Here is a 55,178-nt window from a genome sequence, read left to right as displayed (position 1 = left end):
CAAAAGTGACGGGTTACACTTGAATCAGAATGAGGTCGCCACCTCTTCTGGGGCAGGGGGTTCTGTACAAAAGTGACGGGTTACACTTGAATCAGAATGAGGTCGCCACCTCTTCTGGGGCAGGGGTTTCAGTACAAAAGTGACGGGTTACACTTGAATGAGGTCGCCACCTCTTCTGGGGCAGGGGGTTCTATACAAAAGATACGGGTTACACTTGAATCAAAATGAGGTCGCCACCTCTTCTGGGGCAGGGGGTTCTGTACAAAAGTGACGGGTTACACTTGAATCAGAATGAGGTCGCCTCCTCTTCTGGGGCAGGGGGTTCTGTACAAAAGTGACGGGTTACACTTGAATCAGAATGAGGTCGCCACCTCTTCTGGGGCAGGGGGTTCTGTACAAAAGTGACGGGTTACACTTGAATCAGAATGAGGTCGCCACCTCTTCTGGGGCAGGGGGTTCTGTACAAAAGTGACGGGTTACACTTGAATCAGAATGAGGTCGCCACCTCTTCTGGGGCAGGGGTTTCTGTACAAAAGTGACGGGTTACACTTGAATGAGGTCGCCACCTCTTCTGGGGCACGGGGTTCTGTACAAAAGTGACAGGTTACACTTGAATCTCTTCTGGGGCAGGGGGTTCTGTACAAAAGTGACGGGTTACACTTGAATCAGAATGGGGTCGCCACCTCTTCTGGGGCAGGGCGTTCTGTACAAAAGTGACAGGTTACACTTGAATGAGGTCGCCACCTCTTCTGGGGCACGGGGTTCTGTACAAAAGTGACAGGTTACACTTGAATCTCTTCTGGGGCAGGGGGTTCTGTACAAAAGTGACGGGTTACACTTGAATCAGAATGGGGTCGCCACCTCTTCTGGGGCAGGGCGTTCTGTACAAAAGTGACGGGTTACACTTGAATCAAAATGAGGTCGCCACCTCTTCAGGGGTAGGGGGTTCTGTACAAAAGTGACGGGTTACACTTGAATCAGAATGAGGTCGCCACCACTTCTGGGGCAGGGGGTTCTGTACAAAAGTGACGGGTTACACTTGAATCAGAATGAGGTCGCCACCTCTTCTGGGGCAGGGGGTTCTGTACAAAAGTGACGGGTTACACTTGAATCAGAATGAGGTCGCCACCTCTTCTGGGGCAGGGGTTTCTGTACAAAAGTGACGGGTTACACTTGAATGAGGTCGCCACCTCTTCTGGGGCAGGGGGTTCTGTACAAAAGTGACGGGTTACACTTGAATCAAAATGAGGTCGCCACCTCTTCTGGGGCAGGGGGTTCTGTTCAAAAGTGACGGGTTACACTTGAATCAGAATGAGGTCGCCACCTCTTCTGGGGCAGGGGGTTCTGTGCAAAAGTGACGGGTTACATTTGAATCAAAATGAGGTCGCCACCTCTTCTGGGGCAGGGGGTTCTGTACAAAAGTGACGGGTTACACTTGAATCAGAATGAGGTCGCCACCTCTTCTGGGGCAGGGGGTTCTGTACAAAAGTGACGGGTTACACTTGAATCAGAATGAGGTCGCCACCTCTTCTGGGGCAGGGGGTTCTGTACAAAAGTGACGGGTTACACTTGAATCAGAATGAGGTCGCTACCTCTTCTGGGGCAGGGGATTCTGTACAAAAGTGACGGGTTACACTTGAATCAGAATGAGGTCGCCTCCTCTTCTGGGGCAGGGGGTTCTGTACAAAAGTGACGGGTTACACTTGAATCAGAATGAGGTCGCCACCTCTTCTGGGGCAGGGGGTTCTGTACAAAAGTGACGGGTTACGCTTGAATCAGAATGAGGTCGCCACCTCTTCTGGGGCAGGGGGTTCTGTGCAAAAGTGACGGGTTACATTTGAATCAAAATGAGGTCGCCACCTCTTCTGGGGCAGGGGGTTCTGTACAAAAGTGACGGGTTACACTTGAATGAGGTCGCCACCTCTTCTGGGGCACGGGGTTCTGTACAAAAGTGACAGGTTACACTTGAATCTCTTCTGGGGCAGGGGGTTCTGTACAAAAGTGACGGGTTACACTTGAATCAGAATGGGGTCGCCACCTCTTCTGGGGCAGGGCGTTCTGTACAAAAGTGACGGGTTACACTTGAATCAAAATGAGGTCGCCACCTCTTCTGGGGTAGGGGGTTCTGTACAAAAGTGACGGGTTACACTTGAATCAGAATGAGGTCGCCACCTCTTCTGGGGCAGGGGGTTCTGTACAAAAGTGACGGGTTACACTTGAATCAGAATGAGGTCGCCACCTCTTCTGGGGCAGGGGTTACTGTACAAAAGTGACGGGTTACACTTGAATGAGGTCGCCACCTCTTCTGGGGCAGGGGGTTCTATACAAAAGATACGGGTTACACTTGAATCAAAATGAGGTCGCCACCTCTTCTGGGGCAGGGGGTTCTGTACAAAAGTGACGGGTTACACTTGAATCAGAATGAGGTCGCCTCCTCTTCTGGGGCAGGGGGTTCTGTACAAAAGTGACGGGTTACACTTGAATCAGAATGAGGTCGCCACCTCTTCTGGGGCAGGGGGTTCTGTACAAAAGTGACGGGTTACACTTGAATCAGAATGAGGTCGCCACCTTTTCTGGGGCAGGGGGTTCTGTACAAAAGTGACGGGTTACACTTGAATCAGAATGAGGTCGCCACCTCTTCTGGGGCAGGGGTTTCTGTACAAAAGTGACGGGTTACACTTGAATGAGGTCGCCACCTCTTCTGGGGCACGGGGTTCTGTACAAAAGTGACAGGTTACACTTGAATCTCTTCTGGGGCAGGGGGTTCTGTACAAAAGTGACGGGTTACACTTGAATCAGAATGGGGTCGCCACCTCTTCTGGGGCAGGGCGTTCTGTACAAAAGAGACAGGTTACACTTGAATGAGGTCGCCACCTCTTCTGGGGCACGGGGTTCTGTACAAAAGTGACAGGTTACACTTGAATCTCTTCTGGGGCAGGGGGTTCTGTACAAAAGTGACGGGTTACACTTGAATCAGAATGGGTTCGCCACCTCTTCTGGGGCAGGGCGTTCTGTACAAAAGTGACGGGTTACACTTGAATCAAAATGAGGTCGCCACCTCTTCAGGGGTAGGGGGTTCTGTACAAAAGTGACGGGTTACACTTGAATCAGAATGAGGTCGCCACCTCTTCTGGGGCAGGGGGTTCTGTACAAAAGTGACGGGTTACACTTGAATCAGAATGAGGTCGCCACCTCTTCTGGGGCAGGGGGTTCTGTACAAAAGTGACGGGTTACACTTGAATCAGAATGAGGTCGCCACCTCTTCTGGGGCAGGGGTTTCTGTACAAAAGTGACGGGTTACACTTGAATGAGGTCGCCACCTCTTCTGGGGCAGGGGGTTCTGTACAAAAGTGACGGGTTACACTTGAATCAAAATGAGGTCGCCACCTCTTCTGGGGCAGGGGGTTCTGTACAAAAGTGACGGGTTACACTTGAATCAGAATGAGGTCGCCACCTCTTCTGGGGCAGGGGGTTCTGTGCAAAAGTGACGGGTTACATTTGAATCAAAATGAGGTCGCCACCTCTTCTGGGGCAGGGGGTTCTGTACAAAAGTGACGGGTTACACTTGAATCAGAATGAGGTCGCCACCTCTTCTGGGGCAGGGGGTTCTGTACAAAAGTGACGGGTTACACTTGAATCAGAATGAGGTCGCTACCTCTTCTGGGGCAGGGGATTCTGTACAAAAGTGACGGGTTACACTTGAATCAGAATGAGGTCGCCTCCTCTTCTGGGGCAGGGGGTTCTGTACAAAAGTGACGGGTTACACTTGAATCAGAATGAGGTCGCCACCTCTTCTGGGGCAGGGGGTTCTGTACAAAAGTGATGGGTTACACTTGAATCAGAATGAGGTCGCCACCTCTTCTGGGGCAGGGGGTTCTGTACAAAAGTGACGGGTTACACTTGAATCAGAATGAGGTCGCTACCTCTTCTGGGGCAGGGGATTCTGTACAAAAGTGACGGGTTACACTTGAATCAGAATGAGGTCGCCTCCTCTTCTGGGGCAGGGGGTTCTGTACAAAAGTGACGGGTTACACTTGAATCAGAATGAGGTCGCCACCTCTTCTGGGGCAGGGGGTTCTGTACAAAAGTGACGGGTTACGCTTGAATCAGAATGAGGTCGCCACCTCTTCTGGGGCAGGGGGTTCTGTACAAAAGTGACGGGTTACACCTGAATGAGGTCGCCACCTCTTCTGGGGCAGGGGGTTCTGTACAAAAGTGACGGGTTACACTTGAATCAAAATGAGGTCGCCACCTCTTCTGGGGCAGGGGGTTCTGTACAAAAGTGACGGGTTACACTTGAATCAGAATGAGGTCGCCACCTCTTCTGGGGCAGGGGGTTCTGTGCAAAAGTGACGGGTTACACTTGAATCAAAATGAGGTCGCCACCTCTTCTGGGGCAGGGGGGTCTGTACAAAAGTGACGGGTTACACTTGAATCAGAATGAGGTCGCCACCTCTTCTGGGGCAGGGGGTTCTGTACAAAAGTGACGGGTTACACTTGAATCAGAATGAGGTCGCTACCACTTCTGGGGCAGGGGATTCTGTACAAAAGTGACGGGTTACACTTGAATCAGAATGAGGTCGCCTCCTCTTCTGGGGCAGGGGGTTCTGTACAAAAGTGACGGGTTACACTTGAATCAGAATAAGGTCGCCACCTCTTCTGGGGCAGGGGGTTCTGTACAAAAGTGACGGGTTACACTTGAATCAGAATGAGGTCGCCACCTCTTCTGGGGCAGGGGGTTCTGTACAAAAGTGACGGGTTACACTTGAATCAGAATGAGGTCGCCACCTCTTCTGGGGCAGGGGGTTCTGTACAAAAGTGACGGGTTACACTTGAATCAGAATGAGGTCGCTACCTCTTCTGGGGCAGGGGATTCTGTACAAAAGTGACGGGTTACACTTGAATCAGAATGAGGTCGCCTCCTCTTCTGGGGCAGGGGGTTCTGTACAAAAGTGACGGGTTACACTTGAATCAGAATGAGGTCGCCACCTCTTCTGGGGCAGGGGGTTCTGTACAAAAGTGACGGGTTACGCTTGAATCAGAATGAGGTCGCCACCTCTTCTGGGGCAGGGGTTTCTGTACAAAAGTGACGGGTTACACTTGAATGAGGTCGCCACCTCTTCTGGGGCACGGGGTTCTGTACAAAAGTGACAGGTTACACTTGAATCTCTTCTGGGGCAGGGGGTTCTGTACAAAAGTGACGGGTTACACTTGAATCAGAATGGGGTCGCCACCTCTTCTGGGGCAGGGCGTTCTGTACAAAAGTGACGGGTTACACTTGAATCAAAATGAGGTCGCCACCTCTTCTGGGGTAGGGGGTTCTGTACAAAAGTGACGGGTTACACTTGAATCAGAATGAGGTCGCCACCTCTTCTGGGGCAGGGGGTTCTGTACAAAAGTGACGGGTTACACTTGAATCAGAATGAGGTCGCCACCTCTTCTGGGGCAGGGGTTTCTGTACAAAAGTGACGGGTTACACCTGAATGAGGTCGCCACCTCTTCTGGGGCAGGGGGGTTCTGTACAAAAGTGACGGGTTACACTTGAATCAAAATGAGGTCGCCACCTCTTCTGGGGCAGGGGGTTCTGTACAAAAGTGACGGGTTACACTTGAATCAGAATGAGGTCGCCACCTTTTCTGGGGCAGGGGGTTCTGTACAAAAGTGACGGGTTACACTTGAATCAGAATGAGGTCGCTACCTCTTCTGGGGCAGGGGATTCTGTACAAAAGTGACGGGTTACACTTGAATCAGAATGAGGTCGCCTCCTCTTCTGGGGCAGGGGGTTCTGTACAAAAGTGACGGGTTACACTTGAATCAGAATGAGGTCGCCACCTCTTCTGGGGCAGGGGGTTCTGTACAAAAGTGACGGGTTACACTTGAATCAGAATGAGGTCGCCACCTCTTCTGGGGCAGGGGGTTCTGTACAAAAGTGACGGGTTACACTTGAATCAGAATGAGGTCGCCACCTCTCCTGGGGCAGGGGGTTCTGTACAAAAGTGACGGGTTACACTTGAATCAGAATGAGGTCGCTACCTCTTCTGGGGCAGGGGATTCTGTAAAAAAGTGACGGGTTACACTTGAATCAGAATGAGGTCGCCTCCTCTTCTGGGGCAGGGGGTTCTGTACAAAAGTGACGGGTTACACTTGAATCAGAATGAGGTCGCCACCTCTTCTGGGGCAGGGGGTTCTGTACAAAAGTGACGGGTTACGCTTGAATCAGAATGAGGTCGCCACCTCTTCTGGGGCAGGGGGTTCTGTACAAAAGTGACGGGTTACACTTGAATCAGAATGAGGTCGCCACCTCTTCTGGGGCAGGGGTTTCTGTACAAAAGTGACGGGTTACACTTGAATGAGGTCGCCACCTCTTCTGGGGCACGGGGTTCTTTACAAAAGTGACAGGTTACACTTGAATCTCTTCTGGGGCAGGGGGTTCTGTACAAAAGTGACGGGTTACACTTGAATCAGAATGGGGTCGCCACCTCTTCTGGGGCAGGGCGTTCTGTACAAAAGTGACGGGTTATACTTGAATCAAAATGAGGTCGCCACCTCTTCTGGGGTAGGGGGTTCTGTACAAAAGTGACGGGTTACACTTGAATCAGAATGAGGTCGCCACCTCTTCTGGGGCAGGGGGTTCTGTACAAAAGTGACGGGTTACACTTGAATCAGAATGAGGTCGCCACCTCTTCTGGGGCAGGGGTTTCTGTACAAAAGTGACGGGTTACACCTGAATGAGGTCGCCACCTCTTCTGGGGCAGGGGGTTCTGTACAAAAGTGACGGGTTACACTTGAATCAAAATGAGGTCGCCACCTCTTCTGGGGCAGGGGGTTCTGTACAAAAGTGACGGGTTACAATTGAATCTCTTCTGGGGCAGGGGGTTCTGTACAAAAGTGACGGGTTACACTTGAATCAGAATGGGGTCGCCACCTCTTCTGGGGCAGGGCGTTCTGTACAAAAGTGACGGGTTACACTTGAATCAAAATGAGGTCGCCACCTCTTCTGGGGTAGGGGGTTCTGTACAAAAGTGACGGGTTACACGTGAATCAGAATGAGGTCGCCACCTCTTCTGGGGCAGGGGGTTCTGTACAAAAGTGACGGGTTACACTTGAATCAGAATGAGGTCGCCACCTCTTCTGGGGCAGGGGTTTCAGTACAAAAGTGACGGGTTACACCTGAATGAGGTCGCCACCTCTTCTGGGGCAGGGGGTTCTGTACAAAAGTGACGGGTTACACTTGAATCAAAATGAGGTCGCCACCTCTTCTGGGGCAGGGGGTTCTGTACAAAAGTGACGGGTTACACTTGAATCAGAATGAGGTCGCCACCTCTTCTGGGGCAGGGGTTACTGTACAAAAGTGACGTGTTACACTTGAATGAGGTCGCCACCTCTTCTGGGGCAGGGGGTTCTATACAAAAGATGCGGGTTACACTTGAATCAAAATGAGGTCGCCACCTCTTCTGGGGCAGGGGGTTCTGTACAAAAGTGACGGGTTACACTTGAATCAGAATGAGGTCGCCTCCTCTTCTGGGGCAGGGGGTTCTGTACAAAAGTGACGGGTTACACTTGAATCAGAATGAGGTCGCCACCTCTTCTGGGGCAGGGGGTTCTGTACAAAAGTGAAGGGTTACACTTGAATCAGAATGAGGTCGCCACCTCTTCTGGGGCAGGGGGTTCTGTACAAAAGTGACAGGTTACACTTGAATCAGAATGAGGTCGCCACCTCTTCTGGGGCAGGGGTTTCTGTACAAAAGTGACGGGTTACACTTGAATGAGGTCGCCACCTCTTCTGGGGCACGGGGTTCTGTACAAAAGTGACAGGTTACACTTGAATCTCTTCTGGGGCAGGGGGTTCTGTACAAAAGTGACGGGTTACACTTGAATCAGAATGGGGTCGCCACCTCTTCTGGGGCAGGGCGTTCTGTACAAAAGTGACAGGTTACACTTGAATGAGGTCGCCACCTCTTCTGGGGCACGGGGTTCTGTACAAAAGTGACAGGTTACACTTGAATCTCTTCTGGGGCAGGGGGTTCTGTACAAAAGTGACGGGTTACACTTGAATCAGAATGGGGTCGCCACCTCTTCTGGGGCAGGGCGTTCTGTACAAAAGTGACGGGTTACACTTGAATCAAAATGAGGTCGCCACCTCTTCAGGGGTAGGGGGTTCTGTACAAAAGTGACGGGTTACACTTGAATCAGAATGAGGTCGCCACCACTTCTGGGGCAGGGGGTTCTGTACAAAAGTGACGGGTTACACTTGAATCAGAATGAGGTCGCCACCTCTTCTGGGGCAGGGGGTTCTGTACAAAAGTGACGGGTTACACTTGAATCAGAATGAGGTCGCCACCTCTTCTGGGGCAGGGGTTTCTGTACAAAAGTGACGGGTTACACTTGAATGAGGTCGCCACCTCTTCTGGGGCAGGGGGTTCTGTACAAAAGTGACGGGTTACACTTGAATCAAAATGAGGTCGCCACCTCTTCTGGGGCAGGGGGTTCTGTTCAAAAGTGACGGGTTACACTTGAATCAGAATGAGGTCGCCACCTCTTCTGGGGCAGGGGGTTCTGTGCAAAAGTGACGGGTTACATTTGAATCAAAATGAGGTCGCCACCTCTTCTGGGGCAGGGGGTTCTGTACAAAAGTGACGGGTTACACTTGAATCAGAATGAGGTCGCCACCTCTTCTGGGGCAGGGGGTTCTGTACAAAAGTGACGGGTTACACTTGAATCAGAATGAGGTCGCCACCTCTTCTGGGGCAGGGGGTGCTGTACAAAAGTGACGGGTTACACTTGAATCAGAATGAGGTCGCTACCTCTTCTGGGGCAGGGGATTCTGTACAAAAGTGACGGGTTACACTTGAATCAGAATGAGGTCGCCTCCTCTTCTGGGGCAGGGGGTTCTGTACAAAAGTGACGGGTTACACTTGAATCAGAATGAGGTCGCCACCTCTTCTGGGGCAGGGGGTTCTGTACAAAAGTGACGGGTTACGCTTGAATCAGAATGAGGTCGCCACCTCTTCTGGGGCAGGGGGTTCTGTGCAAAAGTGACGGGTTACATTTGAATCAAAATGAGGTCGCCACCTCTTCTGGGGCAGGGGGTTCTGTACAAAAGTGACGGGTTACACTTGAATGAGGTCGCCACCTCTTCTGGGGCACGGGGTTCTGTACAAAAGTGACAGGTTACACTTGAATCTCTTCTGGGGCAGGGGGTTCTGTACAAAAGTGACGGGTTACACTTGAATCAGAATGGGGTCGCCACCTCTTCTGGGGCAGGGCGTTCTGTACAAAAGTGACGGGTTACACTTGAATCAAAATGAGGTCGCCACCTCTTCTGGGGTAGGGGGTTCTGTACAAAAGTGACGGGTTACACTTGAATCAGAATGAGGTCGCCACGTCTTCTGGGGCAGGGGTTTCTGTACAAAAGTGACGGGTTACACTTGAATCATAATGAGGTCGCCACCTCTTCTGGGGCAGGGGTTACTGTACAAAAGTGACGGGTTACACTTGAATGAGGTCGCCACCTCTTCTGGGGCAGGGGGTTCTATACAAAAGATACGGGTTACACTTGAATCAAAATGAGGTCGCCACCTCTTCTGGGGCAGGGGGTTCTGTACAAAAGTGACGGGTTACACTTGAATCAGAATGAGGTCGCCTCCTCTTCTGGGGCAGGGGGTTCTGTACAAAAGTGACGGGTTACACTTGAATCAGAATGAGGTCGCCACCTCTTCTGGGGCAGGGAGTTCTGTACAAAAGTGACGGGTTACACTTGAATCAGAATGAGGTCGCCACCTTTTCTGGGGCAGGGGGTTCTGTACAAAAGTGACGGGTTACACTTGAATCAGAATGAGGTCGCCACCTCTTCTGGGGCAGGGGTTTCTGTACAAAAGTGACGGGTTACACTTGAATGAGGTCGCCACCTCTTCTGGGGCACGGGGTTCTGTACAAAAGTGACAGGTTACACTTGAATCTCTTCTGGGGCAGGGGGTTCTGTACAAAAGTGACGGGTTACACTTGAATCAGAATGGGGTCGCCACCTCTTCTGGGGCAGGGCGTTCTGTACAAAAGAGACAGGTTACACTTGAATGAGGTCGCCACCTCTTCTGGGGCACGGGGTTCTGTACAAAAGTGACAGGTTACACTTGAATCTCTTCTGGGGCAGGGGGTTCTGTACAAAAGTGACGGGTTACACTTGAATCAGAATGGGGTCGCCACCTCTTCTGGGGCAGGGCGTTCTGTACAAAAGTGACGGGTTACACTTGAATCAAAATGAGGTCGCCACCTCTTCAGGGGTAGGGGGTTCTGTACAAAAGTGACGGGTTACACTTGAATCAGAATGAGGTCGCCACCTCTTCTGGGGCAGGGGGTTCTGTACAAAAGTGACGGGTTACACTTGAATCAGAATGAGGTCGCCACCTCTTCTGGGGCAGGGGTTTCTGTACAAAAGTGACGGGTTACACTTGAATGAGGTCGCCACCTCTTCTGGGGCAGGGGGTTCTGTACAAAAGTGACGGGTTACACTTGAATCAAAATGAGGTCGCCACCTCTTCTGGGGCATGGGGTTCTGTACAAAAGTGACGGGTTACACTTGAATCAGAATGAGGTCGCCACCTCTTCTGGGGCAGGGGGTTCTGTGCAAAAGTGACGGGTTACATTTGAATCAAAATGAGGTCGCCACCTCTTCTGGGGCAGGGGGTTCTGTACAAAAGTGACGGGTTACACTTGAATCAGAATGAGGTCGCCACCTCTTCTGGGGCAGGGGGTTCTGTACAAAAGTGACGGGTTACACTTGAATCAGAATGAGGTCGCTACCTCTTCTGGGGCAGGGGATTCTGTACAAAAGTGACGGGTTACACTTGAATCAGAATGAGGTCGCCTCCTCTTCTGGGGCAGGGGGTTCTGTACAAAAGTGACGGGTTACACTTGAATCAGAATGAGGTCGCCACCTCTTCTGGGGCAGGGGGTTCTGTACAAAAGTGACGGGTTACACTTGAATCAGAATGAGGTCGCCACCTCTTCTGGGGCAGGGGGTTCTGTACAAAAGTGATGGGTTACACTTGAATCAGAATGAGGTCGCCACCTCTTCTGGGGCAGGGGGTTCTGTACAAAAGTGACGGGTTACACTTGAATCAGAATGAGGTCGCTACCTCTTCTGGGGCAGGGGATTCTGTACAAAAGTGACGGGTTACACTTGAATCAGAATGAGGTCGCCTCCTCTTCTGGGGCAGGGGGTTCTGTACAAAAGTGACGGGTTACACTTGAATCAGAATGAGGTCGCCACCTCTTCTGGGGCAGGGGGTTCTGTACAAAAGTGACGGGTTACGCTTGAATCAGAATGAGGTCGCCACCTCTTCTGGGGCAGGGGGTTCTGTACAAAAGTGACGGGTTACACTTGAATCAGAATGAGGTCGCCACCTCTTCTGGGGCAGGGGTTTCTGTACAAAAGTGACGGGTTACACTTGAATGAGGTCGCCACCTCTTCTGGGGCACGGGGTTCTGTACAAAAGTGACAGGTTACACTTGAATCTCTTCTGGGGCAGGGGGTTCTGTACAAAAGTGACGGGTTACACTTGAATCAGAATAGGGTCGCCACCTCTTCTGGGGCAGGGCGTTCTGTACAAAAGTGACGGGTTACACTTGAATCAAAATGAGGTCGCCACCTCTTCTGGGGTAGGGGGTTCTGTACAAAAGTGACGGGTTACACTTGAATCAGAATGAGGTCGCCACCTCTTCTGGGGCAGGGGGTTCTGTACAAAAGTGACGGGTTACACTTGAATCAGAATGAGGTCGCCACCTCTTCTGGGGCAGGGGTTTCTGTACAAAAGTGACGGTTTACACCTGAATGAGGTCGCCACCTCTTCTGGGGCAGGGGGTTCTGTACAAAAGTGACGGGTTACACTTGAATCAAAATGAGGTCGCCACCTCTTCTGGGGCAGGGGGTTCTGTACAAAAGTGACGGGTTACACTTGAATCTCTTCTGGGGCAGGGGGTTCTGTACAAAAGTGACGGGTTACACTTGAATCAGAATGGGGTCGCCACCTCTTCTGGGGCAGGGCGTTGTGTACAAAAGTGACGGGTTACACTTGAATCAAAATGAGGTCGCCACCTCTTCTGGGGTAGGGGGTTCTGTACAAAAGTGACGGGTTACACTTGAATCAGAATGAGGTCGCCACCTCTTCTGGGGCAGGGGGTTCTGTACTAAAGTGACGGGTTACACTTGAATCAGAATGAGGTCGCCACCTCTTCTGGGGCAGGGGTTTCTGTACAAAAGTGACGGGTTACACCTGAATGAGGTGGCCACCTCTTCTGGGGCAGGGGGTTCTGTACAAAAGTGACGGGTTACACTTGAATCAAAATGAGGTCGCCACCTCTTCTGGGGCAGGGGGTTCTGTACAAAAGTGACGGGTTACACTTGAATCAGAATGAGGTCGCCACCTCTTCTGGGGCAGGGGTTACTGTACAAAAGTGACGGGTTACACTTGAATGAGGTCGCCACCTCTTCTGGGGCAGGGGGTTCTATACAAAAGTGACGGGTTACACTTGAATCAAAATGAGGTCGCCACCTCTACTGGGGCAGGGGGTTCTGTACAAAAGTGACGGGTTACACTTGAATCAGAATGAGGTCGCCTCCTCTTCTGGGGCAGGGGGTTCTGTACAAAAGTGACGGGTTACACTTGAATCAGAATGAGGTCGCCACCTCTTCTGGGGCAGGGGGTTCTGTACAAAAGTGACGGGTTACACTTGAATCAGAATGAGGTCGCCACCTCTTCTGGGGCAGGGGGTTCTGTACAAAAGTGACGGGTTACACTTGAATCAGAATGAGGTCGCCACCTCTTCTGGGGCAGGGGTTTCTGTACAAAAGTGACAGGTTACACTTGAATCTCTTCTGGGGCAGGGGGTTCTGTACAAAAGTGACGGGTTACACTTGAATCAGAATGGGGTCGCCACCTCTTCTGGGGCAGGGCGTTCTGTACAAAAGTGACAGGTTACACTTGAATGAGGTCGCCACCTCTTCTGGGGCACGGGGTTCTGTACAAAAGTGACAGGTTACACTTGAATCTCTTCTGGGGCAGGGGGTTCTGTACAAAAGTGACGGGTTACACTTGAATCAGAATGGGGTCGCCACCTCTTCTGGGGCAGGGCGTTCTGTACAAAAGTGACGGGTTACACTTGAATCAAAATGAGGTCGCCACCTCTTCAGGGGTAGGGGGTTCTGTACAAAAGTGACGGGTTACACTTGAATCAGAATGAGGTCGCCACCTCTTCTGGGGCAGGGGGTTCTGTACAAAAGTGACGGGTTACACTTGAATCAGAATGAGGTCGCCACCTCTTCTGGGGCAGGGGGTTCTGTACAAAAGTGACGGGTTACACTTGAATCAGAATGAGGTCGCCACCTCTTCTGGGGCAGGGGTTTCTGTACAAAAGTGACGGGTTACACTTGAATGAGGTCGCCACCTCTTCTGGGGCAGGGGGTTCTGTACAAAAGTGACGGGTTACACTTGAATCAAAATGAGGTCGCCACCTCTTCTGGGGCAGGGGGTTCTGTACAAAAGTGACGGGTTACACTTGAATCAGAATGAGGTCGCCACCTCTTCTGGGGCAGGGGGTTCTGTACAAAAGTGACGGGTTACACTTGAATCAGAATGAGGTCGCCACCTCTTCTGGGGCAGGGGGTTCTGTACAAAAGTGACAGGTTACACTTGAATCAGAATGAGGTCGCCACCTCTTCTGGGGCAGGGGGTTCTGTACAAAAGTGACGGGTTACACTTGAATCAAAATGAGGTCGCCACCTCTTCTGGGGCAGGGGGTTCTGTACAAAAGTGACGGGTTACACTTGAATCAGAATGAGGTCGCCACCTCTTCTGGGGCAGGGGTTTCTGTACAAAAGTGACGGGTTACACTTGAATGAGGTCGCCACCTCTTCTGGGGCAGGGGGTTCTGTACAAAAGTGACGGGTTACACTTGAATCAAAATGAGGTCGCCACCTCTTCTGGGGCAGGGGTTTCTGTACAAAAGTGACGGGTTACACTTGAATGAGGTCGCCACCTCTTCTGGGGCAGGGGGTTCTGTACAAAAGTGACGGGTTACACTTGAATCAAAATGAGGTCGCCACCTCTTCTGGGGCAGGGGGTTCTGTACAAAAGTGACGGGTTACACTTGAATCAGAGGGGGACGAATATTCCTGCGGGCAGATGTTTCTGGAGCTGCTCGTAGTGCTTTAAACTAGTTTGGCAGGGCGACGGGAACCAGTATAACAGAGCTGAGGATGTGTCAGCAAGTGGATGACGGGTGTCACGTGAATGTCAGGAAGGACAAGCCAATGGTTGGGCACAAATGCAGATCGAGCAAACTGTTCAATTGGACCACAGAGGCAAAACTCAAACGGGCGGAGAATGCAGGACTGAAGGTGCTGTATTTAAACGCCCGCAGCAATCCCATTCAGGAGCACGAACTCGTGGCTCAATTAATATTGCTCGATGTGACATTGTGGGCATCACGGAGCCGTGGCCGAAAAAAAAGGCCATAGTTGGGAGCTTAACATCAAGGGATAGACTTTTGTATCGAAAGTACTAGCGGGACAGCACAGGCAGTGATGTGATTCTGTTGGTAAAAGGTGGAATTATATCTTTGAAAAGTGTCGATATAAGATCAGAGAATGCTGTCTCTTTGAGGGCGGAGATATGAAATTGCAAAGCTGAAAAACCATTATGGGATCATATATATAGGCCTTCAAATAGTAGCCTGGATATGGGATTGAGACTGTAAATGGTGCTGGAAAGGACATGTAATGTGGGAAATGACACAGTTGTAATGGGTGACTGCAATCTGGAAGGCTACTGGGAAAATCCAGTTGGTGTCGGAACGTAAGTGGGGGAGTTTGCTGAATGCCTACGTGGTGGCTTTTGAGAGTAGCTTCTTTCTGAGCCTACTCAGGGAAAGGCTATCTCAGATTGTGTAGTGACCCAGATTTGATTAGTCAGCTTAATGCAAAGACACCCTGAGGGGGCAGTGGTCATAATATGATGGAATTCATACTGAGAGGGAGAGGCATAACTCACATGTATCGGCATCGCAATGGAATAGAGGGAATTACAGAGGCATGAGAGAGGCGCTTGCCCAGGTGGATGAGAGGGGAAGAGTGGCCGGGATGACGGCGGAACAGGGATGGCAGAAGTTTCTGGAAATAGTTCACGAGGCGCAGGATCGAGATGTCCCACAGAAGCAGCAGTTCTCAAGGGGCAGGGGTAGGCAACCGTGGCTGACAGGGGGAGGCTAACGACTGGATACAAGCCAGGGAAAGGGAATGCAAGGTGACAAAAGTGAGTGGGAAGCTGGATGATTGGGAAGCATTTAAAATCCAACAAAAGGCAACTGAAAAAAAACTATATGAAAGGAAAAGATGAAATACGAGGGCAGACTAGACAATTGTATAAAGCAAGATATCAGTTTTTTTTCAGATATATAAGTAAAAGAGAGGTGAGGGTTGACGTATTATCATTGGAAAATGATGCTGGTGAAGCAGTAATGGGGTGCAAAGAAATGGCAGATGAACTGCATAGGCACTTTGTGTCAGTCTTCACTGGGGAGGCCTCCAGCTGCCAGTGGTCGGTCAGTATCAGGGACCAGGGCAGGAAGTGTCATTGCTATTAGGAAGGAGAACCTGTGACGCAAACCGAAAGGTCTTCCGGCGGGTAAGTCACCTGGACCAGTCGGACTGCATCCCAGAGTCCGGGGAGTGGTTGCAATGACGCGATAACTGATGCATTGTTCGTGACCATTCAAGAATTACTTGATACCGTCATGGTCCAGGAGAAGTGGAAGTTTGCAAATCTCAGTCCACACTTCAAGAAGGGGGAAAAGAGAAAAGAGAGGAAATTATCGCCCAGTTAGCCTATCCTCAGTGGTTGGGGACGTGTTGGAGTTCATTATCGAGGACGACGTTTCGGGGTACCTGGACCCGAAAGATCAATGAAGACAAAGTCAGCCTGCTTTCTGAATAGGGAAACCTGTTAGAATTCCTCGAGGAAATAACAAGGATGGGCAAAGGAGAGCCGGAGGATGTCATTTATTTCAGTTTAATAAAACATGCGAGAAGCTGCCTCAGATGAGGCTGCTTAACAGGAATAAAGTCCATGGTGTAACAGCAAATGTGCTGGACGGATAGAGGATTGGCTGATAGGCAGCGAGTGGGTAGAAAGGGGTTTTTTTGTGTTTGGCTGCCGGTGTCTCGTGGTGTTCCTCAGGGGTCAACATTGAGACCGCTACTCTTTATGTTGCTTGTCGATGATTTAGATGGGGGATTGACGGCTTTGTGGCAAAGTTTGCGAAATAATACCGTTGCAGCGGGACAAATTGATAGAATGGGCAAAAAAAAGTGGCAGATGGAATACCATAAATTTATGGTAATGCATCTTGGTAAAAGGCAGAGTAGAGCAGATTATTGTCTGAATGGGAAGAGAATTCAAACATCACAGGTACAAAACGTCTTCGGAGTCCTCGTGCCAGACTCGCAGAGGGTTAATTCACGGGCTGAGTCTGTGGTGAAGCAGGCAAATGAAATGTTGGCATTGATTTCAAGTGGAACAGAAGGTCAGAGCCCGGAGGTAACGCTGAACCTTCATGAGACATTAGTCAGGCCGCCCTTGGAGTATTGTCAACAGTTTCGGGCCCCACACCTCAGAGAGGGAGTGTGGTCTTTGGGCTGAGTCACACACCTCAAGGAAAAGTTAATCACCAACATAATTTCCAAGAAAAACACATCCGTTTGAAACGGGTTGACCGGAGCGTGGGCCAGGCTGCAGTTACACTGAATTTCCATTCATGAGATCGACAGGCACAAGAGGGATGATTAAAACGTTAACCCCGGCATAATTCCGAGCCATGGTTCTTCGTCACGGACTAGCTGAGCCAAATGACCCATTTCTATTCAGTAGTGTTCTCCGCCTGAATGATTAAAACTATTTAGCACGAAAGAAATGGGACAACAAGGAATGAGAAGTTTAAAGATCGGCTGGAAATGCGGAACACAACCGATGCCAGGATCTGCACCCACGCAGAACAGATAGGTTAACGATGAACGTCGATTCCAAGAAAATCAGGCACCGTTGAAGCAGTTTGCAGAAAGATGTGGGCATTTCGAGACATACACAATTCTAAAACAATAACCCGTCCCAATCTCATGGTGCATACTATTTATTATAAATTACTATAAATTGCACATTGCACATTTAGACGAAAACGTAACGTGAAGATTTTTACACCACAGTATGTGAAGGATCAGGGTAATAAAGTCAATTCAATTTACTTCTCGCCCTCCACAAGCCTATGACAACAAATGCCAGCCCTCACACACTTCATAAGATCAATGATTAATAATGACAAATACCAAGAAAGTTTTTAAAAATGTTATAAGTTTTCAACTTTACATCCTTGCTTTCATATCCTGGACATCTTGTCATGAATGCTAACATCACATTTGCCTTCATCCGCCTGCAAATTGACCTTTTGGGAATCCCGCAAAAGGACTCCAAAGTCCGCTTGCACCTCAGTATTTTGTTTAAAATATCTTCACTCCATTCAGAAAATCGTCAGCACAAGGGGACCGAATTTTCTCCAGTTGCGGCCAAACTCAATTTTTCTGAAGGTGCAACATTACTTTCTGACCTTTGAACTCAACGCATCGACTGATAAAGAGAAGGATCCGTTCTTAACCACACTGTCGGCGGGTGTCGGCTGTCTTTTAAGTTCTGCAAACACTGTCGGGAATGAGGACTTTAGCCCAGGTGAGCAATTAGCGGACTGGTCTTGTGCCAGAGAGTTGAGGTTCAGGAAAACTTCACCCACACAGATACGATATGCAGAAACAGACATTCCCAGAAAGACAAACGATTAATCAAACACGTGATGAAGGTGTGGAGCATTCCAGTGTGGAGTGGTGCGATGACACTGAATTTCCACTGAACAGGTCGACAAAGACAAAACGGATAATTCCGCCGCTGCCCACGTACTGACGCTTTAACCCTATCTGTAATCCCAAACACAACCACATAAAACAATTCTCAATTGCAAGCTCCAGTACGGCCAGCAAACCAGCGAACCAAATACCCTCTGACCCTCAGCAACACCCCACGGCCTACAAAAACCTCCCCGCGCCACGTATCCTCGGACACGTAGACAATTCTAAAGCAATACCCCATCCCGATGTCTCACCCCACCCCCGCCTTGCATTCGCAAACCGCTGCCTACACCTGGCACAACTCATCCTCCTAATAAATCGGGAATGAACAAAGTTAGACACCGAGATCAGGAATGAATAAAGATAGATGCTGGAAAAGGCAGCTGGATTTGATCTGTGCAGTGAGATGGACTGAATCAAGACGGATAATTTCCCCACTGACCATCAGTGATACGCTTCGCGCTATCTCGAGCACAAAATACTTACTGGGGAAAAAATGTCTATATTTATACATGCCACAGACAGAGAGGAGATGGTGAACTCTGCTCAGCTGGAGGGATTTTCGAAAAGAAGATAGCGAAGGGGCAATAGGGGCATTCTGAGGGCCGCACATCGCGGGGTATAATTCAGATAACGGGAGTAGAATCATTTCATGTATGTATAAGGATTTGTCAAATGTTAACACACATTCGACTTCATACATTCAAACAAAATGGGAGAAGGGAGGAGGGATAATTGTATCTGAGGAAGAATGGACAATAATATGGAGATATCAATGGAAGTGTATCAGTTCACAGAAATGGAGGGAGTTCGGATGGAAAAACTTGATATCTTATTTAATTAAGATATGTTATTGCACATTCTCAGAACTCCCATTATGATTGTAACCTCCCTGTTTGCTGGAGAAATTGTGGAAATCAAAATGCAAATCATTATCATATTTTTTGGGACAGCCCTGATATCAAAGACTATTGGAGGGGAATACACAATGCCCTACAAGACATCTTTAATACCCTTAGAGAGTAAGACCATATATTTTGGGTATATACCTCAAGAATGTTTGAAAAGAGATAAATACTTAATGAATATCCTTTAGGTGGCTGGTAAAAAGACTTTTACTAGGAAATGGTTAGCACAGGAGAGCCTAACTTTAAATACATGGATGGAAATTACAATGGACATTTCCAAAATGAAGAAGATAACAGCACCTGTTAATTATAAGCTGGAACAATTTGATTCATACTGGGAAAAATGGTTTAACTACATAATGCCTCATATGACTGATTATATTCTCACACATTAATGAACATATTGTAAAAAAAAAGATTATTCCATACTTGTATGAAGTTTTGTTTTCATTTTTCTAGTTTTTTCTTTCCACTCTTTTCCATAAGTGTATACCTCAGATAATACAATGTGGAGATTTGTGATATATATGATTATATGATATAAATGTACAATGTCTGAAATACATCTTATGGACATGTTTGATGATGAACTTCAATAAAAAAATAAATTACAAAAGAAAAGAAAGAGATTTGGATTAAAAGCATCATCTGCCGTTAGAATACACTTTGGCATGGTCGGTTAGGGTGACTGTGACAATCTAAGGACTTGAAACGGGCGATAATAATTGCCTTCCTCATTTGAAATAACCTGTGAGAATCGGTGGTTTTCACAGCTTCTTTACTACACAACCAACACGGGTTCAACTCCGACCGCTGATTGCAAGGAGCATGTACGTTCCCCGGCGACCGCGTCGTTCTCCCAACGGTTGGTAGGTTACTAGAACATAAAACATAGAATAGTACAGCACATTACAGACCCTTCGGCCCACAGTGTTGTGCCGACCCTCAAACCCTGCCTCCCATATAACCACCCCCCACCTTAAATTCCTCCATATACCTGTCTAGTATTCTCTTAAACTTCACTAGTGTATCTGCCTCCACCACTGACTCAGGCAGTGCATTCCACACCAACCAATAAAAAACCTTCCTCTAATATCCCCCTTGAACTTCCCACAACTTACCTTAAAGCCATGCCCTCTTGTACTGAGCAGTGGTGCCCTGGGGAAGAGGCGCTGGCTGTCCACTCTGTCTCTTCCTCGTAATATCTTCTACACCTCTGTCATGTCTCCGCTCATCCGCCTTCTCTCCAAAGAATAAAGTCCTAGCTCCCTTCATCTCTGATCATAATCCATACACCAAACAAGGCAGCATCTTGTTAATCCATACACCAAACAAGGCAGCATCCTGTTAAATCTCCTCTGTCCCCTTTCCAATGCTTCCACATCCTTCCTATAGCGAGGCAATCAGAACTCGAAACAGTACTCCAAGTGTAGCCTAACCAGAGTTTAAGACAGCTGCATCATTACACCGCGTCAACTAAACTCTATCCCTGGACTTATGAAAGCTAACACCCCATAAGCTTTCTTAACTACTCTATCTACCTGTGAGGCAACTTTCAGTGATCTGTGGACATGTACACCCAGATCCCTCTGCTCCTCCAAACTACCAAGTATCCTGCCATTTTTTTTTTACTCTGCCTTGGAGTTTGTTCTTCCAAAGTGTACCACCTCACACTTTCCCGGGTTGAACTCCATCTGCCACTTCTCAGCCCACTTCTGCATCCTATCAATGTCTCTCTGCAATCTTCGACAATCCTCTACACTATCTACAACAACACCAACATTTGTGCCGTCTGCAAATTGCCAGCCCACACTTCTACCCCCACATCCAGGTCGTTAATAAAAATCACAAAAAGTAGAGGTCCCAGAACATATCCTTGCGGGACACCACTGAATCCACCTGGCCAAACTTCCCTGGGTCCCATGGCCTTCTGACTTTCTGAATAAGCCTCACGAGTGGAACCTTGTCAAATTCCTTATTAAAATCCAAATAGATCACATCCACTGCACTATCCTCATCTTTATGCCTGGTCACCTCCTCAAAGAACTCTATCAGGCTTGTTCGACACGATCTGCCCTTCACAAAGCCATGCTGACTGTCCCTGATCAGACCATGATACTCTAAATGCCCATAGATCCTATCTGAGTACGAGATCGCGGTAAACGTAATAAAAGTAGTTAAAAATAAGATCGAATTAAAACAATAACCAAATCTGTGAAACGTACTAAGAGCTCCCACCTGAATAAATCATTTTCATTTTTAGAATCTTTTCATTGGTACATGATCTTCTACAGCTGTAAAATGTTACAAAACATCAACAGATTAATATGTAGACAATTAATAAAGCTGAAGAAAAAGAAAATCTGATCGTAGTACATAAAAATGGAATATATATTTTTCGGAAAAAGGTTGAAAAAAAGAACCCCGTCTAACCATCGTCTCAGTTTTATAAAAATTAATGAAAGCATCAGACAGAAATGCCGCCATTGTAAGGTTATTAAGAATAGGCTGAAATCCAGAGAATTCCTGAGGGTGAGTGAAAACCGGGAATATGTAATTTGGAGATAAGACCGTGAGGTCAGTTTCATCAACAGTGGGCAGATGAAAAGGCGAGTACAGACGTTTACTGATCGGTTGGGAAAGGAGCGCAAAAGCCCGCGACGCGCTGCAGAACCAGCAGCATTGAGCCAGTACAGAGCCCAGAGAGCAGGTCGCTGCATTCACCGAACGAGCAAAAGACAAACATTATGATTACAATTCAATCGAAGTGAACTGTGCGGAGCTCCGAAGCAAACTGAATGATTGTGAAAAGAAAACTGAGCAGGAACTTCAAAGGGGCGGGGTCCTGCCGGTGACGCTTATAGTGACACCACTTTGAAGCTCCAGCCTGGGAATCACCCGACCCCGCCCCCTCCCCCGTCGCCGGTCCCGTCCGAAATTCCGAATTATTTCAGCCCACACTTGGGCAGCCTCCCGAGACAGTGACACCATCCGAACTCAGAGGAATTGCAGTCCAGACATGACGTGGGCACTACAGCGACCCCTAGCGCGTCAGGTGAGGAGGACAGCGATAATACAATAAGACTAACAAACGTGACACACCTTGCTTGAATACAGACCAAGAGAGAGAACACGCCCAGGATTGAAGGTGAAACTATTGTCAATCAATGTATTAACAAGCTAACACCAGTGGTGGCAGTTCTAACAGCAATTGGCTAGATGATTGGCAATCTCCTGAGAGACTTTCAGTGCTCAGCCGACTCTGTGGCTGTAAATGAAGAACTGAAAGTGTTTCAAACATCAAAACTGTCATTTTCTGCACCTGAGTTAAGATTCGCTGCTACAAATAAACTATTTATCCGAGATGTTAACGATAAACACATGATGGAAGTCACACAGGAAAATATAGTCTAAGACCCTGTGTCCATGTATGTTGCAGAAATCTACAGTCTAACACAATATCACTTGCTCTCTCCCTGCACGAACAGTAGGGGGCAGCATTAACCCGTCCTTTGACGCCGCATCACAGATTCTCCCGGGGTTGCGGACCAAACCTATGGCAGTTTCTTCTTCTGCCAGGGATTTGATTCTGCAAAGCTGATGGTCCCTCAATGATTGGAAAGGCAATTCCGATGGCTGGAGTGGGCTGCTGTTCCCGGACGTGAAATACTGACATCAGGAAGCGTGGTTCCCGTTACCTCAGCGCAACGGGCAGAACTAAAGACTCGGTCGGAACTCCAATCAAGAACGGCCAAGCAGAACAAGAACTCATAAGTGACACAAAACTGCCGTCAGAAATTGACAGTCAAAAGCCACTCCAAAAAGAATAATGCGGAGTGGCGTGGGAATGCCTCCGCGGGTGAGGGTGAGGAACGTGTAGCACGGGGAGGGGTAAACGATGGTAGGGTCCTCATTATTAACTGTATGTTAACTGCATATATAAAATGGCTTCTCTGCAGCGCTATAATGAAGTGGTTTTTTTGTGGGTAACTGCTGAGGTAATGGTCTGTTTAGTCGGAATGTTTGAGTTATAATTATTGATAATAGAGCAACGAACCGACGGTAACAAAGTTGTTCCATTGCCAACATCCCATAAGCTTTCTTAACTACCCTGTCTACCTGGGAGGTAACTTTCAGGGATCTGCGGACATGTCCCCTGCCGCTTCTCCACACTACCTGGTAGCCCGCCATTTACTTTGTACTCTGCCTTGGAGTTTGTCTTTCCGAACTGCACACCTCACACTTCCCCGGGTTGAACTCGGGTCCCCCTTTGATCAGCTACTGTTGGTGAAGCTGCGTGCGAGGATTCGCAGGACAGCGGGAAGATCGACGACACCTGTTTACTGGCGTTCCCCCTGTCGTGGGTTTCGCCTTGGGTTACAAATATCTCCCTCAACACAACAGAATCAGCTCTGCATTGGAACTGAACCGAACTTTCTAACATCCCACCGTAAGACTGTAACTATTCCCAGCTGAGCTTGTCTTTGTTTGGCGAACTTTATCTGTACTCCTATGTACGCATAATGCTGCTAACCTTTGATTACCTGCTTAATTTACTATATTTAGCAGTTACTAATAAAATAGTGACTGTTAACCGCAAAATAAAGTGCGTCCAATTGCTGCTGATAGTTTTACAGGGTTGCGAGCATGTAACAGGTACTCTCCCCAGGGTTGCGTGTACCTAACACCACGCAAACGACCGCCGCCGCGCTTGGCACAGCCTTCCTTTAACTTGTTCCAGCTAACCAATCCCAGAGGCCGGCTGGTCGCTGGTCGGAGCTCTTCTTCGTGAATTGCCCCGAAAATCTGCCTTTGAAAATCTCGATCGCCGCCCCGATTGAAAAGTGTCCCTCTTACGCGCTCCCTGTCGCAGATTGTACAACACGAACCGCTCTCTCCACTCGCCCCCTCTAACCACTGTCTCCGACCTCTCCTCCCGCAAACCCCGCCCCTCGTCCCTAACGCGCCCCCTCCTCCCACGAACCCCGCCCTCTATTTCCTCTCATCCCGCCCACCTCACACACCCAGCCCTCTCATCCCACTGACACCATCCACACCTCGCAGTGATTCCCCTCCACACTCCACCTCGAACCACGCCCCCTCCCCTTGTCTCCGTGACCGCCTCCCTCCGATTGGATCTCCGTCAGACTGTAGTTCAGCGGCCCGCATACGTCCAGCTCCCCCTCTCCCTCACACATCCGCACTAACTGCCCCGCAGCGTTGCCCCCGCCCCAAGCATCAGAAAGAGGGGATGGTTAAAGACGACCAGACGACCAAACGGATCAATGCGTTTTATTGGCGAAACGCTTGTGCGTCGAACAGCTGACGGTTCAGGTAGCCTCAGCGAGCTGGAGAGGTGGGTCTGCTGGTATTCCGGGAGCGCGGGACGTGTCGGTGAGTTGGGGAGGGAGGGGAATATTCCCGAGGGGTGGGCCGCAAGCACAGCGATGGGTTGGCATCGGTCAGGAAACTCTCGTTTCTCAGACCAAGGGATCCAGCGGATCGCTCATCCTGATGTTTTCCACAACCGACAGCAGAACTGGCTGAGAGCCCGGGTAGTCTCTGGGAACGAACACCTCCACGTGGACGAAGTTGTTGGTGTCAATTTCAATCTGTGGGGAGGGTCACTCGGTTAGTCATGGGAGTCCCGTCCGCTAACCCCTCCTTCCCACTGCCACCTCCGTGATCCGCGCTCTCGCCAGCCCTCCCTCCACATCCCCGCCACTTCATCCCTCGCTGATCTCCTCCCCGTCTCCATCGTACCACGTCTCCCACGTCTCCATCGTCCCTCGGTCCGCTACACAACTCCCTGTCACCATCACCCCTCCCTCGCCTACAACCCCACCCCTTCTCTATCACCCCTCCTTCCCCTACCCCCTCCCAGTCTCAGTCACCCCATCCCTCCCCTACACCCCTCCCCGTCTCCGTCACTCCCTCCCTCCCCTACACCCCTCCCTGTCCCCGTCACCACCTTCCTTGACTTCATCCCTGCCTGTCTCCATCAACCTCTCCCTCCCCTACACCGCTCCCCGTCTGCGTCAACCCTCCCTCCCCTACACCCTCCGTCTCCATCGCCCCTCCTCCCCTACACACCCCGTCTCTATCACCACTCTCTCCCCTGCACCCCCGTCTCCATCGCCCCTCCCCCATACATCCATCCCTGTCTCCATCACCCTCTCCCTCCCCTACACCCCTCTCGTCTCCGTCAACCCTCTCTCCCCGTTCCCGTCACCCATCCCACCCCTACGCCTCTCCCCGTCTGCGGCACTTCCACTCTTCCCTACACACCTCACCGTCTCTGTCGCCCCCTTCCACCCCTACAGACCTACCCCATTCGATCACCTCCACTACACCTCTCCCCGCCAAGCCATCCTGGTCTCCATTTACACTCCCAGCCTTGCACTCTTCCCGTCTTTGTTAATCCTAACCTCCCGTACACCTCTCCCCTCCCACCCCTCCCCGTCTCCATTCCCCTCCCACCCCCTCCCGGTCTCCATTTCTCTCCCCCCTCCCTGTCTCTATTCCCCACACATCACATCCCTGTCTCCATTTCCCTCCCACCCCTCCCGGTCTCCATTTCCCTCCCACCCTCTCCCGGTCTCCATTCCCCTCCCACCCCACCCCGGTCTCCATTTCTCTCCCCCCTCCCTGTCTCTATTCCCCTCACATCACATCCCTGTCTCTATTCCCCTCACACCACCTCCCGGTCTCCATTTCCCTCCCACCCTCTCCCGGTCTCCATTTCCCTCCCACCCCTCCCGATTTCCATTTCTCTCCCCCCTCCCTGTCTCTATTTCCCTCCCATCCCTCCCGGTCTCCATTTCCCTCCCACCCTCTCCCGGTCTCCATTTCCCTCCCACCCCTCCCGATTTCCATTTCTCTCCCCCCTCCCTGTCTCTATTCCCCTCCCATCCCTCCTGGTCTCCATTTCCCTCCCACCCCTCCCGATTTCCATTTCTCTCCCCCCTCCCTGTCTCTATTCCCCTCCCACCCCTCCAGGTCTCCATTTCCCTCCCACCCCTCCTGGTCTCCATTCCTCTCCCACCCCCTCCCAGTCTCATTTCCCCTCCCACCCCTTCCAGACTCCATTCCCGTCCCAGCCCTGCCCCCTTCTCGACCTTGATCAGGTAAAATTTTCCCAGGATGGCAGACTGGTCCTGTTCACGATACTTTTTCGCTATGTATGTAACCACTGTGTGGCTGATGTGATTCTGCACATCGGATTTCACCTGGGTAGGAACAACAGAAATATCTGAATCTCCCGGAGAGGGCAGAGCGGGACGAGGAAGGGTGTCTGGAACCGAGTGGCGGTATCATTTTTTCTCTCTCACCCCTCTCTCCATTTCCCCGCTTTTGTTCGCTCCGACGCACGCTTTTCACATCGTACCCTTCATCCTCACTCTCCCTCGACTCTCTCCAAACTGTCATTTAATCCTCAATCCGTCACTCTCTTCCCCCCTCTCTCCGCCTCCCCGGCTCTTTCACCCACACTCACCGTCTCCCTCTTCCCCCCTCTCCTCCTCCACAGCTCTTATCCCCCTTTCTGTGTGCCTCAATACTCTTTACCCTATCCGGGCATTTCCTCTTTCCTCTTTCGCGTCGCTCCGTCACTGATCTTTCTCCACTTTCCCTGCCCCAGCCAACACCTCCTTCGTTTCACTCTCTGTTCCCTTATTCCACATTCCCTGCCCTTTCTCACACTTTTCCCGTCTCGCTCTCGCTCTTCCCCACTCCCCATATCTATCCGTCTACCTTCTCTCCAATTCGTCTGCAGGAACTTACAACTTTCATTCGTCTCTCTCTCTCCACTTCCCGCTCTTTCCTTCTCCTTCCCTCTACGCGCTCGAAAATTCCCCTGCCCTCCCTCCCCTTTCTGGACTCGCACTCTATCTCTCGCTTTTCTCTATTTTCCCTGCTCCTTCTCTCCGTATCCCTGTCTCTCTCTCTCTCCCATCTCCCACTACTCTTTCTCCACCCTCCCACCTCTCCCTACTTCCCCTGATCTATCCCGTTCCTCTCCCTCCCCGTCCGTCTGTCTCTCTCTCTCTCTCTCTCTCTCTCTCTCTCTCTCTCTCTCTCGTCTCCAATTATCTCGCTATTCCCCCCTTTTGCTATTTCTCCCTCTCTCTACTCCTGGCTGAGAATCCATTCCTGCCCTGGTGCCAGACAAGTCTCTGTAATGGCCACTACATCATAATTCCATGTACGTATCCAAGCTCTCAGATCATCACCTTTGTTCCTGAAGCTTCTTGCATTGAAGTACACACACTTTAGCCCTTCTACATTACGACCTTTATTCTCTTTATTCTACTTCTCTTTGCTCAAAGCTTCTCTATATGTTATATCTAATTTTACTCCATGCACTATACTTGCTATTTCTCGCTCTCTCCACTCCTGGCTCTTCCTCCTTCCACCTCCCTTTCTCCTACTGTTCCTGCCCCTCGCATTCCGTTTCCTTCTCCAACTTTCCTCCTGCAGCCTAATCCAAACCCTCCTCCTCCTCCTTCCTTCCCACTTTCGTCCCCCTCCCTTCCCAACAACCCCTCCGTCTCCCTCTACCTCCCTCCCCTCCCCGGTACCGACGCCCTCCCCTATCCTCTCCCATATATAGCCCCCTCACACTTTTCCCGCACTCTCCTCCTTCATCCAGCCTCTGTCCTGTTGCTGTCACCATTATCCTCCCTGTCCTTTACTAAATCCTCTCCTCTCCCTTCTGCAAATGGTCTTCCACTGCCGTTTCCATACTTTACATCTCTACCCTTCTCTCGCACATATGTACCCGAGGAGGGTAGTTTAAGGGTTCTGAAAGATTTTGGAACTCACCGCATTTGCGATCTTCTGGACGTTTGACGTGGCCGTCTGTTCACCTGTCCACACTAGAGCCATCTCTGTTTCTATTGCACCCGTTCGTTCGCTGATTTTCTCTCTCTCTCTCTCTCTCTCTCTCTCTCTCTCTCTCTCTCTCTCTCTCTCTCACTCGCTGTCTCGCTACCTGTCAGGGCTGCTTTTAAAGACCCGGCCCCTCCCCGACAGCTCCCTCCCCCGCTCAGCTATAGAAACATCGAAACATAGAAATATAGAAAACCTACAGCGCAATACAGGCCATTCGGCCCAAAAATTGTGCCCTATATCTCCCCACCTCAGAATTTACCAGGCTTACCTATAGCCTTCTATTTAACTGTGCTCCATGTACCTATCTAAAAGCCTCTTAAAAGACCCTATCGTATCTGTCTCCACCACCGATGCCGGTAGCCCATTCCACGCACTCACCACTCTCTGAGTAAAAAACTTACCCCTGACATCTCCTCTGTACCGACTTCCAAGCACCTTGAAACTGCCTTTTTGTGTTAACCATTTCAACCCTGGGAAAAAGCCTCTGACTATCCACACGATCATTGCCTCTCATCATCTTATACACCTCTATCAGGTCACCTCTCATCCCCCGACGCTCCGAGGAGAAAAGGCCGAGTTCACTCAATCTATTCTCATAAGGCCTGCTCCCCAATCCAGGCAACACCCTTGTAAATCTCCTCTGCACCCATTCTACGGCTTCCACCTCCTTCCAGTAGTGAGGTGACCAGAACTGAGCACATTACTCCAAGTGGGGTTTGACTTGGACCCGGGTTTTCAGGAAACATTGAATGAGGTAGGACTGCACTATTTAGAAGGTAGAAGATTGAGAGGGGATTTGATAGAGGTTTACTGGCTTTATCCACGGTGGTTGGGTGAGACTGCAAGCAGAGATCAAGGATCAAGGGTGAAGGGTGAGAAGTTTAAGGGGAACATGAGGGGGAAAGTCTTCACTCAGAAGGTCGTGAGAGTGTGGAATGAACTGCGAGCAGGAGTGGACAGGAGGCTTCTGGAAGTCTATGATCCAGCTGTGAATGGACTAGATGGGCCGAAGGGCATGACTGTATGTCGTTTATCTCTATGACTCTGTAAAGTTTGCAAAAAAGCTATCGATTCCATCATCCAAATCATTAACATATAACGTAAAAAGAATCAGTCACAGCACAGACCCCTGTGGAACAGCACTAGTCACCAGGAGCCAACCAAAAAAAGTTCCCTTACTTCCCACTCTTTGGCTGCCAATCAATAGACAATAGACAATAGGTGCAGGAGTAGGCCATTCGGCCCTTCTAGCCAGCACCGCCATTCACTGTGATCATGGCTGATCATATACAATCAGTACCCCGTTGCAGCCTTCTCCCCATATCTCTTGACTCCGCAAACAGCCAATGTTTTTTCCATGCCAGTATCTTTCCTGTAATATCATCAGGTCTTAACTTGTTAAGCACCAGCTCCACAGCAAAGAAAGTCCAGCAGCGTCTCTACTTTTTGCGAAGGCTGAGGAAAGTCCATCTTCCAACCCCCATCCTTATCACATTCTTCAGGGATTGTATAGGGAGCATCCTGAGCAGCTGCACCACTGCCTGGTTCGGAAATTGCACCATCTCAGATCGCAAGACCCTGCAGCGGATAGTGAGGTCAGCTGAGAAGACCATTGTGGTCTCTCTTCCCGCCATCACGGAGATTTACACCACAAGCTGCATCCGCAAAGCAAACAGCATCATGAAGGACCCCACGCACCCCTCATACAAACTCTTCTCCCTCCTGCCGTCTGGGAAAAGGTACTGAAGCATTCGGGCTCTCACAACCAGACTATGTAATAGTTTCTTCCCCCAAGCCGTCAGACTCCTCAATACCCAGAGCCTGGCCTGACACCTTCATCATTTATTATTATATTGAAATTTGTCCTCTACTGTGCCTATTGTCTTGTTTATTAATTATTGTACTGCCCTGCACTGTTTTGTGCACTTTATGTAGTCCTGTGTAGATCTGTAGTCTGGTGCAACTTTTATATTGCTTTACGTAGTCTGGTGTAGCCTTGTGCTGTCTCACATAGTCTAGTGTAGTTTTGTGTTGTTTCATGTAACACCAGGGTCCTGGAGGAACGTTGTTTCGTTTTCACTGTGTACTGTACCAGCAGCTTATGGTCGAAACGACAAGAAAAAGCGACTTGACTTGATTTGACTAAACAACATCCACCGATTCCCCAGTCTCTAACATGCTTGTTATTTCTTCAAATAATTCCAACAGATATGTCAGGCAAAAATTTCCCCCAAGGAAACCGTGCTGTCAGCGACCTATTACATCATGTTCCGCCGGGTACACTGAAACCATCTACTTCGCAACCAAGTCCAAACACTGTGGTCAGACTAACTGGCCTGTAATTTTCTTCCTTCTACCTCCCTCCCCTCTTGAAGAGTGGAGTAGCATTTGTAATTTTCTATTCCAACAAGAACATGCCAGGATCAATTGATTCTTGAAATAGCATTATTAATGCCTCCAACATCTCTTCCACCTCCACTTTCAGAACACTGGGATGTCTATCTTCTTGCCTGGTGACCGTTCAATGTCCCAAGTACCCTCTCCCCGGTAATGGCAACTTCACATTCTTCTTCCTCCTGACACTCTCGAACTTACAGCAGACTGTTCTGCAGTTAACATTGACGCAAAATAACTATTCAGATTTTTCCGCCATTTCCTTGTCCCCATCACATCTCCCTCACGTTATTTTAGCAGTCCAATATGTGTTGCAGCCTCATTTTTATGTTTTATATATCTGAAGAAAATTTCGGTGTCCTCTTTAATATTATTGGCTAGCTTCATATTCCGCTTTTTCCTTCTTCGGTTGGTTTCTCAAACCTTCACAATCCTCTAAATTTTCACTACTTTTATGATTACACTTTGCTAAATGTTGGCTTTAACTTCTCTTGTCAGCTATGGTCGCGATATCCCCCTTTAGCATACGTCTTATACTTTGCGATGAGAATATCCCTACATCTTCTGTACCTACTTCCAAGAAGCTTAAAACTGTGTTCTCTCGTGCTGGCAATTTCACCCCTGGGAAAAAAGCCTCTGACTATACACAGGATCAATGCCTCTCATTATCTTATACACCTCTATCAGGTCACCTCTCATCCCCCGTCGCTCCAAGGAGAAGTGGCCGAGCTCATTTAATCTATTCTCATAAGGCATGATCCCCAATCCAGGCAACATCCTTGTTAAATCTTCTCTGCGCCCTCTCTATGCTCTCCACACCCGTCCTGTTGCACGGCGACCAGAACTGAGCACAGTTCTCCAAGAGGGGTCTGACCAGGGTCCTCTTAAAGTTGCAAAATTACCTCTCGGCTCCAAAACACAATCCCATGATTGACAAAGGCCAATGCACCGTATGCCTTCTTAATCACAGAGTCATCCTGCGTAGCAGCTTTGAGTGTCCTATGGACTCGAACCCAAGATCCCTCCGATCCTCCACACTGCCAAGAGTCTTCCCCATTAGTACTATACGGAGAGTAAGGGTTCTAGAACAGATCCCTGAGGTACACCTCTGGAGCCCGACTTCAATGCAGATTGTGATCCGTCTAGAACCACTCTTTGCTTTCTGTGGGAAAGTTAGTTCTGGATCCATAAAACAATGTTCCCTTGGATCCCATGCCTCCTTACTTTCTCAATAAGCCTTCCATGGGGTTCCTTATCAAATGCCTTGCTGAAATTCATATACACTACATCTATTGCTCTTCCTTCGTCAATGTGCTTAGTCACATCCTCAAAAAATGTGTATGGAACCAGACTAGATAGCAGAGGGATTGGAAAAGGTACAGAGGAGATTTACCAGGATGCTGCCTGGTTTAGAGAGTCTGGATTATGATCAGAGATTAGGGGAGCTAGGGCTTTACTCTTTGGAGAGATGGAGGATAAGAGGAGACATGATACAGGTGTAAAAGATATTAAGAGGAATAGACAGAGTGGACAGCCAGCGCCTCTTCTCCAGGTCACCACTGCTGAATACAAGAGGGCATGGCTTTAAGGTAAGTTGTGGGAAGTTCAAGGGGGATATTAGAGGAAGGTTTTTTATTGGTTGGTGTGGAATGCACTGCCTGAGTCAGTGGTGGAGGCAGATACTCTAGTGAAGTTTAAGAGACTACTAGACAGGTATATGGAGGAATTTAAAGTGGGGGGGGTTATATGGGAGGCAGGGTTTGTGCGTCGGCACAACATTGTGGGCCGAACGGCCTGTAATGTGCTGTACTATTCTATGTTCTATGTTCTTCTAAGACTACCCTTTCACCCGGTATTCTACATACCACAGTCTCTCTCTCTCTCTCACGAACAAGGGAGAAAGTGACATCTCGGTTTCCCAGCGAGAGGGGAGAATCAACAAAGCAGCTCGCCAATCTGTGGTGTTAAAAGTCTGTTGCGTCGTTTTGTTTTTTCCGAGCTCGGGTCCCAGGGTGCACAGCCAGCAGCCTGCTCGCTGCTGACGATCTTTCGTGTTCCTCGACCCAGCAGGCGGCGTCACCGGCCTGGAATCTGGCCGTCTCCAGAGCCAGGAAATTCCGGCACACCGAAGGCGCACTCGTCTTCTAGGCCGCACCCTTGGCATGTCGGGAAGCGGCCGGTCGTGAGGCCCCGCAAGGAATCAAAGTCAGCGTGTAACTCCAGGTCGGGGTCTTCTAAAGAAACTAGTCAAGGAAAAAAGAAAGAGATATCAGAGATATAAATAGAGCTGTTTCCGAAGATAGAAGCAAAGGAGTCGCCATTAGACGCATTCGTGTTCCTAAAAGTCAAAAAGAACGAATAGATGGAATGCAATTATAAACTAGCTAATTGCATAAAAGAAGGTAGCAAAACATTTCTTCCGAGTTATAAAGTAATAAAAGAGAGGCGAGAATATGTATGGTAGCATGGTGGCTGGGAAGATGTTGGAGTCGATTGTGCAGGATGTCGGTTCGGTTGACCTGGAGGCACATGATAAAATAGGCCGTAGTCAACGTGGTTTCCTCGAGGGAAAATCTTGCCTGAGAAATTTGTTGGGAATATTTGTAGAAATAGCAAACACGCTGGACAAGTGAGAGTCGGTGGGTACCGTGCCCCTGGGTTTCAGAAGGCCGTTGGCAAGGAGCCACACGAGGCCGTTTAACAAGTTAAGAGACCACAGTATTATAGGAAATCTACAAGCATGGAAATTAGTACCGGCTACTCCTCATACGTTAACCCCTTAATTTTCGGAATAATCCGCATGAACCTACTGTGGACTGTCTCCAATGACAACACATCCCTTCTGAGACATGGGTCCCGAGACTGTTGACAATACTCCACGTGCGACCTGACTAGCGTCTTACAAAAGCTCAGCATTATCTCCTTGCTGTTATATTCTATTCCCCTTGAAATAAATGCCAACATTGCATTTGCCTTCGTTATCACAGACACAACTTGTAAATTAATCTTCTGGCGTCTTGCACGAGGGCTCCCAACTTCCTTTGCAATTCTGATGTTTGAGCTTTCTTCCAATTTACATAATAATCTGCACCATTGCTCCTGTTACTATCAGACATTTCCAAGCACTACATTACATCTGACACTTTTATGCCCGTTCCTCCAAATTGTTTAAGTTTTCCTGCAATCGCATTGCTTCCTGAGCACTAGTTACCCCTCAACCTATCCTAGTAAACCCTGACACAAAACCATCAATTCCGATCGAAATCATTGACAAACAATGTCAAAAGTAGCGAGCCCAAAACAAACCCCTGAGGAACACTGGCAGCCAACCGGAAAAGGCCACTTTAATTCCTGCCTGACAGACATTCCTCTAGCACGCCACTATCCTTCTTGCAATGCCATAGGATTTTATCTTCTTCAGCAGCCTCATGTGTGACACCTTATCAAATGCCTTCTGAAATCTCCAAGTAAATGACATCCACTGCCTCTCGTTTGTCCATACTGCTTGTTACTTCCTCGAAGAACTCGAACAGATCTGTCAGGCAAGATTTTCCTTCACAGAAACCATGCTGACTTTGACTTATTTTATAATTAGCCCACCAACGCCATTTCAGTGGCCCAGTATCAACTTCCACCTCCTTTTAGCCCTTTACGTCACTGAGCAAAAACACCTTTAGCATTATGCTTTATATTATTGGCTAGTCAGCCTTCGTGTTTCGTCTTTTCTCATCTTATGTCTTTTCAGTTGCCTTTTATTTGCTTTGGAAAAGTTCCCAATCATCCAACTTCCCACAGACGTCTGTGCACTATACACCCTTTCCTTGACTTTTGTGCAGTCTTTCACTTCCTCTGTCAGCCACAGTTGCCTAACCCTGTCATTTCGGAGCATTTCCTTCTGTGGGAGATGTCTATCCGGCAATTGTGAACTATTCTGTCTACCGTCATCCCCGACAGAGTGCCCCTCTAATCCTCCAGGGCAAGCTCCTCCCTGCCCTGTCAACAACACCCTTATATTTACAGATTTCCTTAATCTGATTGTCTATCTGTTCCTCAATGTCCCGAAGGCTGTTCGGGGCTCCTGTCAGTCTCATTGCACGCTTCCTACTCCACAGTCTGAGAGTGTTGAAACATTACCCGTCATCTGTTTTTCCCGACACTGCTGTGTAATCAGCTCAATTCCTCTTTGTTCTTCCAACTGTCTCAGGCTGTGATGCAATCTGTTCCCTTGGACCGCCGAGAGCTGACTGGGGTCTCTGCAGGAACCTGACCCCGACTGAGAGTGAAGTGGTGAAAATCTGAACGCGTGAAACCTGAAATCTAGCTGATTTACCTACCTAGCGTTAATGAGAAGCATAAAAAAAACTACAGCACAATTCTGGCCTTTTGGCCCACAATGCTGTGCAGAACATATATTACTTTGGAAATTTTCCAGGGTCTATCAGGTCAAGCGAGATCTGCCAGGCAATATTTTCCATCACAGAAACCATGCTGACTTTGACTTATTTCAGCATTTGTCTCTAAGTACCTCGAAACCTCAACCAGAATCATAGACTCCAACGCTTTCCCACCAACTGAGTTTAGATGGTGGCCGATAGGTTCCTTTCTTTTGCCTTCCTCCCTTTTTAAATACTCGAGTGACCTTTGCGATTTAACAGTCCTTCTGGACCATGCCCGGGGGAAGTGATTCTTGAAAGATGACGACCAAAGCTCTTCAGCAATCTGTCTCAGGACTCTGGATGTAGTCCACCTGGTCCAGTTGACTTAGCCATCTTTATTGTCTGAACGGTGTCGGGTTAGATAAGGGAGAAATTCAAAGAGACCTAGGAGTCCTAGTTCACCAGTCAATGAAGGTGAATGAGCAAGTGCAACAGGCAATGAAGAGGGCAAATGGAATGTTGGCCTTTGTTACAAGGGGAATTGAATACAAGAGCAAGGATGTCCTTTTGCATTTGTACAGGGCCCTGGTGAGACCACACCTGGAATATTGTGTACAGTTTTGGTCTCCAGGTTTAAGGAAGGACATTCTGGCAATTGAGGAAGTGCAGCGTAGATTCACTAGGTTGATTCCTGGGATGGCAGGGCTGTCATACGCAGAGAGATTGGAGAGATTGGGCTTGTACACGCTGGAATTGAGGAGATTGAGAGGGGATCTGATTGAAACGTTTAAGATAATTAAAGGATTTGATAGGATTGAGGCAGGAAATATGTTCCAGATGTTGGGAGAGTCCAGTACCGCATGGATTGAGAATAAGAGGTCAGTTATTTAAAACAGAGTTGAGGAAGAGCTTCTTCTCCCAGAGGGTTGTGGAGGTGTGGAATGCACTGCCTCGGAAGACGGTGGAGGCCAATTCTCTGGATGCTTTCAAGAAGGAGCTGGATAGATATCTGATGGATAGGGGAATCAAGGGTTATGGGGACAAGGCAGTGACTGGGTATTGATAGTGAATGATCAGCCATGATCTCAGAATGGCGGTGCAGACTCGAGGGGCCGAATGGTCTACTTCTGCACCTATTGTCTATTGTCTATTGTCTATTGACATTTGAGGCACCTGGACAAGCTCTTTACCTGGCATGAGGTCCAGTACGTCCTCTCATCCCGTTGGACCGTCAGCATGTTGATTTCAGAAACTCTCCTGGATACGCTTAATCAATTCAGCCCTGTCTGAACTCCTTACATTAAAAAGCCACTAGCTTATATTGGGGAAATAGAAACACCCCCCACCCCGACTCAACGCCATTATTTTACACATTTCCTGAATCTGAAGATCAATATCCCAGTGGCTGTTAGGGGTTGGGTAGTACAAACCCCTCAGCGTAATTGCACCCTTCGTGTTCCTGAGTTGCAAACAAATGGACTGTGTGTTTGAACCCTCCGTTATGTCTCCCGTAGTGGAGCGGTGACATTAGCAGTGTAACTACACCCGACCACTCACCCGAGATACCATTAATGCTCAATGTGATAAAACACCAGCGGACCTGCTGCTATTCCGGAGATGTTTGTCTGCGAGTGCTGTTGTATCCTTGCCCGTAGAGCATCGCTAACCGACTCTGTTTTGTAATCTGTTCATTTCCTCTTCATTCTTCCATCTGTTTCAGGTTGTGGTGTTTTCTCAAACAAGAGAAAACAGGCCGACGCTGGAAATCCAGGGAACACACACGGAGTGCTGGAGGAACTCAGCAGGCCAGGCAGCAACTCCGGAAAAGAGTACCGTCGACGTTCCAGGCCGAGATCCTTCAGCAGTTCTGAGGCTGTGACTTCTAGTTCTTGATGTTCCCACAAGAGGAAACAGCCTCTTCACATCCACCTTACCTGCTCCTTTCATCATTTAGTAAGTTGCAATCTGATCCCCTTCCCACATTCTTCTAAATTCCACTGTGCAGACTCAAAGCTGGCAATCGTTCCTCATATGTTAACCCCATTCATTCCCCGAATTACCCTCGTAAACCTCATCTCTTCTCTCTGCAATGACAGCACACTCCTTCTGAGATATGGGGCCCGAAACTGATAGCAGTACTCTAAATGCGGCCTGACTTGTGTCTCATAAAAGCTCAGCATTATTTCCTTGCTTTTATGTTCCAATATCCTTGAAATAAATTCCAAAATTGCATTTGTCTTCGTTATCACAGACTCAATCCGTAACCTGACCTTCTGGGAGTCTGGCACGAGGACACCGAAGTCCCTTTGCACCTCTGGCGTTTGAGCTTTGTTCCCATTTAGATCATGGTCTGCGCTTTTCTTCCTTTTACCCGACTGTATTATCAAATATTTCACAACACTGTATACCATCGGACATTTTTATGCACGTTCCTCTAATTTGTCTAAGTTCGACTGCAATCGCATTGCTTTCTGAGCACTACATCCCTCGCAAAATATCTTCGTACACTTTGACACAAAGCCATCTTTGTCACTTGGACCCTGTTCTAGGACTGTTCATCCAGTGAGCGGTCAGTCACCTGGCCAGGCTCCAACAACCAGATGTCGTGGTACATATTGCGTACCGACAACATAGGTAGGAAAAGGGAAGCGGTCCTGAAAGCAGACTACAGGGAGTTAAGAAGGAAGTTGTGAAGTAGGTCCTCATGTGCAGTAATGTCAGGATTACAGCCTGTGCCACACGACAGTGAGTATAGGAATCGGAAAAGATGGAGGATAAATGCGTGGCTAAGGGATTGGAGCAGGGAGCGGGGATTCAAGTTTCTGGGTCATTGGGACCACTTTGGGGCAGGTGTGACATGTACAAAAAGGACGGGTTTTACTTGAGCCCAGTGGAACCAATATACTGATGGGGAGGTTTGCTACAGCTGCTAGGGAGATTTTAAACTAGAACTTCAACTTAAACGTTTTTTTGTCTAAATCGGACCGGCAGGCTGATAGTGAAGCAGTAAGGAATCCCGTACAAAAACCATTTTTATTCACCGCTCGGGGGAAAAAACGCTGGACTGCGCAGGCGCGTGACGTCAGACAGTAGAGCTCCAAAGGTCTAAACAGGCGACCACTGTATACAGCGGGCAGCGGCGTGAGAGGGAGCAGAGTGGGACGTCTTGAGCTCAACAAGCTTTGACAGAGGACAGGGTGGGTTCCGGTAAGTTTTGCTCTGTTCGCTAAGAGTGGAGAGAATGCCAGGCTGGATGTTGGAATGCTCCTCTTGCAGGATGTGGGAGAGACAACGACACCTGCAAGAAGTTAGTCCAGCTTCAGCTCGTAGGGACCTGGAGCAGAAGCTGGATGACTTCCGGATCATTCGGGAGAATGAGGGAGGTAGTTACGCCAATGGTTACCGTCAGGCGAGGGAAGGGGAAAGGGCAGGCGGTGCAGGGCTCCCCTGTGGCCATTCGCCTCAACAGCAAGTATACCGATTCGGATACTGTTGGGGCCATGAGTTAACTGGGAAAAGCTGCGGAAGCCGGATCTCTGGTACTGGGTCTGGTTCTGCAGTGCAGAAGGGAGGGGGGAAGGGAGAGCGGTAGTGGTTGAGGACTCGATAATTAGAGGTACAGACAGGAGGTTCTGTGGTAGGAACAGAGACTCCCGGATGGTTTGTTGCCTCTCGGGTGCATGGTCAGGGATGTCTCTGATCGCCTGCACAGCATTCTGAGGTGGGAGGGGGATCAGCCAGATGTCATGGTACACATTGGTACCAATGACGAAGGAAGAAAGAGTGAGGAGGTCCTGAAGAGTGAGTATAGAGAGCTTGGTAGCAAGTTAAAAAGCAGGACCTCGAGGGTGGCAATCTCAGGATTGTTACCTGTGCCACGTGCCAGTGAGTCTAAGAGTTGGATTCTCTGGAGGATGAACACGTGGCTGAGGAACTGGTTCAGGGGGCAGAGTTTCAGATTTCAGGATCACTGAGACTCTTCTGGGGCAAGTGGGACTTGTAAAAGAGAGACGGTTTATACCCGAACTGCAGGGGAACCAATATCCTTGCAGGAATGTTTCTTAGTGCTGTTGAGGAGGGTTTAAGCTAGATTTACAGGTGGATGGGAACCAGAGTGACCGGGGAGATAGTGGAGCGGGGGGTGAAAATAAATTATGTATAAAAGTTCATGCAAAGTTACAATTGGAAGAGTTGCGTGTGGTGGTAATAATCTTCTGAGGTGTGTCTTTTTCAATGCGAGGAGTATTGTAGAGAAGGCAGACGAGCTGAGAGCATTGATTGACACATGAAATTACAACATTATAGCCATTAGTGAAACATGGCTACAGGAGGGGCAGGACTGGTAGCTTAATTTTCCAGGGTTTAGATGTTTCAGAAGTGATAGAGGCAGAGGAATGAAGATGGTGGGTTGGGCGTATGATATTGATTGTCAGGGAAAATATTACAACAGTGCTCAAGTAGGACAGATTACAGGGCTTGTCTACCGAGGCCATAAGGGTGGAGCTGAGGAACAGGAAAGGTATGACCACATTAATGGGGTTGTATTACAGACCACCCCATAGTCAGCGAGAATTGGAGGAGCAACTCTGTGGAGAGATAACAGACAACTGCAGGAGAGGGAATGCTGTGACTGTAGGGTATTTTAATTTTCCGCATATTGATTGGGATTCCCATACTCTTCAAGGTCTTGTCGGGTTAGAGTTTGGAAAATGTGTCCAGCAAGGTTTTCCAAATCAATATACAGAGCTTCCATCTACAATATTAGATATCATATTAAAACTGGTATGGAGTCTATGGAAATAAGACAAGCAAGTATTGAGGTCATGGAACCGATACAGATTGAATTGGAGGAAGTACTTGCTGTCTTGAGGCATATCCAGTAGATAAATCCTCTGGCCCTAACAGGGTATTTCCTCGGAGCTTGAAGGAGTCTGGTGCTGAAGTTGCAGGGGCCCAGGCAGATAATCTTAAAATGTCTGTATCTCCGGCTGAGGTGCCGGAGATTTGGAGGATAGCTCATGTAGTTCCGTTGTTCAAAAAAAGTCTGTAAAAGTAATACGTGAATTTCTAGGCCAATAGGTTTGACGTCAGTAGTAGGAACATTATTGGAAGGAGAATTCCGAGATATGAACTATTAGCATTTGGATGGACAGGCACTTATTTGTGAGAGTTAACGTGGCTCGGTGTGTGGTAGGTCATGTTTAACAAATCTGTTTGAGTTTTCCGAGGAGGTTACCAGGAAATTGGATGAAGGGAAGGCAGTGGTTGTTGCCTACATGGACTTCAGTAAGGCCTTTGGCGAGGTCCCGCATGGGAGGTTAGTTAGGAAGATTCAGTCGCTAGGTATAAATGAAGAGGGAGTAAATTGGATTAGATATTGGCTCAATGGGAGAAGCCAGAGAGTGGTAGTGGAGGATTGCCTCTCTGAGTGGAGGCCTGTGACTAGTGGTGTGCCACAGTGATCAGTGCAGGGTCCATTGTTGTTTGTCATCTATGTGAATGATCTGGATGATAATGTGGTAAATTGGATCAGTAAATTTGCTGATGATGTAAAAATTGCACTGTAGTGGACAATGAGGAAATTTCCTCCGCAAACGACTTAGAAAGAGAGATCTCCTTGGGTTACACATCAACTTCTAGACCAGTCTACCATGTGAGCCCTTGTTATTAGCCTGTTCAAGCATCTGCATGGTTCATCTACTACCAATTCGTGGTCTGTCCTCCCCATAAAAAATCAGCCCGACAAATCTAACTGGGTCTCATGCCACCTGTCATCTCCGTCCCCCTTCTCCCTTCTATTCTCCCTATCTTTCCCTCTCCGGCCCAGTCTCACCTCTGTATTCCTTCTCCATCTCTCCCGACGTTCCTTTCTACCTTCTTTCAGACTGAACTACCATCTGGGATCTTGATACTGAACTTGTCAAGAGTCCAGTATGTCTATCAATCCGGATATACCTGTTCTGCAATCCCCTCTGGGTCCACAACAATCTGCACAGTAGTCTTCCAAAGGGAAAATAATTAAATGTCTTTTTGACTTCCCTGTTCACCTTGCCCACTACCCTGTTCTCATGAAACGTCCTGGATCCTAACTAAAAAAATATAGACTGTTTTGCTCATGAACGCAATAAACTGCAGAGTGCAGTGGAAAAAGACTGAGACTAGTTTCGAAACCAACTTCCCCTCCGTGAACTCTTTCGACACACACTGCTGCTCCGATAAAGCACCCAACTTCATCAAAGGTCCCCGGATACGAGACTAGTCAAGAGTACATTGTCCGGACATATCAGTTAGTCAAATTCCCCAGGGTCCCACACCATCACACAGAGTAGTCTGCAAGTTAAAGCAATTAATGTCTTCTGTTCTTCCCTGTTCACCATGTCTGCTACCCTGTTCTCATGAAACGTCCTGGTTCCTGACTAAAAATATATAGACCGCTCCGCCCACGGCGGCAAGAAACTGCGGAGTGTTGTGTAAAGAGCTGAGCCCAGCTCCGAAACGAGCCTACCCTCCATGAACTCTTTCTACACATCCCCCTGCCGCGGGAAAGCTGCAAATAATTATCTCCATCCACCCCGAAAATTCTCTCCTCTGCCCCCTCACATCTGAGTGAAGAGGGCAAAGCATGTCTCACTGGGCTCAGGGACTGCTTCTACACCACTGTCATCAGATTATTGAACCGTCCGCTACTACAATCAGATGTAACCCTGACCACACAATATACCTCTTTCTGGCCCTGGCACGTAATTGCCTGCCTGCCTGCACTGCATTTTCTCTGTAACCGTGATCCTTTATTCTGTATTTTGTTATTATTTTACACTGCTCTGCTCCAGCGATGTGTTCTGAATCAACGTATGTGTCTGGGATCTCTCTTGTCTGTGCTATGGTCCGGTCCGAAGACCGCATTCCGGGTCTTGGTCCGGTCCGCGGATGACGGACTCCGGGTCTTGTAGCCATCCCTCATTTCGCCCTTGAGCCCAATTCGTCGCACCTCTGAATCATCGTGGCTTGTTGGGGCTCAAGGAGGCGCACCTGATGCCCATCGGCTGGCGGTGTCTTTAGGGGTTACTGGGACTGAGTGGCCTCACAGGTGAGGCCCCATGTCAAATGCCTTCTGAAAATCCATGCACACAACATCGACGGTTCCCCTTTGTCTCTCCTGCTTGTTATTTGTTGAAACAACTCCAGCAGATTATCAGACAGGATTTTCCCTTGAGGAAACCTTGTTGACTGTAGCCTGTCTGATCACGTGACTCCAAGTACTCTGAGACCTCATCCTCAATAATCGTCCCCAACATCGATGCTTGAACTTGCCAAAGGTCTAAACAACATCTAGCTGCGACAACTCTCCAGTACCAGTACTGGCACTCCGAATTCCCTTCATCAGGGTCGTCACTACCTCCTCATGTAGATGCTGTCTGGCCTGCTGAGTTCTGCCAGAATTTTATGCTTTTACTTAATTTCAGCATCTGCAGATTCACTCGTCCTGGCCTTTAGTTTACCTTCTTCTGATTCTGTCCCTTCTTGATGTGTGAAGTGACTTATGCAATTCTCCAGTCTTCCGGAAACATTCCAGTTCGTCCTGATTCTTGAAAGACCATGACTAATGCCTCCACGATCACTTCGGCGACTCACATCAGAGCCCTGTGGTAGACACCATCTGGTCCAGGTTAATTACCTACTCTCAGACCCTTCCGTTTCACAAGAATCCTCCATCTAGTAATGGTCATCTCAGACATTTCATGACCCCAGTCATCCAAAACCCGCACCAAACGTTCGGTGTCTTCCATCGGGAAGACTGAAGCAAAATGCACATACCTGTTCTGCACCGACTCTCAAGTTGTCACTTTTGAAGGCGATTCCCCAACGGACGTTTGTTAGGAAATGCGAATCCCATTCCACACTTGCCTGGTCCATTCTGATCCTACCAAATCTGGCTTTTCTCCAAATTGTGATCGAAATCCATGGGCCTTAACTCCATTTTTTCGCATATCATCTTTGAAACTGTTGGTATTGTGAACACTAGATGCAAGGTATTCCCCTGCATAAACTTCCGTCACCAGCTATGTCGCATTACCGAAAAGCAGATCAACTACACACTGTCCCTGGTTGGAAAACACAAGGAAATAGAACATTGTTAATATTTTTTCGTCTTCTCATTTCCAACCAGACTATTGTCAGCGGGTTGTATCAGTGATCAAGAGCTCAATAGCTCAGTGATAAACTTCTTCTCGCCATGCTTGTGTTTGTATCCCTGAGGTTGTGTTTACATGTTGGGATTTTTCCACACCTTATATCAAGATTCAGAACGGTCCAAGAATCAGCAATAAACGTTTCATGCGAGTGCTGTACAGCATTAGCCTGCACGATTTTCAAAACATGTTACTTCGATTGAATACATCGATATATATCTGTTTCTTCTATTTTGTTCGGGTAGATTGTAATGGTTTAGAACTGCTGTCGGTGGCCAGAGGAAATAAGGATTTTTTTGATTATATTGAAGTTCTGGATACTTAATAAACCGTGGGGTGGAGATCCGAATCTATCCGAACGAGATAAAAGAAACATAGAACATACAACATAGGATCGTGCAGGACAGTACAGGCCCTTCGGCCCACAATGTTCTGTCGACACCTAAACCCTGCGCTCCATATAACCCAACACCTTAAATTCCTCCATATAACTGTCCAGCAGGTTCTTAAATTTCCCTTGAGTATCTGCCTCCACCACTGACTCAGGCAGTGCATTCCACACACCAACCACTCTCTGAGTAAAAGACCTTCCTCTAATATCCCCCTTGAACTTCCCTCCCCTTAACAAAACCATGTCCTCTTGTACCGAGCAGTGGTGCCCTGGGGAAGAGGCGCTGGCTGTCCACTCTCTCTATTCCTCTTAATATCTTGTACTCCTCTATCATGTCTCCTCTCATCCTCCTTCTCTCCAAAGAGTAAAGCCCTAGCTCCCTTATTCAATGATCATAATCCATACTCTGTAAACCAGGCAGAATCCTGATAAATGTCCTCTGTACCCTTTCCAATGCTTCCACATCCTTCCTCTATTGAGGCGATCAGAACTGGACACAGTACTCCACGTGTGGCCTAACCAGACTTTTATAGAGCTGCATCATTACATCACGGCTCTTAAACTCTATCCCTCGACTTATGCAAGCTCACAGCACTTAAGCTTTCTTAACTACCCTTTCAACCTGCGTCAACTTTCAGGGATCTGTGGACATATACCCCCAGATCCCTCTGCTCCTCCACACGACCAACTATCCTGCCATTTACTTTGTACTCCGCCTTGGGGTTTGTCCTTCCGAAGTGTACCACCTCACTCTTCTCCGGGTTGAACTCCATCTGCCACTTCTCAGCCCACTTCTGCATCCTATCAATGCCTCTCTGCAATCTTCGACAATCTTCTACACTATCTACAACACCACCAACCTTTGTGTCGTCTGCAAACTTGCCAACCCTCCCTTCTACCCACACAACCAGGTCGTTAATAAAAATCACGAAAAATCGAGGTACCAGAACAGATCCTTGTGGGACACCACTAGTCACAACCCTCCAATCCGAATGTTCTCCCTCCACCACGACCCTCGGCCTTCTGCAGGCAAGACAATTTGGAATCCAACTGGCCAAACGTCACTGGATCCCATGCCATCTGACTGTCTGAATAAGCCTACAGTGAGGAACCTTGTCAAATGCCTTACTAAAATCCATGTAGATAACATCCACTGCACAACCCTCTCTATATACCTGGTCACCTCTTCAAAGAACTCTATGAGGCTTGTTAGACACGTTCTGCCCTTCACAAAGCCATGTTGGCTGTCCCTGATCAGACCATGATTCTCTAAATGCCCATGCATCCTAACTTTAAGAATCTGTCAGGCCCCGGGGACCTATCCATCCTAATGTATTTTAACAACTCCAACACCTCCTCTCCCTTAATATCAACATACTCCAGAACATTAACGACACTCATATTGTCCTCACCGTCATCAAGTTCCCTCTCAGTGGTAAATACCGAAAAGAAGTATTCATTGAGGAGCTCGCTGACTTCCACAGCCTCCAGGCACATCTTCCCATCTTTATGTCTAATCGGTCCTACCTCCGCTTCTGTCATCCTTTTATTCTTCACATAATTGAAGAATGCCTTGGGATTTTCCTTTACCAAGGGCTTTTTCTCGCCAAGAACCTCTCATGCCGCCTTCTTGCTCTTCTCAGCCCATTTTTAAACTCCTTTCTTGCTACCCTATATTCCTCAAAAGACCCATCTGATCCTTGCATCCTAAACTTTATGCATGCTGCTTTCTTCCATCTGACTAGATTTTCCACCTCACCCGTCACACATGGTTCCTTCACCATACCGTTCTTTATCTTTTTCACCCGGACAATTTTATCCCTAACATCCACAAGAGATCCTTAAACATCGTCCACATGCCCGTCGTACATTTCCCTGCAAAAACATCCTCCCAATTCACACCCACAAGTTCTCGCCTTCTAGCCTCATTATTTGCCTTTCCCCAAATAAACATTTTCCTGTCCTCTCTGATTCTACCTTTTTTCATGTTAATGCTAAATGTCAGGGATCTGTGATCACTGTCCCCCAGATGCTCACCCTCTGACAGATCTGTGACTTGACACGGTTCGTTACCTAACACTAGATCTTATACGGCATGTACCCCAGTCGGCCTGTCAACATACTGTGAAAGGAATCCGTCCTGGACACACTTCACAAACTCTGACCCATCTAAACCCTTGGAACTAACCAGGTGCCAATCAATATTGGGGAATTTAACGTCTCCCATGATAACAACCTTGTTATTTTTGCACCTTTACAAAATCTGCCTCCCAATGTACTCCTTGGTATCTCTGCTGCTACCAGGTGGCCTGTAGAATACACCCGGTAGAGTAACTGCTCCCTTCCTGTTTCTGACTTCCACCCATACTGACTTAAAAGAGGATCCTGCTACATTACCCACCCTTTCGGTAGCTGTAATATTATTCCTGAGCCGTCATCCCAACCGTCCTCCCCTTCCCCCCCCCCCTCTATCCCTTTGAAAGCACAGAAATCCAGGAATATTGAGAATCCATTCCTGCCCTGCTGTCCGCCAAGTCTCCGTAATGGCCAATACATCATAATTCCATGTATGTACCCAAGCTCCCAGTTCATCAGCTTTGTTGCTGATGCTTCTTGCATTGAAGTACACACACTTTAGCCCTTCTACCTTATTACCTTTACACCCTTTATTCTGCTCCTCTTTCTGGAAGCATTGGAAAGAGAACAGAGGAGATTTAACAGTATGCTGCCTGGTTTAGAGCGTATGGATTATGATAAGAAAATAAGGGAGCTTGGGTATTATTCTTTGGAGAGAAGGAGGATGAGAGGAGACATGATAGAGGTGTTTCGCCCATTTTGCTCATTGTTCTAATTTGACTAAGTCCTGCTACAATCGCATTGCTTCCTGACCATTACCTACTCCTCCACCTATCATCGCATCATCCGCAAAGTTTGCCAAAAAGCCACTATCCAAAACATTGACAAACAAAGTGAAATACAGCGGCCCCAATACTGACCCAGAAGGGACACCACGTCACCGGAGCCAATCAGAAAAGGCCCCTTTTATTCCCGCGAGCTGCCTCCAGGCTGTCAGACATTCATCTATCCATGCCAGTTTCTTTCCTGTAATGTCATCTAATTATATCTTTGTTTTGCAGCCTCATGGGTGGCACCTTATAAATTTATTTCTGTAAATCCAAATAAGTGACAACCACTTATAAACTCCAACAGATTTATAAATGTAGAAAGATAGAAACATTAAAAACAACTACAGCACGTTACTGGTCCTTCGGCCCACAATGCTGTGCCGAACATGTAACATGCTGAACTTTGGAAATTATCCAGGGACTATCAGGTCAGGCGAGATCTGCCAGGCAATATTTCCCATCACAGAAACCATGCTGACTTTGACTAATTTCATCATTTGTCTGCAAGTACCTCGAAACCTGAACCAGAATCATAGACTCCAACGCTTACCCGCTGACTGAGGTTAGACTAACTGTCCGACAATTTCCTTTCTTTTGCCTTCCTGCCTTCTTAAATAGTCGAGTGACTTCCGGATCATTTGGGAGAATGAGAAGATTATAGATCGCAGACTTTGGGAGGTCGTTACGCCAAAGGAGCAACACACAGGTCATTGGGTTACCGTCAGGCGAGGGAAGGGGAAAGGGCAGGCGGTGCAGGGCTCCCCTGTGTCCATTCCCCTCAACAACATGTATACCGAATTGGATACTGTTGGGAGCATGCGTTACCTGGGAAAAGCTGCGGAAGCCGGATCTCTGGTACTGAGTCTGGTTCTGCAGTGCAGAAGAGAGGGGGGAAGGGAGAGCAGTACTGGTCGGGGACTCGATAATTAGAGGTAGAGACAGGAGGTTCTGTGGACCCGACAGAGACTCCCGGTTGGTTTGTTGCCTCCCGGGTGCCATGGTCAGGGATGTCTCTGATCGCCTGCACAGCATTCTGAGGTGGGAGGGGGATCAGCCAGATGTCATGGTACACATCGGTACCAATGACGAAGGAAGAAAGAGTGAGGAGGTCCTGAAGAGTGAGTGTAGAGAGCTTGGTAGCAAGTTAAAAAGCAGGACCTCGAGGGGGGCAATCTCAGGATTGTTACCTGTACCACGTGCCAGTGAGTCCAAGAGTTGGATTCTCTGGGGGATAAACACGTGGCTGAGGAACTGGTTCAGGGGGCAGAGTTTCAGTTCATGCAAAGCTTCAATTGGAAGGGTTGTGTGTGGTGGTAATAATCATCTGAGGTGTGACTTATTCAATGCGAGGAGTATTGTAGAGAAGGCAGACGAGCTGAGAGCATTGATTGACACATGAAATTACAACATTATAGCCATTAGTGAAACATGGCTACAGGAGGGGCAGGACTGGTAGCTTAATTTTCCAGGGTTTAGATGTTTCAGAAGTGATAGAGGCAGAGGAATGAAGATGGTGGGTTGGGCGTATGACATTGATTGTCAGGGAAAATATTACAACAGTGCTCAAGTAGGACAGATTACAGGGCTTGTCTACCGAGGCCATAAGGGTGGAGCTGAGGAACAGGAAAGGTATGACCACATTAATGGGGTTGTATTACAGACCACCCCATAGTCAGAGAGACTTGGAGGAGCAAACCCATGTACACAACATCGACGGTTCTCCTTTGTCTGTCCTGTTTGTTATTTGTTGAAACAACTCCAGCAGATTATCAGACAGGATTTTCCCTTGAGGATACCTTGTTGACTGTAGCCTATCAGATCACGTGACTCCAAGTACTCTGAGACCTCATCCTCAATAATCGACTCCAACATCTCTCCGAACACTGAGGACAAATTAAATGTCCTATAAATAAAAACACAAAATGCCGGCAGAACTCAGCAGGCCAGACGGCAATTATGGGAGGAGGTAGTGACGACGTTTCGGGCCGAAACCCTTCTTCAGGGTCGTCACTACCTCCTCCCATAGATACTGTCTGGCCTGCTGAATTCTTCCAGCATTTTGTGTTTTTATTTATTTCCGGCAGCCTATAGTTTACTTTCTTCTGATTCTGTCCATTCTTGACGTGTGAAGTGACATTTGCAATTTTCCAGATTTCCGGAAACATTCCAGACCGTCCTGATTCTTGAAAGACCATGACTAATGCCTCCACGATCTCGTCAGCGACTCACATCGGAGCCCTGTGGTAGACACCATCTGGTCCAGGTTAATTACCTACTCTCAGACCCTTCCGTTTCCAAAGAATCCTCCATCTAGTAATGGTCATCTCAGACATTTCATGACCCCAGTCACCCGAAACCCGCACCAAACGTTCGGTGTCTTCCATCGGGAAGACTGAAGCAAAATGCACATGCCTGTTCTGCACCGACTCTCAAATTGTCACTTTTGAAGACGATTCACCTACCGACCTTTGTTAGGAAATGCAAATCCCATTCCACAATTGCCTGGTCCATTCTGATCAGTACAGGGCTTTTCTCCAAATTATGATCGAAATCCATGGGCCTTAACTCCATTTTTTTCGCATGTCATCTTTGAAACTGTTGGTATTGTGAACACTAGATGCAAGGTATTCCCCTGCATAAACTTCCGTCACCAGCTATGTCGCATTACCAAAAAGCAGATCAACTACACACTGTCCCTGGTTGGAAAAAAAAGGAAATAGAACATTGTTAATATGTTTTCGTCTTCTCATTTCCAACCAGACTATGGTCAGCGGGTTGTATCAGTGATCAAGAGCTCAATAGCTCAGTGATAAACTTCTTCTCGCCATGCTTGTGTTTGTTTCCCTGAGGTTGTGTTTACATGTTGGGATTTTTCCACACCTTATATCAAGATTCAGAACGGTCCAAGAATCAGCAATAAACGTTTCATGCGAGTGCTGTACAGCATTAGCCTGCACGATTTTCAAAACATGTTACTTCGATTGAATACATCGATATATATCTGTTTCTTCTGTTTTGTTCTGGTAGATTGAAATTGCTTGGAACTCCTCTCGGTGGCCAGTGGAAGTAAGGATGTTTTTCATTATATTGAAGGTCTGGATGCTTGATAAACCGTGGGCTGGAGATCCGAATCTACCCGAACGAAATAAAAGAAATGTAGAACATAGAACAGAACATCGTTCAGGACAGTACAGGCCCTTCGGCCCACAATGGTGCATCGACCCGTAAACACTGACTCCCATATAACCCCCTACCTTAAATTCCTCGATATAACTATCCAGCAGTTTCTTAAATTTCCCTCGTCTATCTGCCTCCACCACTGACTCAGGCAGTGCATTCCACGCACGAACCACACTCAGAGTAAAAAACCTTCCTCTAATATCGCCCTTGAACTTCCCTCCCCTTACTTTAAAGCCATGTCCTCTTGTGCCGACAGGTGGTGCCCTGGGGAAGAGGCGTTGGCGATGCACTCCATCTTTTCCTCTTAATATCTTGTACACATCTATCATGTCTCCTCTCATCCTCCTTCTCTACAAAGAGTAAAGCCCTAGCTCCCTTCATCTCTGGTCATAATCCATACTCTGTAAACGAGGAAGCATCCTGATAAATCACCTCTGTACCCTTTCAAATGCCTCCACATTCTTATTATATTGAGGCGAACAGAACCAGACACAGTACTGATCCGAATGTTCTGTCGACACCTGAACCCTGCGCTCCATATAACCCAACACCTTAAATTCCTCCATATAACCGTCCAGCAGGTTCTTAAATTTCCCTTGAGTAACTGCCTCCACCACTGACTCAGGCAGTGCATTCCACGCACCAACCACTCTGAGTAAAAGACCTTCCTCTAATATCCCCCTTGAACTTCCCTCCCCTTAACTTAAAGCCACGTCCTCTTGTACTGAGCAATGGTGCCCTGGGGAAGAGGCGCTGGCTGTCCACTCTGTCTATTCCTCTTAATATCTTGTACTCCTCTATCATGTCTCCTCTCATCCTCCTTCTCTCCAAAGAGTAAAGCCCATGCTCCCTTATTCACTGATCACAGTCCATACTCTCTAAACCAGGCAGAATCCTGATAAATGTCCTCTGTACACTTTCCAATGCTTCTACATCCTTCCTATATTGAGGCGATCAGAACTGGACACAGTACTCCAAGTATAGCCTAACCAGACTTTTATAGAGCTGCATCATTACATCACGTCACTTAAACTCTATCCCTCGGCTTATGAAAGCTCACAGCACATAAGCTTTCTTAACTACCCTTTCAACCTGCGTCAACTTTCAGGGATCTGTGGACATGTACCCTCAGATCCCTCTGCTCCTCCACACTACCAAGTATCCTACCATTTACTTTGTACTCTGCCTTGGAGTTTGGCCTTCGGAAGTGTACCACCTCACACTTCTCCGGGTTGAACTCCATCTGCCACTTCTCAGCCCACTTCTGCATCCTATCAATGACTCTCTGCAATCTTCGACAATCCTCTACACTATCTACAACACCAACAACCTTTGTGTCGTCTGTGAACTTGCCAACCCACTCTTCTACCCCCGCAACCAGGTCGTTAATAAAAATCACGAAAAATAGAGGTACCAGAACAGATCCTTGTGGGACACCACTAGTCACAACCCTCCAATCCGAATGTACTCCCTCCACCACGACCCTCTGCCTTCTGCAGGCAAGACAATTTTGAATCCAACTGGCCAAACTTCCCTGGATCCCATGCCATCTGACTGTCTGAATAAGCCGACAGTGAGGAACCTTGTCAAATGCCTTACTAAAATCCATGTAGATTACATTCACTGCACCACCCTCCTCTATATGCCTGGTCACCTCTTCAAAGAACTCTATGAGGCTTGTTAGACACGTTCTGCCCTTCACAAAGCCATGCTGGCTGTCCCTGATCAGACCATGATTCTCTAAATTCCCATCGATCCTAACTTTAAGAATCTGTCAGGCCCTGGGGACTTATCCATCCTAATGTATTTTAACAACTCCAACACCTCCTCTCCCTTAATATCAACATACTCCAGAACATTAACGTCACTCATATTGTCCTCACCGTCATCAAGATCCCTCTCAGTGGTAAATACCGAAAAGAAGTATTCATTGAGGAGCTCGCTGACTTCCACAGCCTCCAGGCACATCTTCCCATCTTTATCTCTAATCGGTCCTACCTCCTCTCCTGTCATCCTTTTATTCTTCACATAATTGAGGAATGCCTTGGGATTTTCCTTTACCAAGGACTTTTTCTCGCCAAGAACTTCTCATGCCGCCTTCTTGCTCTTCTCAGCCCATTTTTAAACTCCTTTCTTGCTACCCTATATTCCTCAAAAGACCCATGTGATCCTTGCTTCCTAAACTTTATGTATGCTGCTTTCTTCCATCTTTCTAGATTTTCCACCTCACCCGTCACACATGGTTCCTTCACCATACCGTTTAGAACTGAGTTGAGGAAAAACTTTTTCACCCAGAGAGTGGTGGATATGTGGAATGCTGTGCTCCAGAAGGCAGTGGAGGCCAAGTCTCTGGATGCTTTCAAGAGAGAGTTCGATAGAGCTCTTATAGATAGCGGGGTTAAGGGATATGGGGAGAGGGCAGGAACGGGGTACTGATTGTGGATGATCAGCCATGATCACAGAGAATGGTGGTGCTGGCTAGAAGGGCCGAATGGCCTACTCCTGCACCGATTGAGAGAGGGTCAAGGAGACTTGGGGAGGGAAGAGAGAGACTGAGGAGAAAGAGAGAGGTTGGCCGGGGGGAGAGACGGAGGAGTGAGCGGGTGAGGTCTGGAGGTGGTGAGGAATTGCGGGGAGGGTGGGGGTGATTGTCACTGGGTGGGGAGCACAGGGAGGGGATGGGAATCCTGACAAACACCCGCCCCCCCCCCGGTTCCTTCTCGATGGGGCGCCGGACGGCCGAGGACCCCCGGGAGGGCAAGGAGGAGGCTGGGAGCCATTCGAAATGGGTTTGTTCGTTCTGGAACAAGACGGGAGAGGGGGAGCCCCAGCCAATGTGCCCCCAGACACTCTGTCATTCCCTCAACCCCCTCCCGCTATTTGCCCCCTCCAGCGGATGAACACTCCCCCCTCGTCGGGAAGGGAAGGGGAGAGTGCGAAGTGAGTAAGAAGTGGAGGAGAGAGGGAGGAGGTGAGATTTGAGGGAAATGGGGTGAGGGGGATAGGGAGGGGAGAGTGGGAAATGAGTAAGCAGTTGGGGAAGACGGCGGGAGATTGCGTGAAGGGGATTGGATTGAAGAGGAGGCCAGGGAGAGGGAGGGGACAGTCGGAAATGAGTGAGTGGAGTCAAGGGGGAGGAAGTGGAATTTAAGGGACATGGGGTGAAGCGATAGAGAGGAAGAGGCGGACAGAGATGGAGCAGAGAGTCGGAAATGAGTGAAGAGCTCCATCTTGGGTCCAAGCCTACAAAGTACCCAGGACATCCTCAGGGAGCGGTGTCTCAGAGAGGCGGCGTCTGTTATTAAGGATCCCCAGCACCCAGGGCATGCCCTTTTCTCACTGTTACCGTCAGGGAGGGGGTACAGGAGCCTGAAGACACACACTCAGTGATTCAGGAACAGCTTCCTCCCCTCTGCCATCCGATTCCGAAATGGACACTGAACCCTTGGCCACTACCTCACTTTTTAATAAATATATTATTTCTGCTTTTTGCACGGATTTTTAATCTATCCAATACACTGTAATTGATTTAAGAACATAACATAAGAAATAGGGGCAGGAGTAGGCCATCCGGCCCATCGATCCTGTTCAGTCATTCAATGAGATGATGGCCGATCTGTCCGTAAACTCAGCTCCATCGACCTGCCTTTTCCCCAGAACCCTTAATTACTTTGCTGTGTAAAAACCTACCTAACTGTTTCTTAAGTATATTTAGTGAGGAAGCCTCAGCTGCTTCCCTGGGCAGAGAATTCCACAGATTCACAACTCTCTGGGAAAAACAGTTTCTCCCCATCTCCGTCCTAAATCTTCTCCCCTGAACCTTGAGGCAATGACCCCTAGTTCGAGTCTCACCCACCAATGGAAACAACTTTCCTACATCTATCTTATCTGTCCCTTTCAAAATTTTGTCTGTTTCTATAAGATCCCCTCTCATTCTTCTGAACTCCAGAGAGTACAGTCCCAGGCGACTCAATTTCTCCTCATAGGTTAACACCTTCATCCCTGGAATCAGCCCGGTGAACCTCCTCTGCACTGCCTCCAAAGCCAGTATATCCTTCCTCAAGTACGGAGACCGGAACTGCACACAGTACTCCCGGTGCGGCCTCACCAGTACCCTGTATAGTTACAGCATGACCTCCCTGCTCTTGAATTCGACCCCTCCAGCAACGAAGGCCAGAGTCCTATTTTCCTTCTTGATAGCCTGCTGCCCCTGCAAACCGACCTTTTGCGATTCCTCACAATCCCGGAATCATTTTCCTGACTTGCTCCGCACAGAGCCAAGCTGGCAGTCCACAATTAGGCCAAGGGTTTCCAAGTGCCCATAAATCCTATTGCTGAGAATTCTGTCCGGCTGCTGATGGGGCAGTCGCCATTCTCTAGTTCCCAGGATGATCCCGGTCCCCTTCCTTACCGGCGAATCATCCATCAGTCCTCCGGGACCTCGCCTGCCCGCTCACCTCCGTTCAGGGCCCCAGACAGTCCTTTACATGTGTCCCCCTGTCCCCCGACACTCCCCACCGTTCACGGTGTGTGTCCCACCCTCGTACGCTGAGGTCCCCCTGTCCCTCGACACTCCCCACCGTTCACGGTGTGTGTCCTACCCTCGTACGCCGAGGTCCCCCATCCCTCGACACTCCCAACCGTTCACGGTGCGTGTCCTACCCTTGTACGCCGAGATCCCCCTGTCACTCTACACTCCCCACCGTTCACGGTGCTAGTCCTACCCTCGTACGCCGAGGTCCCCCCTGTCCCTCGACACTCCCCACCGTTCGCGGTGCCTGTCCTACCCTCGTACACCGATGTCCCCCGTCCCTCGACACTCCCCACCGTTCACGGTGCGTGTCCTACCCTCGTACGCCGATGACACCCCGTCCCTCAACACTCCCCACCGTTCACGGTGCGTGTCCTACTCTCGTACGCCGAGGTCCCCCCTGTCCCTCGACACTCCCCACCGTTCACGGTGCGTGTCCTACCCTCGTACGCCGATGACACCCCGTCCCTCAACACTCCCCACCGTTCACGGTGTGTGTCCTACTCTCGTACGCCGATGTCACCCCGACCCTCGACACTCCCCACCGTTCACGGTGCTAGTCCTACCCTCGTACGCCGATGTCCCCCCGTCCCTCGACACTCCCCACCGTTCACGGTGTGTGTCCTACCCTCGTACGCCGATGTCCCCCCGTCCCTCGAAACTCCCCACAGTTCACGGTGTGTGTCCTACCCTCGTACGCCGAGGTCCCCCCGTCCCTCGACACTCCCCACCGTTCACTGTGCGTGTCCGACCCTCGTACGCAGAGGTCCCCCCGTCCCTCGACACTCCCCACCGTTCACGGTGCGTGTCCTACCTCGTACGCCGAGGTGCCCCTGTCCCTCGGCACCCCCACCGTTCATGTGCATGTCCCACCCTCGTACCCCGAGGTCCCCCCCCCCCTTCACTCGACTCCCCGCACCGGTCACAGTTGTCGGAGGGTGGGATCTCGCTGACGACGGTGCCCCTCCCTCCTATCACAAGAGGCTCCTGCCAAGACCAAATACGGCCCGCTGAAGGATGAGGACCGTATCTTCACCAACCTGTATGGCAGGCACGACTGGAGGTGAGAGGAATTCAGAGGCGATCCCTAACCGAGGGGAGATGGTCGCAGGCTCAGGGAGAGAGGTGTCCTCTCACTGTGAGGGGAGGAAAACGGGGACGCTCTCTCACAGGGATAACATCACGGTGACGCTTCCAGACAGTGGAAGGGAAAATGCAGGCACTCCACTGAGGGGGGAGCGGGATGGAATTTGTGGACATTCCCTCATTCAGGGATTGGGGTATTTGTGGACGTTCCCACATTCAGGGATTGGGGAACTTGTGGACGTTCCCTCATTCCAGGATTGGGAAATTTGTGGACGATCCCTCATTCAGGGATTGGGGTATTTGTGGACGTTCCCTCAGAGAGAGATTTGGGTATTTGTGGACGTCCCGTAATAGAGGGGTTGGGGTAGTTGTGGACGTCCC

At 48.8% G+C, this 55,178-nt stretch overlaps 1 long non-coding RNA gene across 1 annotated transcript; it reads right to left on the bottom strand.

Annotated features, from left to right (window-relative positions):
- Positions 1-17,902: 17,902 nt before the first annotated feature.
- LOC132389550 (uncharacterized) lies at positions 17,903-21,170 on the bottom strand. The gene is made up of 3 exons (XR_009510591.1): positions 21,091-21,170; positions 19,601-19,729; positions 17,903-18,013 (listed from the first exon to the last, which is right to left on the bottom strand). It is a non-coding gene; the product is annotated as an uncharacterized LOC132389550 (long non-coding RNA).
- Positions 21,171-55,178: the final 34,008 nt, after the last annotated feature.

This window comes from Hypanus sabinus, unplaced genomic scaffold (assembly GCF_030144855.1).
Source record: "Hypanus sabinus isolate sHypSab1 unplaced genomic scaffold, sHypSab1.hap1 scaffold_597, whole genome shotgun sequence".
Lineage (NCBI taxonomy): Eukaryota > Metazoa > Chordata > Chondrichthyes > Myliobatiformes > Dasyatidae > Hypanus > Hypanus sabinus.
This window is presented reverse-complemented; position numbering and strand designations above follow the sequence as displayed.